Source organism: Pseudophryne corroboree, chromosome 7 (assembly GCF_028390025.1).
Source record: "Pseudophryne corroboree isolate aPseCor3 chromosome 7, aPseCor3.hap2, whole genome shotgun sequence".
Classification (NCBI taxonomy): Eukaryota; Metazoa; Chordata; class Amphibia; order Anura; family Myobatrachidae; genus Pseudophryne; species Pseudophryne corroboree.
The window spans coordinates 302,091,001-302,163,089 of NC_086450.1; the positions used below are offsets into that span (position 1 = coordinate 302,091,001).

General features: G+C 41.8%; 2 pseudogenes; one reads left to right on the plus strand and one right to left on the minus strand.

Annotated features, from left to right (window-relative positions):
- Positions 1-34,750: 34,750 nt before the first annotated feature.
- On the minus strand, positions 34,751-34,868 carry LOC134947245 (5S ribosomal RNA; annotated as a pseudogene).
- A 15,656-nt stretch (positions 34,869-50,524) lies between these two features.
- On the plus strand, positions 50,525-50,642 carry LOC134947257 (5S ribosomal RNA; annotated as a pseudogene).
- The last annotated feature ends 21,447 nt before the right edge of the window (positions 50,643-72,089 follow it).

Here is a 72,089-nt window from a genome sequence, read left to right on the forward strand (position 1 = left end):
TTAAAGATTATCTAGGGTATTCAATTATCCGCAAATTCGCGGCAATTTTTCGCCCGAAAATTTTTCGCGGCAATCGGCCGAAAATTGCCGCGAAAACGCTCCGTTTTTCAATTTTTCGCAAATTCGCGGCAATTTTTCGCCCGAAAATTTTTCGCGGCAATCGGCCGAAAATTGCCGCGAAAACGCTCCATTTTTCGACCTATTCAATTCCGACCGGGTTTCACGTGAAAATTCTTGCAGTGAAAAGTGCAGGTGAAAATGGGGAAATCAGCCTGTACCCCAAAAAAGGCTAAACTAACATAGGAAAACAGAAGAGAAGTGTGTTAGAGATCACATTAGAGAGTTTTTGGGGACTTAAATTGTGTGAAATGGCGGTTATATGCATTTTTTTAAAAATGCAAAAAAATGATAGAAAGCAAGTTTTTTTGAGCAAAATAAATGCTCTCACTAAATTTGGGGTACATGAAAATGGGTATAAGTATATATTTGGGTCATTTTAGGGTACTTTTAAAAAAAGTGGAAACAGACCGATTACTCCCATCTGCAAGCCTAAAAAACACCTGTCCCACTCATAAAGCACCCCAATATACCTGTCCCATACCTTGAACCCCAATTTCCATCACTTTTTACTTTTTCACCCCAAAAATGACATGTCATTATTGGCCAATTAAAAATAATTAAAAACTTCAACGTGCCTAATTAGTCATAAAGGGGGGTGTCCCAGGAGTTCTGTACCATATCCAAACATTTTTACCTTAAAATAGTGACTTTTCCCAACTTTTCACCTGCTTCAGAGAAGGTGAAGTGAAATTAGTGAAAACATGATCACCGATAAATTTTCCAGGATAATTGAATAGGCTGTAATTGCATTTCACGTGAAAAGTCCGGTTTTTCACCCGAAAACCGGACTTTTCACGTGAAAAGTCCGTTATCACTGCTAATTGAATATGGCCCTTAAGTCTTGTTTTAATTAAAAGTTTTTGTTGCCTCTTGTTTTGATCGCCCCGGCGAGTGGGGGCTTTTTTTGGTGGCTTGATTTGGAAGCCACCTGATCTTCCTCTAAAGGGATATCGGTGGTTTTGGTGGAATCTTCAGAGTCCCCTGCCGCAAACTCGCTATCACTAGTGGTTGATGTCTTTCTTGATTGTTGGCCTTCCCTCTGTCTCCTCCAGCCTGGATTGTTCATTCACAATGTGAATTTGATTGGTGAATTGGATGCATTGATGTGATCCATTGTTTAGTACTTATTTGGTCCCACTTTTGATACTGTTACCCCGATGAAGTCATGTAGACAAAACGCGTTGGGTCTGTCAGTCATGAGCTATCAACCCAGTTTGTGAAGATACTCCCTTTTGAGCTCACACCTTGAAAATGTTTTTTCTGTTTCAGGTCCCCAGGAAATAATACTCTCCAGTACATAGTGTATATCCACTTGGGCTTCCTTGGAAGAATTTATGTATATACGACCAATATAGCGCACTTGGGAATTGTGTTCCAATATATATATATATATATATATATATATATATACACACACACATAGAGAAAGAGAGAGAGAGAGATAGATATGTATATGTCTATATATATATATATATATATGTCTAATAAAGTGATGATCCGGCACTCTCTGGTATATAGAGTGGCTTGGTCCGGTGCCCTTACTGAACCCTCAAAGGCAAGAGAGTAATTGTATCGTAGGAGTGTACGGCACTCAGGACTCTGACAGTTGAATGAAGCAAGCCTTCTAAGCTGTTAACGTTTCAATTTATTCAATTTTCTTCAGAACATAAAAACATACATGAAGCTCACTCACCTTATATCATGTAAATTCTGCTGGTCCAATATACTCTAATCTCTCTAAATCTGAACAACAGGCTTTAAGATCATTAATTCAAAATGACCAACTGATAATCCGCCCCGCTGACAAAGGGGGCGCAATTGTGCTACAAGATCTTCAGGATTACATTGCAGAGATTCAACGCCAACTGGATGAACCAAATACATACAGTCTATTAAGGAATAACCCTACTCAGCAATACCAACAAGAATTGAAATCAGCATTACTACAGGCACAAGACGCTAAGATCATCACGGAAGAGACATACGAATTATTAGTACTGACACATCCGGTGGTACCGGTATTATACACGGTACCTAAAATCCACAAAGGGTTATCTCCCCCTCCGGGGAGACCGATTGTCTCGGCAAGGGGTTCCCTATTTCAGCCGACATCAGTTCTGTTGGACTCCATTTTACAACCGTATGTGACAGCACACCCGCGAAGCCTTCTGGACACTACAATGCTCTTGAATAAGCTAAAAGCCATTGATTCTCTTCCTTCAGATGTATGGTTGGTGACAGCGGACGTCACAAGTCTGTACACTGTTATACCTCACCAAGAAGGCCTCTCGGCAGTGAAAACAGTACTACAGAGAGAAAGTCCATTTGATGTACAACAGATTAACATTTTGATACATCTACTAGAACTTGTGCTAACAAGAAATTTCTTCCTATTTAACAACAAATATTACCTCCAAGAACGGGGTTGCGCTATGGGTTTGGCGGTGGCACCTACTTACGCCAACCTTTATATGCTCTACATAGAGGAAGACATTTTCTTTAAGAAACCAGAAGTGGCACAACATATACTATTTTACTCCAGATTCATTGATGATCTGCTATTACTGTGGAAAGGTCCCAAGGAATTATTTGAAACAATTATCTCTGCACATAACAGATCTGACAGTCCGGTAAAATTCACGGTTAAAATGGATAAACAGAGTATAGACTTTCTAGATGTCCGCATCTCAGTAGTGGATTCCATCATCACCACCACGGTGTATACTAAAGATACTGATCGGAATTCCTATTTGCATTGGAAAAGCTGTCATCCCCGAAGCCTCAAAGCTGGACTCCCATACTCTCAAATGCTGAGAATATTCAGAATTAATAGTGACTGTCAGAGGGCTTCCTTACAAATGGATGAACTTATAGTACGGTTTGTACAAAGGGGCTACTGTCTGAAGAATCTACAAAGTACTAAGCAGAAAGTTCTACTTATGGATAGGGAAACCCTTCTTCATCCCAAAGAAAGGACAACCACCAACAGTAAATTCCCATGGGTTACCACGTACAACACATCATCAGATAGTACTATTAAAGTAGCTAAGAAACATTGGCACTTAATCAAATCGGATCAACATCTACCTTTGAAACAAGTCGATCTCATGCCTTGTTACAAGAGAGCCAGGAATCTACGGGACCTCTTGGTGAAATCGGATATCTCTGAACTAACTAAATCTTCCAACAGAAGTTTCTTGAAGCCCCAGAAAAAGGGTTGCTTTAGGTGTACCTGTGTTACGTGTAATTACATGATCACAGGTGACACATTCTGCCACCCTCATCAGGGTACCAAATTTTTCATTAAATACCATCTGACATGCGAGACCACACATACAGTATATCTCATAGTTTGCCCGTGTGGCTTACTATACGTGGGCAAAACCACACGGAAATTCAAAGAACGTATGTCTGCACATAGATCCTCAATTAGATTAGCTCTACAAAAAGGCAGCAGCGACCAACCGGTCGCTCGCCATTTCATAACTGCTAAACATGCCTTATCAACTATAAGATACCGAATGATTGACCACATACCACCTTCGCTAAGAGGAGGAGATCGTGGTAAGGCTCTCCTGAGATGTGAATCAAGATGGATCCATAAATTGGACACAGTAACTCCTAGGGGTTTAAATGACATGGTACCTTTGTCTTGTTTCTCCTAAATTCTCCTTTTTATTTTCAATATCCAGAATATTTCTGATATATATATTTTTTAACATCGTCTTAATATTATTGATACAGATCTGTCTTATTGTATAGGTATTTGCTCATCTATGACCTTAGCTTACCTACAGTTATGTTGCTTGTTTCCATATAGTGTCTTCTGATGTGAATATGCATATTATTTAACAATACAATATATACATGGAAATGTGTGATATAACCATTAGGACTAATATACACTATACAGTCAGTACTGCTTAGCATGCAAGTGATGACTAGTTCCGTTTTGTGATGCCATGGTTACATACAACAGGGAGTGAGTAATCACGAGTTTTGTTTACAGTTTGTTGCCATAGATACTTGTCACTGCACGTGCGTCGCCGCATGGGCGATGACGTCATCAAACCGCACCACAGCTGACGGGAGATTGCCGCCCGACGGACCACGGCGGGGGGCGGTCCCCCGCTCCGGCCAGCGCAGTGTGCACAGAGGTGTGGGGATATAAGGTGAGTGAGCTTCATGTATGTTTTTATGTTCTGAAGAAAATTGAATAAATTGAAACGTTAACAGCTTAGAAGGCTTGCTTCATTCAACTGTCAGAGTCCTGAGTGCCGTACACTCCTACGATATATATATGTCTATATATACACACACACTGTATATCTATACATACATGATAGAGAGATAGATGGCTTTTTTGACCATTTTTTATTAAATATATATGTGGCCTGGCACAACCCCAATACATGCTGTAACTGGAGAAGTGATCCTCATTAGCTAGGCTGTTCTCCTAGTGGTGCTGTGCCTCAGAGGGATCTGCTTTTGGATGTGGTGCTGCTATACTCCCACTGCCAGTAAAGGGTGGAGGCTCTCCATGTGTGCGGGGTATTAGTGTGCTGCTCCGGGATGCTGAACATGTGGAAGGAGCCTGAGATGCAGTAGACAAGTGTCACTCTGCTGCTGGCTGACACTGACAGCAGCTGGGATGGACGCAGTGGAGATGATCTGATGTCACCATCAGGGCTGCTGGTAAGAGTGATTGGGACAGACGGAAGGGGGCTGGTATGGCTGTTGCCGCTACTTCTACTTATGTAAGTGGGAGGGGGTGCCACTATTCTGCCTGATTACTGCTAGTCACAGTGACCGGGACACTCTTGGGGAAGAGCCGTGGGTACAGAGAGGCCGGAAGGCCCCTCTGAGACTGACCGCTCCTGGAAGATTCACATCCAACAGCCATAAATTAGGCATTCCTGACTGGTTGCATCAGATGCAACCATGTAAGGGAAAGCCCAGCCTGGTGTGGTCACATCTGATGCGACCGTGCCATACAAGTGGTTAAGAAGCAATAACAGCCATCAATTGGTGACTAGCACTTTGTGCAACTACTGTTGGCGCTGTGTAGATTCAGACCAGAATGCATTTCATATGCTGGAAGAAATTATAAACCAGAGTCTGTGAATGTCTGCCTCTGTACAGAAAAGGCTTACAAATTTTGTGAGGTGTTTAGTAGGTGGGGTAAAAGGGTAGTCCACCTATAGCATTGTTTAGTGGAAGGTTTGTCATGGACATGGGTTGTCAAGGTCATTTTGGGATTCTCTTTAAGTGTGAGGTTTTACCACCTTCCTTCCTATTTTTAATCTGGTTTATCGGGGTAATCTTTGTCTGTGATGGGAAAGGATAATAGCAGTCACTATCTGCCTTTAGATCTTGAGGTGATCTAACCTTACAATACATGAGTTAGGCTGATTCTACTCTATTGGTGTCAGCGGCACCACTGGTTCAAGTGGACCTCATGTTGTATCATTGGTGGGGAAAGAGGATACCTTGAGTATGGTAATGAGTTGGTAGCTGGCCTACCATTTAAAAGGATGTGAATGTATACAGGCAATGATATTTCTTAGTAGGGCCATTCTGCTCCACCATACTTTTTCTGCCTTTTCTCTTGTGTTCATTTAGTTAGTATATTTATAACTAAATAGTTTAAATAGTTAAAATGTAATAAAGCTGACCTTTCTTTTCCTCTTATATATGTCTTTCTGTCATTATTTTATTATAGTTATGTATGGCTAAGAGGTTTAACTTGCACTGGAAGGGGACTGGCACATATCACAAAAAGGGGTGTTTAATAAAAAGAAACAATGGAAGGTGGACACATGATACATTTCATTCATTGCAGAAAACGTAGGACAATCAGCTGCTGGTATCCATGCCTGTCCTTTGCCACTTATATTAACTGAGCCACCTTATTCTGATTTTGGATAAGACTTTAACTTTTGTACTGCACAGGCACACTTGTGTAAACATATGAGCTAGGAATAGCTGTGTGAATATTGTTTTTCATTAGCACCAAGCTCACTGCTTGACATCAGTACAGGATAGTTGTATACCAAGCTTGACAGACCTGTGCCAGAAAGAGAATTGGGGCCCCCTTCATATGTGAAAAAAGGTTAGTGTGCACCAAAGGTGTGCATAAAAAAGGGGCGCGGCTTTGCAGGTGAAGGGCATGACCACAGAATACTACCAATTCTCATTACAACACACAGTAATGTCCGTTATTCACATTTCACCTCACAGTATATATATATATATATATATATATATACTATGCTACAAGGTAAAGCCCTGTATACACATTGTGCCACACAGTAGAGCCCACTTATACACATGATGCCACAGTAAAGCCCCTCCTCCTCCTCATCATTCCTCCTCATCGTCATTCCTCCTGCCGAGTGTCTGCTATATATTTACAGCCCTTTCTCTGGCCCTGAAGGCTCCCCTTTTATCCTGTTTCAGATAAAAATTGTCACTGAACTGCTAACCTACTTATCATCTTTGATGGCTGCAAACAATAAAGCTGACTCCAGCTTTGGTAGACAGTAATATAAACAAGAAACATGCTGCATTCAATCTTTGGTGTATGGGTAAATCTATCAAATACTGTGATTATTGGTAATTGTTATGAATTATAAGCAAGGAAATATGTAGATTAAAAGAAATTTATTTTTCTGAAATATAGATATACCACAAGAGCATAAAATACATATATAACGTGTATGCACATTATAATGATGAAATCACAACAACGTAAATACAGTATAAATGCTGATAAAATTAGGCTTTTTAATTGTTTAATTGGGTATAAATGTCTTCCATTGGCCACTGCACTGTTGCCAAAGAGATAAAAGTTACATGAGCAGTATAATGTGTATCCAATAGTAGGTGAGGTGTTAGTGTAAAGAGAATGGCATCCCAAACTCCTTTTACCCTCTATACTCACTGCCAGTAGTACTCTTTGATTCTGCCACATCTCTCAGGTTCAAGGGAGTGCTGGTGGGTCTTTGCGGTGTTCCTAAGGTTGGGAGGGGGATGTCCTCCTTTCTTTTCCATGTTACTGGATCCCATATTCTGGATTCGATTCTCCTGAGTGACCACTGCCTGGCCAACAACTTGTCTCAGTGAGGGCTCCCGCTGCCTCACTATGTCCTCTGGTTCCCAGTGACTCCCTGCTTACCTGCACTCTCAGTGGGACTTCTGCATGTAATACACACTGACAGGACTTCCATCTGCCTTCTCCTGTGGCCTCACCCTGTGACCCACCACCACCGCTCATAGCAAGAACTGCTGATTTCCTGCCTGTGGCCTGCTCCCTGGTCACTGGAGATCTGGCTGCTGGCTCCAGACTCTCTACAGCTTAGGTTGCTCTCTGTGGCCTGCCACTGCTGCACCTGACCTGAACCATCTTGCCTGACTCCTGCAGATTTCAGGTATCTCCCTGGCATCTGTGTGATCAGTCCATTCTGATTTCTGTGATTGCAGGTGGATGCATCAAGTTCCGCCCACAGTGCAAATGCACTGTGTGCTGAGCACCATCTGCACCACCCTTGGTACGGTCCTGATGCTTTGCGCAAATATGTGTAACGAAGATCTCTGAATTCTATTATTATGTGGAATTTATATCTGGTTATGGTTATCATTCAGGGTGCTGGGGGAAACAAATGCCTTTTTTCATGCTTGCAGCTGTAGTCAGCAAGGAAACAGCAGAACACATATTAAGGAACAGTAATGGAAAAAGCAATCTAAGCTGATCTCTGAGCATCTAGCAGCTGAACTGATATTATGCTTCTATAGATCTTTGAAACATTCCCCTTCTTATTGTAATGAAACTTCCCACCACCACCTTTCAGTTTCCCACTGATTTTTTTTATTCTGTTTGCGAGATGATGATTCTTTGGGCTGTAAGACACATAGTTGATCTAAAGTGCAGCCAACTGTAACTGATATCCACATGCCAGATATTATGCAGTAAGATATGATATGTATACGGACGGACGGACTCCTTGAAAAAGACCCCACAACAGGGGTGGAAACGCGTCGGAGGGAACAGCAGAAGCCGCCCAGGACGGACGCATGACTGTGACACCGGGAGACTTATTACAGCCTATTTGACACCAAGGGTGCCCGGGACTCACCTGCATTGTGCTGTTTTTGAACTGTTCACTCAGTTCATAGGATTCCGGTAATTACATTCATTAGATCTGTGCTGGACGTTATGCTGTTTATATGTTCCATGTGGAGCTAATTATTTCATGTATATTTCATGTGTATTATGCAATTAAAGGCGTTTTTACTGTACTTCACTATATGAACCCTTTCTCTCATATGCATATACTATCTGGGTACAACTGTCAATCTCCCTAAGAGAGAGCCAGACCAGAATTATCTCTGTGGACCATCCTGTAAACAACAGCGCCGGATAAGTGATACCTATCTTTTTTTCTCTTGCATGTTGTGGTGGAGGTTGGGGGAATCCTCCTTTTTGGGTATTCACAAATTTGGCTGCATATTGATACTATAGCACACTAGACCGCAGTGTCACATTTTGTTTTGCACACTATGATATGTATACAGTTTACATATCAGTGGGTAAGAATATGATGATCCTTGTGAATTTCTAACCAAACCTTTTTGTGACAGCTGAGGGGCCAATGGCCTGATTCAGAGGTGCAGGCAATGAACACACTGAACCACTGCGCATGTGCAGCAAATGATTAGCAGTTGCAGATGCACAAAGGATTTATTTGCAAAATGAGTGACAGATAGTCAACATTTGAGGAAGGTAACAGGGGATGGTGAGAAAAAGGCAAGTATATTCAGACCATTTTCTGGGTGTTGCCTAGTGAGCCACTGCAAATTCACATGGGGGGTGGGGGCGCTGCTGAGAATTAAACATGAGAGTACAGTGCAACAAGTGTCATAACTAAGTAGGGATGTGCAAGCAGTGCTGTCGCACAGCGAGCAGTGCTCTTGGGGCAGAACTGTTGCTCTTCTATGGTATAGCTGTAAGATAAACATCACACGTCTTCCTTTACTTCCTGCCTGGTCTCTGGATGCATCCAAGAACAGAAGAAAAATAGGTGCTTTTGTAATTTGGAAGCAAAAGACAAGCATGCCCATTGTTATGCATAGTCCATAAAGCATGACCTGTAGTCCGACTCTGAATCCATATCACAAAAATGTACAATTCAAAGTTTTTACATGAATCACAAAAACCTATGGTTTGAGAGAATGAAACATTAAAAAAACATTTTTGGGGCTTGATATAACCTAATACATCTGTTAATTTGCTCAGGAAGTCTTTATTAATATTTGGCTGTAGATGGTCATGAAGAGATATTCAAATATTTGTTTATATTTTGTAGGGTAACATAAAAAATATGACCAGTAATTACCAGTACATACCAGTAATTTAAAGAATGCAGTTTAAAAGTTAAGGAAATAAAAGTGACATCAATGATTAATAGTGCTGATACTGGACCATGTACAACAGAAGTTGTGGTGAAGATGGTGCTGACATTTTTCAGAAATTTGTTGGATTTGCAAATACAGTATAAGGATAAATATCTAGGGAGCTGCAGTGAGTAAAAGATTCCACAAATATAAGATCTCTAGAGGAAAAAAACAACTCCATGCACTATATGGAGCATGTCAGAGGAGCAGATGTATGTGAAAACTGTTCATTGCAAGTTTGAGAATAATTTTAGATCACAGGCTAGAAAAGGTTTAGATTTCCCTATACAGCAAGCTCTTCCAAGCAGCAATATGCCAATGCACAAATTTATCAGCACATCAAAGGCATTATATTTATCAAGGGTTGCCACTGTACATTTAATAGCATGATGATAGATGCTGTTGTAGCAAGCAAGGAACACTTTGATGTGCATGTCCTTCTTTGATTAATGAGAGCTCCTACTGAGAAGCTGCATATGGAGTAAATTACTACTTTCTGAAATGGCTGTTTTGTACTATAATACTAATTATTTCATAAGCCTCCGGTAAGTTCCAATTCTTATTCAATAAAGGAAACAAAACAAGAATGCACTTTTTTAACTAAAGGCGACATTTCTAATAATAGCGAAGCATCGTAATATGTTTTCCCTGAAGTAGCATCAGTTTGTTAACATTTATTTTCATTTAGCAATGGAAGAACTAGACTTTGTAATATTTTTAAATATTAAAGGGCTGATGCTGCATTAGACCTACAGTATGTCTTTTGAAAATATGCTAATTGGAACTGCACATTCCCACAAAAAAGCACGTATAGGCACATTTACATACCCATATGTATCTGAGACTCCTTAACACCGGAGAGGCCAGACATGGGGGTAAATTTACTAAGATGGGAGTTCTATTTAAGATGTGATGTTGCCCATAGCAACCAATCAGATTCCAAATATTATCTTCAAGAAGGTTTTAAATAAATGAGATGTAGAATCTGATTGGTTGCTATGGGCAACAGCCCATCTTAAATAGAACTCCCATCTTAGTAAATTTACCCCATGGTTGAGAAGTTGGGTAGTGGTAAGAGTAAGCAGTGTACGGTAAGGGCCTGTCCTGGAAACGGGTCTGTTTGCACCTATCAGTAGACATACTGGACCAAATGTAATAGAGTGAGTTTCAGAAAGTGAGAGATTTGGTAAGGTTTTTCAGTTGTTTTTAAAGTGGCAATCATTTAGATTGCAAAACCAGGTTGATCTTGCTGTGTAAATGATTGCCACTTTAAACAAAACTACAAAACCTTACCAAATATCTCACTTTTTGAAACTCTTACTCTATTACATTTGGCCCACTGTGTCTCTTTCATCTGGTATAGAGGTGGGTAAATGTGTTTGCACATTATTGTCATAAGCAATGCACATATTCACAATATTCAAAGTTAAAGTATATATAATAATTAATAAAATGTATGTTACCCTCCCACCATTAAAGTGTCCCTCGCACCAGCGCTAGTAGCCTGTGCTTTTAGCACAACATTTGGGGCAACAGCATCAGGATCCCTGACAAAGTAGCTACCAGCAGTAGTCTATGACAGAATGGGCTAGTGACACTATGGAAGAGATTTATAAAACCTTGGAGAGAAATAAACTAAGGAGAGATAAAGCACAAGCCAATCAGCTCTTAACTACTAGTTTACAGGCTATTTGAAAAATGACAGGAGCTAATTAGTTGGTACTTTGGGCCTAATTCGGACCTTATCGCAGCAGCAAATTTGTTAGCTAATGGGCAAAACCATGGGCCTAATTCAGACCTAATTGGTGCTGTGATCTTTCGCACAGCAACCGATCAGGTCAGAACTGTGCATGCTCCGGCGCCGCAGTGCGCTGGTGCATGCCAGACAGCTGATGGCCGTCTCAGCCCTCCGATCACCTCTGCCTGACTGACAAGCAGAGGCATTCACTGGACAGGAGGGGGTGGGCTGGCGGCATTTGGCCGCCATTTTACGGGTTAAGTTTGGGCAATGCAGGCATGCCAGGGCCGTGCAGGAGGGGCGGGCCGTGGCGGATGCATGATGCCACACGCAGCCGATATGACCCTCACAGCGACGAGTAGCTCCCTGCCAGTGTGCAGGAGTTGCGCTGGTAAGGAGCTACTATTCAAGTACAAAAGCATCGCCGCTGTGTGATGCTTTTGTACTTGTGCATGGGGGTCAGTCCTCACATGCGGGGCAGATTAGCCCTGTGCTGGGCGTCCCCCTGCATGTCTGTGTGACTGATCATAGATGTGCTATATTTAGTACATCTACGATCAGGTCTGAATTAGGCCCCATGTGCACTGCAGGTGGAGCAGATATAACATTTGCAGAGAGAGCTTAGGGCTGTATTTACTGTAGTGGGGGAAGGACCCAATAATCTGTTATGGTGAAAAGCAGTCAAAGCTGCCTAGTGGTGGAACTGGTTTGGGGTTTGCAGGGAGAGGGATCAAGCATATCTTTTTTAAAACATCTTATTTATAAAAAGAAAGGCAGATAACAAGCTTTTCCACAAACAACAGTAAATATGGTCTTTATATCTCAATGGGACATTTGGTGAAATACCATAACTGTGCCAATCAAGTTTTGGTTTAAGTTAGAAAAGCAGAAAAAAAATGGTGGGAAAAGGAGGAGAAAGAATCAGAGGCAGTTTATCTTTATGAAAGAGAGAAAGTATAGGAAAGTAGAATGGGAAAGAGGATGCCAAAAGGACTCATACTGAAATGTGGGTAATCCAAAAGGAATACGCATATCAAAGTATGAAGCACAAGTTTTCCATACTTTGAGAAATGCATTTGATAAATCATGAAGGATACTTGTGATGTATTATTTGGTATATGCACCGCATATGTATATATATACACCCCCTCATTTGGCTTTATAGTAGAGTCCAATTTTGTTGCCTTCATTATGACAGTGCAGTAAGCATTTGCATTTCCATCAAGATGCTACAGTCCACATTTTCTGTGTAGATCTTTTGCAAGATAATTTTCAACCACATGTGATGACATGGGATAATTAAACCCGGTAGAGGGGTATATTGGTACAATGTCTAGGTGCTTATTTAGGATCCAAGGACAGCTTTTCTTGTAAATAAATGAACATGAAGCTTTACAAGCAGCATTCAACATAAATAAACAGAAAATAACAAACAGCTTATCCCAAGTGCAGGGCACTATCTCACTTCTTGGCCCTCTGTATGGGCAGCTATTTTGAAACACAAAGTATCTCTTAGCCTTGCCTGCTCCTTGCAGGTAAGCCATAGGCTTTGGCCTGGGTTTGCTTAGCAAATATAACACAGTCTCTTGTAGTACTCCCTGCTTCTTGGAGGTATGAGCAAGGTCTCCTGACCTGGCTTTCCCACACTCAATGCCAGTTCAAGTGTTCTGGTTCTCCCTGCCTCCTGCATGTAAGAACCCTGGCCACCCAGCCTGCTTGACTACCACAGCCCCAACTGTACAAAGAGCAGCCTCTAGGTGTGGTCAAACACCATTTTTGTTCCTTGTGTGGCCAGATCCCTCTAGCTCTACACTGAATCACTTTCTTCCTAGCACAATCACTCCTGTTACTCCCACTCATCAACCTACCAGCTCAAACCCTTGAGTTGAGAGACATGGGATACGACATTTCAAAGATAAAGCCCCTGTTTACTCTTTTTCTGAGGTCATCTACTACATCCAAGATCATCATCCAGACTTGTCTGTCCTCTGGCATTCTCATCATCCAAGTTACTGCATCTCTTCTGTTATTTTTGACTTTCTAGCACTTTATTGGCTTCCGTGAATCGCCAAGCAAATGATTCCCACTTTAACACATTCCACATAAAATCTTTTATGTGCATTCCTCCATTTCCAAACTTTTCTTTGAACCTATTTGCCACACACCATGTTATTCTGTGCAGCTGGTGGATCAGTTATGTACTTCCTTGCTCCATGGTCTGGTTCCATGGCAGAACTCCTGCATCTCAGTGCAGCTTTCTTACCTCTGTGGTAGCTCACTCTTCCAAGAGATCATGACATACCTGCTGTTTTCTCCTCACAGCATCTCGTCCAGAATCGGTATCTGGGCACCGCTAAATTGGTCCGTAGCAGAAGACTATCCAAGCACCAACAGGAGTCCAAAGTTCAGTCACTTAACATCCACTACTAATCATCTTCTTGCAAAGGGTATATAAGGGCTCTTCTGGCATGCAGCATTCACCAGTGTGATGTTGTCCTCAGCCTTGCTGTATGATAGAACTTTGTGCTCCTATAAGTCATTGAACCTTCATTCTAACCTGCTTTAACAACAAGTGCAACTTCCATCTTTCAGCACTCCATGCTTTAGTATTCCAGATTAATCCTGGTGTCGAGTATTCCAGAGTCCAATATTCTGGTTCAATCATAGTGACTCCAGTATTCTGTTTCAATCTCAGAGACTCCAGTATTCCAGTTCAATCCCGGTGACTCCAGAATTCTTGTTCAATCTTGATATCACCAGTATTCTGGTTTATTACCAGTGACTCCAGTATTCTGGTTCAATCCTTGTGCCTCCAGTATTCTGGTTCAATCCCAGTGACTACAGTATTCCAGTTCTTCTCGAGTGACTTTAGAAATCTGCTTCAGTTCTGTCAAGATCCTTTGAGTTCTTGTAACTGTTCTGCCTGAGTGGGATACAGTCTCATCCTGCAATACAATCCCAGCTCCTGAGTAGGAATGGTATCTTGCCTCCCAGCTTCTGTCAAGCCACCTCAGACTCCATTACAGCCAAAACCACTAGTCAAGTTCCAAAGACAAAAACAGTTGTGAAACTCTTGCCCAACATTCTGTGTAACCGCATAGAAACTTTTTCCCACACTAGGTGGCAAGAGATGATACTCTTCATTTTTAACATTTTCTAGGAGGACTGCAATACAGAAGCAACAGAAGTCTCTCAGAAGAGTCTGTAAATGTCCCAAGGAGGTTGAGACTTTTCAATTTCTCATTATTTTTGACACATTGATCAACTGAGCAAGACACTTACATTAAGGACTCTTCAAGATTTGATCAGCTTTTCTTTAAAGGGTTGCTTCTTAACAGAATAAAGGTTCATCTTGCCTAAACCTTTTACAGGCACATCCTCTGGCCAACTTCTATTTAAAATATTCAGCCTTGAAGCACTGTATTAGCTACTGACATGCTTCACTTAAACTAATCTTCTTTCATGGAGCCACTATCATCCTGAGTGCTACCAGTATCATAATCTTCAGACTTTGGCTTCATGTTAGATGATGTATTGATACTGCTACCATCATTTTTAAACTACCATTTAGTTTTATTTAACCTGTCACTTTCATTTTGTGTAGTGCCAAGGAGTTTTAAATTGAAAAGTATTGTTCCAATCCCCAAGAAAGGGTTAGTAAAGTGTTTTAATGATTATCGCCCAAAAGCATTAACATTGCTTATGATAAAATGCCTTGAGAGGCCTGTATTGAGCCATATCGAATCCTTTTTCCCGGCTGAGTTTGACCCAGTACAATTTGCTTATGTTAGGATTTTATTTGTCGATTTTAGTTTGGCTTTTAACACAGTGATCTCTGTGTCTCTGACAGATAAATAATTTGCATGAGGCCTTAAATGGTTTCACTTGTAATTGGATTTTGGGATTCCTGACAAACAGTCCCCAGGAGATTAAAGTGGGTGGTACCAGGTCTTGGGAGGTGTTTACAAATACAGGTGTTCCTCAGTGCTTTGTTCTCAGCCCTTTTCTATATTAGATGTGTACCCATGACTGTGTTTTGGCGGATGCATCCGTAAAAGTGATTACATTTGCAGATGACATTGCTTTAATGGATTTAAATGGTGGGACTACCAAGGAACTAATTGTGGACTTTAAAAGAGGGTTATTGCAGAAACCATTAGTGTTTATTGGCGATAAAGCCTTTGAAGTGGTTGTATGATCGTTCCATTTTCTGGGCATTCAGTTCTCGTCTTGTTAGACATAATCTGCAGACTTGGAATTGATAATAAAAAAATCAGCATTGACTTTCTTCTTGCGATACTTAATAGCTGAGGGTGTTAGTGTGCAGACCATGTTAAACTTCTACAGGTACTGAGTATCCTAACTTATGGAATTGTTACATGGTACAGCAGCTGCACTGACAATTATCATAGTGCTTGCCATTGCCAAACTTATGTCAGCTTAATAGTCTCAAGGGCTTAAAGAAAGCTAGAATAATTATATCAGAACTTGGCCATCCCTTTAACAAGTTTTTTTATCAAGCTTCCGTCCCAGAAGAGGTTTCGCTTTAGAAATAGCTTTCTCCCATCTACAGTGTGGACGCTAAATGTGTGAGTGTATTATTTTATGTGTTTTTATATATGTTATGACAATAAACTAAACTTTGTTTAGTTTTCTGGACTCTCTTGTTAACATAACATGCTTGAATGTTTATTTCTTTGATCCACAAATTCCATCTCATAATTTTAATGGCTATCTGTTACTTCAGTAAGGCTCATATCTCTTGGATTTTCTTGAGCATTCACTTTTTGGGCCTTGAAAATAAGATACACAACTTCAACATGTTTCATCTACACCAGAGATTCTCAAACTCGGTCCTCGGGTGCACACACAGTGCATGTTTTGCAGGTAACCCAGCAGGTGCACAGGTGTATTAATTACTCACTGACACATTTTAAAAGGTCCAAAGGTGGAGCTAATTATTTCACTTGCGATTCTGTGAGGAGACCTGCAAAACATGCACTGTGTGTGCCCCCGAGGACCAAGTTTGAGAACCTCTGATCTACACAGATTGAAACTCAATCTCCCCAGAGGTCTTCATTTTCAGATGATATTTAGCTGGTTTAGGGCCTAATTCAGACCTGTTCGTAGATGTGAGAAAAAACACACATCTATGATCAAAATCTTTGACATGCAGGGGAACGCCTAGTACAGGGTAAGTCCGCCCTGCATAATGAAACCAGCCCTCTCCCCGCAGATATGTGAAAGCATTGCACAGCGGCGATGCTTTCACACCTGCCGTAGAGCTACCTGCAATGTGTAATGTCATGCAGCCGCCGCAGCCCACCCTGCAAATGGTCCAGACACACCTGCGTTGTCCGAAACACACCCTGAAAATGCAGCTGTAACGATGCTGAAACGCCCCGTGGCCACCTCTGCCTGTCAATCATGCAGAGGCGATCGTAAAAGTGAGATGCCATCTCATTTCACTGCGTGCGCACACAGCACAGGGCTTAATCCTGCATACGCTGCCACTGCAGTGACTAGGTCTGAATTAGGCCCTGACTTGCTTCAAGCTTTGTAGTGTGGCAAAACTTCTCTTGCTCGCAGACAAATTCAGCTGCAATGGAATTTCAATCCTGATTGCACAAAGGTAATATTTCATACATAGGAATACACTCACTTTTGCAACACAGTATTTTAAGGAGTTCCCAGGTTTGGTACTTCAGTCCCTTCTTCAACACTGTGATATTTAATGAGGATATTTCCATTGTCAAATTGCTGCTTTCAGATATTATCCTTCTGGAAAATCTTATTTTGTTATCTGCTCTTCATTATACAAGTCTTTTTGCATTTGTTGCATATCACTTTTCTCACCAGCCTGTTCAGGATTGACCTGTACTACCTGCTGCTTGTGCTTATGTATTTCTGTCACTCTAAATTCAGTGAAGACATAAGACTCCATTTTGGGTCCAGAATCAAATTTCATAGTGTTATCCATCTTCTTTTATTCCACTAATTCTCTTACTTCCAAGTGCCATTTTTCCTTAGGTGTAGAGAGCTGTTCTTTTTTCCCATGGCACTTTACAACATATTCTCAGTCTGTAGAAGATTTTTTTATATACTGTACAGTATCTTCAAATTCAACAAGTCTCACATTTTGTCTAGCTATTTCAGACTCTGACACTTTTAATGTACATTGAAGTTTAAGTTATCTGGCATTCATTTACATTTGGAGATTTTGTAACCTGTTCTATGTAGTTAACAGACATTTCTTAACATTCTCACTCTGTTATTACAATTTCCATCCACACAATGTGCATGGTTTAATTTTCCTCCAAAGATTCTGTGTTGTTATACAGACTTTCCTACAGAAACACATTTCTTTGAGCCAGACACTCTGAATTTGCTGTTGCTGCAGCCATGTTGGTTTGAAGTGCCTGTATTTGCTCCTTAACCACTTGCCTGGCATGGTCGCATCGATGTGACCAAACCAGCAAGTGCTTTATCTGAACTGGTTGCACAGGATGTGAGCAGTCAGGTAGACAGCGTCGGATAGAAACTTCCTGATGCTGCAGCTCTCAGAGGAACCATAAGGTCCCTCTGCCTCCCTAAACCATCCCCCAGTGTTTGCCATGCTGCCGATCACTGCTGATTGGTCAGGATGGTAGTACCCCCCACCCAGCAGCTGCAGACTATAGCAGCAAAAGGGAAAGTGTAAATTAACCCCCCAAGACCTGTACCTTGTGGCTGTCCTGGCTTTTAAAATGATAGTTGAAGTGGTCGCAATGTTTTCAGTGGTTTTGATGTTCAGATGGTGCTGTCCAATGTTCCGATGTTTAGGGAAAACATTTTTTTACAAATAAATATATATATATATATATATTTTTTTTTTTTAAATAAAATTATTTTGGATAGGATTAAATATATGTTCTTCACCTAATTCACTCATAAAAAAAAACCTGACAATTTCTGAGTGGTTTTTGGTAAAAATGTCATCAGTTAAGTGGTTAATACTTGCTTCAAGATGGACAATCCCCATGTCATTTTCCTCATGGTCTTTCTCCCACAGAACATGGGCCAGCATCTGGAGATATTTCTCTTTTTCTCTACAAAACTTCTCAAACAGAGAATCTCTAATTTACTCTCCTCAGATTTTGCTTGTGTGGACATAATTTAAGGGTTTTTTTTTCTGTTACTACCAGAGCAAAGCTGCCATGTTTACTTGTGTGTGCTCTTCCTAACTCTGATGTCCCTTTTTACATTCTTTTGATTCTTCCACTTCCTGCTGAAGCTCCAAACACCACTGGTGCATTTCAACATTGTCTTACTCTAATTCTATATTCTTTGCAAGCAGCTTATCATTTTCATGCATTGTAATACAGGTACATGGTTAATTCATCAGCTTTCTCAAGACATAACTGCCAATTCAAATTCTGTCTTTTTTAGAGCTTTAAGCTCCAACTCTCTTTTTCCTTCCTCTTGTGCTAAGGACACTTTTAAAAAGGACAACTCAGTGTGCAACAACCAGCTTATGTGCAAACCTTTCTTCAGTCAACTTTCTCCTCAAGTCACATGTTTGCTCATAATAATATGATAGTCTTCCATTCACACAGTCAAATGCTTACCGGCTGACAAAGCCTTCACCTGGCATGCCCAACAATTTACACTGACAACACCCGCTGTAAATTTTGTCAAAGTAAATGTTTCTCTTAATCATCTCTCTCCGATGCATCACTTTGAAAAGTGTAACACCAAAGATACAGTTTTATATCATCTTCAATTACACCTCCTTTATTTCATGACTGTACACTCCAGTGTTTTGATTTCTGACTCTCTAGGTAATGAAAAAGTGTAGTAGGCCCTTTGCTTTTCCTATTAGCATATTTCTTTTTATGTGCCATATTTAATTGCTCACAATACACACAGTGACAATTTTTCTTGTAACAGGTGGCTTTCAAATGGGGATGCAGTCAAGATCCCGCCGGACGGGATCCCGGCTGTTGGAATACGGACACCGGAATCCCGACTGGCACAATCCCAACATATTCTCCCTCTGTGGGTGTCAACGACACCCATAGAGGGAGAATAAATTAGTGTGGCGAGCGTAGCGAGGAACCGTGCCCGCAGCATGGTGAGCGCAGCGAGCCCGCAAGGGACTGCTTTGCGCTTACCGCCCTGTCGGGATTGTGCCAGTTGGGATCCTGGTGTCGGTATTGCGACTGCCGGGATCCCGTCTGGCGGTATCTCGTACTGATTCCTTCAAATGTACTCTCAGCACAGTATAATGGAACTTTTTTGTTTTTACTTGTTTTCATGTGGCAATACAGTGGTCACTGGTCACCTGACCACCAACTTTTTGCTTCCAGAAATTCTTCAATGTTTGTGATTTCACACTTTTTAAAACACTAATTTCTCTTCATTGAGAAAGTATAGACTTCACAACTTGCAATGCCACACATTTGCATTTTGCATAACTTTGTATCAGGTTTTTGCAGATATGCATTTTCCATTTAAACATTTACCATATCATATGGCCTTATAGGCGAGTCCAGTTCTGTTACCTTCATTATGCTAGTGCAGTAAGTACTGTATCTATATTTCCATTAAGCTGCTGAAATCCAAATTTTCTACATAGATCTTTTGCAAGCCAATTCTCCACCACATGTAATGACCTAGGATAATTTAGCTTGGTAGAGGGATGTATTGGTACAATGTTTAGATACTTAATCAGGATAAAAGCCTTTTATTATAAATAAATGAAAATTAAACTTTATGTGTAGCTTTAAAAATAAATGAACAGAAATTAACAAACAGCCTAGCCCCCATGCAGGGTACTATCTTATTTCTTGGCCCTCTCTATATTGGCTGCTAGTGTGCAACACAAAATATCTCTAAGCCTTACCTGCTGCTTGAAGGCAAACCAATCTCTTATAGTCCTCCCTACTTCCTGCAGAATATAATAGGGTGTGGGAGTTCAAAAAGAGGGTTCATTGCAAAACACACACCTTTTGCAAACTCACACATGTAATAGGTGGCAATAGCATGCAGACTCACAGGTAACTCACTTTTCCACTACTCACATGGACTTAACTTAAATCCAGATGTTTACCCATTCAAAACTTACAAGATACACCATGAAAAAGGGTGTGAGTTTTAAACTCACACAGAACTAGTAAAAAAAACAATTGTAAAAAAACTTACAGTACTTCAGATAGTCAAGTTTGACAGAAAAAAACCCACACACAATACATGGCACCTAATCTATAGCAGTCTAATCTAATCTATATCTGGCAGTCATATAACCATAACTAGACTGCTGCTTCTTGGTAAAGATTATTGCAAAAACCTTTTTGTTTGAGAAATAAAAATATAACAATCAAAGTTTATCAGGAAGCACTGTCCTGTTAGACCAATTAAAATGTACTTGGTCAGATATTAGTCGAAAAATTTATTTACACATATACATAGATATATGGACATATAGAAACAATGACAAATATTTAAAAAACAATTATATTAAAAAACAGTCAAATATATAGCAACCAATGATGTTTTTTTTTCAGAAACACTGTTCAGTGTCAATTAATATTGTTAGTAGGTCAGTCAATATTAATATATGCAAACTCCTCCCATGCTGGTGTTAGTCATTCTCTCATATTATTAGTAGTTTTTTTTATATTGTTCATTGTTTCTAATCTATGTACATGTGTAAATAAATTTTTTCAACTAAAGTTTGACAGAAGCCTGACAGATCAGCAAGATCTGTACAGGCTTCTGTGTGTAAAAGTAATTAAATTGTTTCAAATTATTAACATAAATGTTGTGGGGTCCCCACCAAAAGCCTTCCCTGTTTCAAAAAATACCAGGAACTAAACATGTGTGGGTCCTCCATATTTAATAAACCAACAGTGGGCTTTTGGAGCCAGTCCTGTTTCTAAAAATATGGGTAACAAAATGATAGGGGTCCCCTGTATTCCTGGAGAAGTGGGAAACCCCAATAATGGTGTCCCTCATCTCCAAGGTACCCTAGGCCTGGGATAAAGCCTGGGGGTATCCCCAATACCCCTGAGTGGTAGGTGCTGAGTTTATAGTATTTGGTTTAAACAAAGACCACAAATGCCAGCAAGTGGGGCACTAATGGGCCCACTGGTGCCTATAATCCTCCTGTAAAATAAATATTAAAATAATCACACACCATAGATAGTAAAACTATAATACAAACAGTACCCTCACATATACTTACCTTGTCCCTGGTGCAGTAGGTCACTTTCTCCAGTAGAATCTTGCTACACAGATAGAGAAGAAAATATACAGAACATAATTACTGACACTTGAGCAGGTTGGTCCTCTTCTCCATGTAGGCATCCAGGGGCTAAGAAAACAAACAAATAAACAGAGGGACCCGATCACTCCACTCACTGATGCAAAACTAATCAAAAACAGGCACCAGAAGATTGCATTTACAATAGACTATTGTTTCTCTTAGAGAGCAAGATGTACAATTTGTTTTCTTTTCATTTTTAAGGAGAACATTTGTCATATAATAAGCAAACACTTTTTAACCGTGTGTAAACTTTGAGCAACACTACAGGAATATGTTGTTGGTTCCATCTTATATATGTTAACTCTTATGTGATATACTGTATTTTACTTGTGTTATATTAAATAAATGTTTATATGTTTTATTACAATACTGCACTATATATGTTTCATAAGATTCACCCGTATTATTTAGTTAGGAGGGTCAGAGTGCGACAAATCTCTAAATGCCCTTTTATATTCAGTGTTTTACAAACCAGTAATCTATTAGCAATAATAAAGTACTTTAGATAGGAAACAATAGAACACAGGAAATTACTAGGTATCATTTTTGGAATATCCTGTGTAGAATACTGCAGCGTTATATGTAAATATAATTGTACAATATATCTTCACAAATACCCCTAGGAGGTGTGTGAACACTTTTATTGTTAATATAAAAATGTATCTGTTGATTTAATCAAACTGTCTCATGTATCACTAAGCGACATTTGGGTTTCTATTTGTTTTGCTCGTTGTCAAGAGGCTGGCATACCTCTTTCCCAAGTGGCTGCCGGTGTACATTTAGTTTGGTGAGCACTATATAGCACAAGTGCCTATTTCAAAGACCCCTGCTGTTTCAAAGACCCCCACTATACACGAAGTACCCAGATTCAGAGGGTATTATATATATATATATATATATATATATATATATTTATTTTTATTTTTTTATTTTTTTCCTCTCACAAGGATGTGGGCACATGAGTCTTATTTATACTCATTTTTTGGGTTTTGTGTTTTGGTTTTGGATTCGGTTCCGCGGCCGTGTTTTAGATTCGGATGCGTTATGGCAAAACCTCCCTTAAAATTTTTTTCGGATTCGGGTGTGTTTTGGATTCAGGTGTTTTTTTTTTAAAAAACCTAAAAAAAAGCTTAAATCATAGAATTTGGGGGTAATTTTGATCCTATAGTATTATTAACCTCAATAACCGTAATTTCCACTCATTTCCAGTCTATTCTGAACACCTCACACCTCACAATACTATTTTTAGTCCTAAAATTTGCACCAAGGTCGCTGGATGACTAAGCTAAGCGACCCAAGTGGGCGGCACAAACACCTGGCCCACCTAGGAGTGGCACTACAGTGTCAGACAGGATGGCACTTAAATAAATTGGCCCCAAACAGCACATGATGCAAAGAAAAGAGAAATAGAGGTGCACTGTGGTCGCTGGACGGCTAAGCTAAGCGACACAAACACCTCAATATCACAGGAATTATTTGTTCTAATCAATGGTATTATTGTTCCAAATCACTGGAAGAAAATGACAAAATCACAGGAATTATTCGTTCTAATCAATGGTATTATTGGTCCAAATCACTGGAAGAAAATGACAAATCTCACTGGCAGTACCACTGGACATATACGGAAGTGTCAGACAGGATGGCACTTAAAAAAATTGGCCCCAAACAGCACATGATGCAAACAAAAGAGAAAAAGAGGTGCACTGTGGTCGCTGGATGGCTAAGCTAAGCGACACAAACACCTCAATATCACAGGAATTATTCGTTCTAATCAATGGTATTATTGGTCCAAATCACTGGAAGAAAGTGACAAAATCACTGGAATTATTCATACTAATCAATTGTATTATTGGTCTAAATCACTGGAAGAAAATGACAAAATCACAGGAATTATTTGTTCTAATCAATGGTATTATTGGTCCAAATCACTGGAAGAAAATGACAAAATCACAGGAATTATTCGTTCTAATCAATGGTATTATTGGTCCAAATCACTGGAAGAAAATGACAAAATCACAGGAATTATTCGTTCTAATCAATGGTATTATTGGTCCAAATCACTGGAAGAAAATTACAAAATCACTGGAATCATTATAAATCACTGATATTAATTGATAAAATCTGGCTATCCCCTACCTAGTGAAGTGGAATCTAGATGGCATTTGGTACTGGGGACACACTACTTCAAGAAATTCTCTAAGTCCCTGTGAACTAACAGTGGATACCGGACACACGTCTAACACCAACACAGCTGCCAAGGCCTGAGTTATCTGCTTTGCAACAGGATGACTGCTGTGATATTTCATCTTCCTCGCAAAGGTCTGTTGGACAGTCTATTGCTTACTGGAAGTAGTACAAGTGGTCTTCCGACTTCCCCTCTGGGATGATGATCGACTCCCAGCAGCAACAACAGCAGCGCCAGCAGCAGTAGGCGTTACTCTCAAGGATCCATTGGAGGAATCCCAGGCAGGAGAGGACTCGTCAGACTTGCCAGTGACATGGCCTGCAGGACTATTGGCTTTCCTGTCTAAGGAGGAAATTGACACTGAGGGAGTTGGTGGTGTGGTTTGCAGGAGCTTGTGTACAAGAGTAAGAAGGGATTTAGTTGTCAGTAGACTGCTTCCGCTGTCACCCACAGTTTTTGAACTTGTCAATGACTTCTGATGAATGCGCTCCAGGTGACGTATAAGGGAGGATGTTCCTAGGTGGTTAACATCCTTACCCCTACTTATTACAGCTTGACAAAGGCAACACACGGCTTGACACCTGTTGTCCGCATTTCTGTTAAAATAATTCCACACCAAAGAGGTGATTTTTTTTGTATTTTGACCAGGCATGTCAATGGCATATTCATCCCACGGACAACAGGTGTCTCCCCGGGTGCCTGACTTAAACAAACCACCTCACCATCAGAATCCTCCTTGTCAATTTCCTCCTCAGCGCCAGTAACACCCATATCCTCATCCTGGTGTACTTCAACAGTGACATCTTCAATTTGAATATCAGGAACTGGACTGTGGGTGCTCCTTCCAGCACTTGCAGGGGGCATGCAAATGGTGGAAGGAAGGAGCCACCTCTTCCCGTCCAGTGTTGGGAAGGTCAGGCATCGCAACCGACACAATTGGACTCTCCTTGGGGATTTGTGATTTAGAAGAACACACAGTTCATTGCTGTGCTTTTGCCAGCTTAAGTCTTTTCATTTTTCTAGCGGGAAGATGAGTGCTTCCATCCTCAATTCCTCATGTGAAGCTGACCGACTAGCCATGAACATAGGCCAGGGCCTCAGCCGTTCCTTGCCACTCCATGTCGTAAATGGCATATTGTCAAGTTTACGCTTCTCCTCAGACGCTTTTAATTTAGATTTTTGACTCATTTTACTGAACTTTTTTTTTGGATTTTACACTCTCTCTACTATGATATTAGGCATCGTTCTCGGCCTTGGCAGACGACGTCTCTGCCATGACTAGTGGCAGCAGCTTCAGCACTAGGTGGAAGTGGATCTTGATCTTTCAATATTTTACCCTCCACATTTTTGTTCTCCATTTTTTAATGTGTGGAATTATATGCCAGTAATATTATTATATCAATAGCAATGGCCTACTGTACTGTACGACTATATACTGCTCACAACAATGCAGCACAGATATGGATACTTGCAGTGACACGGAGCTGCAACATACAGCAATGGCCTACTGTACTGTACAATTATATACTGTTGGTCACCAAAATGCTGCACTGTACTACTATATATACTGCTCACAACAATGCAGCACAGATATGGATACTTGCGGTGACACGGAGCTGCAACATACAGCAATGGACTACTGTACTGTTCAACTATATACTGTTGGTCACCAAAATGCTGCACTGTACTACTATATATACTGCTCACAACAATGCAGCACAGATATAGATACTTGCAGTGACACGGAGCTGCAAGATACAGTAATGGACTACTGTACTGTACAACTATATACTGTTGGTCACCAAAATGCTGCACTGTACTACTATATATACTGCTTACAACAATGCCGCACAGATATTGATACTTGCAGTGACACGGAGCTGCAAGATACAGCAATGGACTACTGTACTGTACAACTATATACTGTTGGTCACCAAAATGCTGCACTGTACTACTATATATAATATATATATAGTATATACTGGTCACACAACAATGCAGCAGATATTGAACACTGATGATCAGGATACTGTCTAGAACTGAGTCTGACACGGAGCTGCAAGATACAGCATTGGCCTACTGTACTGTACTACTATAATTATATACTGGTGGTCCCCACAATGCAGCACACTGAGCACATATATTTGCAGCACACTGAGCACAGATATTTGCAGCACACTGAGCACAGATACGGAGCTTTTCAGGGAGAGAACGTAGCCACATCCTCTCCGTTCAATCTCCAATGCACGAGTGCAAATGGCGGCGACGCACGGCTCTTTATATGGAATACGAATCTCGCAAGAATCCGACAGTGGGATGATGACGTTCATCCTCGTTTGGGTTAACCGAGCAAGGCGGGAAGATCTGAGGCTGCCTCGGACCCGTGTAAAATAGTTGAAGTTCGGGGGGGGGGGTTCGGATCTCAACAAACCGAACCCGCTCATCTCTAATATATATATATATATATATATTCACAATATTCCCCAGAACTCCAGGATCCCCCCAGGGTAACATGCTCAAGTGCTCTCCTACAGGGTATGTGCCCCCAAATATGCATGCAGGAAAGAAAAGGCAGTACTTGGGAACTCCAAAATAGTGAAGGGAATGGAGACCATCCCCAAAACATAAATTAATAAAAGTACCCTGTAGCGACATTATTTTGGAGTTTCCAAGTGCCGCCTGTTCCTTTCTGCCTGCATATTTGGGGGGCATATATATATATATATATATATATATATACATACATATATATATACACATATACATATACATATACACACATATATGTATATATAATTCTTGCACATTCAGAGGCAGTAGCTGAAACCCCCCCCCTTTCCTCACCTGCTGTGACAGCCAGCAATAAACACAGCAAGCAGCAGAGGCAGCCTCTGTTATTGATGCTGGGGTCCAGCACTGCACCACTATACTAACAATGTACGGATTTAGCTGCTACCTACTTGCCATGGGTGGCAACGCTGGGTGGCCCCCCTCCTCTGCTGGCGCCCCTGGTGAGTGCCATACTGGCCAAAAGGTAGATACTCTCCTGGGGTTGAATACAGTGCATACTTGATACAGTGCAGGTCAGATACAGAGCAGGTTACAAGCAGTGCAGCTCAGATACAGTGTGGGTAAGAAACAGTGTGAGTTGGATACAGTGTGCATTTTATACAGTGCAGGTCAGATACAATGCACATTGGATACAGTGTGGGATGGATACAGCATGGGTTAGATACAGTGCAGGTCATATACAGTGCTGGTTAGACAGTGCATGTTGGAAACAGTGTGGGTCAGATACAGTGGGAGTTGGACACAGTGTAGATTTGACACAGCGTAGGAGGTCAGACAGTGCAGGTTGGATACATCAATAGTGCAGTTATTGTAACAGCAGGCGGAAGGGGGGATGCCAATGGTAAATACCATTAGTGGTGTCTGTGTTGAGTATGATGCCAGTGATGTTGGCAATGTGTGGGTTCAGTCTCCTCTCTGTGGGGGTGCTTGCTGTATCAGCAGTGCAGGGGTATTGGTGGTGTCCTTGTGTGGGGGTGCCAGTTGTATCAGCAGTGTGGGCGTCCCGGCATTGTCTTCTGTACACGGGTGCTGGCTGTTTCCTCTGTGAGGGGTGCCGGCATTGTAAGCAGTGCGGGGGTGATTGTTGTGTCCTCTTCAGGGAAGCCTGCAGTGTCAGCAGTGCAGGTGTGCCTGTGGTGACAGCAGTGTGGGGGTGCCAGTGGTATCCGCTGTACAGGGGTGACAGCAGTATTGGCAGTGCAAGGGTGATGCATGTGTCCTCTGTGTGGTTTTGGCGGTGGAATCAGCAGTGAAGGGGTGCCTGCAGTGTCGGCAGTGTGGGGTGCCATATAAACTCTATGGACAAGCGCTAATTGGATGAAAGCTGTGTCAGATGGCTCTCTCAGCCAATCAACGGTCAGACCATTGAATAAAATGGGATTGGCACCCAAGGCAAAACTGGGATCTGAGCCAAAGCTCGGATTATTTTGGATCCGGGAAGTTCGGGTTGGCTCGGTTCTCCGAGAATCAAGCCCGCTTAGCTCTATGCACTGTGTGTAATGGTCGGTTTCAATTCTTCCAACTTTCTTCTTGTTTATATGATCACATCCACTCATTATCTTTGTCCAATACCCATCAAAAATGAGTTGATTGTTCTGAAAGTTGTGAAATAAACTTTCCCAAGTAATCATTCCTAAAAATCTTCTTACCTCATTTATGTTGTTAGGATGTCCCAAATGAACTATGGCTGATATTTTGTGTCAGGCTTCATACAGTACCTTGATCTGATACCACATTGCCCTTAATAAAGGTAAGTGTTTTCAGGCACAATTCACATTTCTCCTTGTTTATCTATATATTCACTTTCCAGTCAAATTCCAATCTGGAATCATGTTCTTCCTTTGTAGAACCCCAGATAATAATAAAATCCATCATTGTTTCAACACCTGGGACTGGATGTAATGCAGTGTGAGACAGCTGGAGCTCCGAGATTCCGGCCAAACTCCTACGTACTTTTAAAATGGCAATCATTTACAAGACACAACCAGGTTGGCATTGCCTTGTAAATGATTGCCACTTTAAAAAAAAGTACAATTTGCCCAGAATCTCGGAGCTCCGGCTATCTTGCACTCATTACATCCAGCACCTGGAATATGTTCAAACATTAAGTGTACGATATTCTTTTGTTGTATACTACTGGAGCAATTCATATCCTATATGGTAGTTTATGGAGTCTGTATTGACCTTCTGGTGTACTAAATGTACAAAGTTTTGATGTGGCTTCAGCTAGCTTCTTGTCAGAATCCTGACGATATTGTACATCTAATTTACTGAACCAATTTACAACCACAAATTGTGACATGATCTCATTTCTGGTTGGTAGTTTGAAAAGTTCCCTTTTCATTTCTTTGTTTAAATCTTTTGGATACAGGCATAGGCCCTGATGTAATGATGCCCAAGCTGGCGGCCGTGGAGGATGCCGGCCAAACATGGATGTTTTTTTAAAGGGGAAATCACTTACAAGGTAAAAAAAAATGCAAATTTAACTAGCATCCCAAATGGCCCCTGAACTTGGGTGTCATTACATCCAACCCCTATTCTTATTTGTCCATTTTGCTTTCCCACAATGACTAAAGACCTTGCTCGGGGCAGGAGCTATCCATTCAGCAAAGGGATGCAAAGCAGGGAGTTGCCAGGCTGGAGAGGTGCTCTCCCTGCTCTGCAACCCTGCGGATGTCCCCAGCTGCTGCGCCTGTCACACTGTATGAAAGGCAGCAATGCCAGCATTTTACATGGGACCAGGGATGCTTTGTGTTTGGGCGAGAAGAAGAGCAGCTACAGATCCATCCTGACAGACTTTGGGGGTGATTAAGACCTGATCGCTGCTGTGCTTTTGCACAGCGGGTGATCAGGTAATAACTGCACATGCATATGCAATACAATGCACATGCACAACAACAAAGGGCATCACTGGTCAGCGACGGGATGGTGTGAAAAATCAGATCACGCAAGCTTTTGCAAGGTGATTAGCAGGAGGAAGCCATTTGTGGGTGGTAACTGACCATTTATTGGGAGTGTCCGTAAAAATGCAGGCATGCCCAAGCGTTTTCAGGGAGGATGTCTGACATCAGATCCAGCCCCGATCAGCCTGTTCTCATCGCACTGTAGTAGTAAGTCCTGGGCTGCACAGAGACTGCACAAAGTGGATTTTTGCAGCTCTGTGTAAACACGAGATCGCAGACTTACATGGCGAATTTACACTCCCCCTGTAGGCGGCGACTATCCAAATACAGGTCAGCAAAGTTTGCAGCCCAGAAATCAGGTCTGAATCACCCACTTTGTCAGGTATGTTGAGGGAAAGAGAGTGAGAAAGTGTGTGTTTGTTTGTGTGTGTGTGTGTGTGTGTGTGTGTGTGTGTATGTGTGTGAATTATGTGTATAATTGGCACTTTTATAGGCACTATGTATAAGGGATGAGTGTCATCACTGTGGGCATTATGTGTAAGGGACAATACTGCAACGGTCATTATGTATAAGCAGCCCTACTACTGTGAGTATTATATGCAAATGGTGCTACTACTGTGGTACTACTACTGAGGGTGTTATGTGTATAAACAGCACTATTGCAGTGGGCATTATGTGTATAAGCGGTGCTACTACTGTGGGCATTATGTGTATATGGGGCACTACTACTGTGGTCATTATGTGTATATGGGGCACTACTACTGTGGACATTATAGGTGAGGATACAGATTCTCTGATCACTCAAGTAAACAGTTTAGTAAAATGGCAAATGCCCTTTATTGTAAATATATACACACAGCACACAATAACATTAATAATTGCAAGCCAAAGTGGTATCTTACTTACCAAGTCCCCACAGTAGTATAGGATTACAAATGCCTGCGGTCTCCTGATATTACATGCTGACAGTATTTCTGTGTCCCCTGGTCTGGGATACCAGCTCACACAGCACCCTTTGCCACAGATTCTTGCCACTGACGGCACCGCAATGCCTAGTCAGCACCTGCACTTCAGAATTACATCCGCTCTCTGACCTTCTGTGCAGAGCTCTCCCTCACCAGTAGAGCTAACTGCCCTTGTTATACCCCACCCTGTCTATTCGTCATACAAGCAGGTCAGTGAGGAGGTCACAGAGGAGTGGAGACGAGGTATCGGGGTTCCTGTACACAATGGGGTGTATAGGATCAGATAACCTGTAGGCCCATACAGAAACTGTTTACAATTGAACCTACTCATCCTAATCACATCTGATTGCACTGTGAGGGGTCTTAGAACAATGAGCATATTTAACTATATTAAATAACTCTCTGGCATAAACTTATTCTATTAACAATTACTTTGAACACATAATAACCAAATAAACTACATATTCCAAATATAACAGATAAAATATAACTGTACAATATATTAATAACACAACACAATACAATATTGCCTAGCATATAACTAAACACATATCAGCAATTAGTGGAGTCCATGGGTAGGACCAGGGCTAGGAAAGTAACCACTTGTCTTTTACCACTGTGTGACAGGATGCGCATGCTGTGTTATAACATATAAAAGGGATGCTACTACTGTGGACATTATGTGTATAAATGGCTCTACTACTGTGGGCATAACGTGTATAAGCAACGCTACTACTGTAAGCATTATATATAAGGGGTGCTACTACTGTGGGCATTACATGTATAAGCAGAAGTACTACTGTGGACATTATGTGTATAAGCAGCGCTACCATGGGCATTATTTGTATGAGGGGCACTATTACTGTGAGCATTCCCTTTGTAAATTTTGGAGTATGGGATGGTCCAAAAGTATAGTTTGTAGAGGGGGAGCAGAACACCCTAGCACTGGCCCTGACTTCCCCCATTATGACACAGTCGAACTATGTATGTGCAAAGGTACCATTGTGATGCTGCTCACAGTGAGAGTGATTGACAGAATCGATAATTTGAGAGATGCCATGGCCATTTATAGCATGTGTATCTGCCTGCAGCTGCAAACATGTACAGTATGTAGATAAGCATGACACCAGCATTGTCTGCATGACCATAAACCCATACCTCCCAACTGTCCCCATTCCAACCAGACAGTCCCACTATATCGACACAGTCCCGCGGTCCCACCCATGTGCAATAGTTTCCTGTGAGCGGGGGGGGGGGGCAGTTGGGGCATCCTTTGTTCCCCTGCTGCTCTTTTTGCATCTATACAGTACAAGGAAGTGAGCAGGGAGCTGCCAAGGCTACTCGGGGAGCACTGGTCATGCCCCCACAATGACAAAAACAGGTCCATGCCACGTGGCCACACCACCTTAGCCAAAGCCACGTGCATCCCGCACGCAGCTATGACCCCTTTCTGGGTCTCACATGGCTACGCCGCGCGAGGGTGCCGCTTCTACATACTGAAAAGTTGGGAGGTATGTAAACCCACTCTAGGTTTTGAAGTTTCTCATTGCTACTTTGATGCTGCGTATGCATACGCAGTTGATTAAGACTTTGCAATGGCTCCAGTTGGGTATCTAAACTCTTTTATGAGTGGCAGCTTCACTTGAGATTATTAGTGATTCAGTAGGCTGAAAAATCACAGCTGTGTATGCATGTGACAATGGTGTTTTGTTTGGCTTTATTTCCTTAGCCATGTGTACAGAACAGTCAGTTTCTTTCTGCAGCCTTTTTGCTTGAAATCTAGTTGTTTCTGCCTATCTACACATAGACTGCCATGTCTATTGTTAATTCTTGCTCCCTCAGCAATCTCTCTCTGAGTCCATTATCAAGTATCCCACATACAATATGATCTCTAATCACTGAGTCCATTAAATCACCAAACTCACAGATTTAGCTAATTTACTGTCATTCTATAACAAACTGAACAAATCCATCTTTTTTCATATGATCACAAGTGAAAAACTTATATCTTTCATATGTCACATTCTTTCTTGGTACAAAGTACTCTTCAAACTTTTGCATTATTGAGGATAAAACTATATTATGCCCTTCAGCAAATTAAAAACTGTTATACTGTACTATGGGCCTAGTTCAGACCAGATCGCACCTCTGCGAATTTGCAGAGGTTGCAATCGGATAGTCGCTGCCCAGACAGAGTGAAATACCACCTTGTGCAAGTTTGAATACGCCATGCGAAAAGCATACTCACCATCTAATGATTTTTGCAGTCTGTGCGTAGCCCAGGACTTACTCCTAAAGTGCAAAAGAAACAGGCTGATCGAGCCGGAGCTGACGTCACACACCCTCCTTGAAAATGCTTGGGAATGCCTGCATGTTTCCAGGCACTCCCATAAAACTGCCAGTTACCACTCCTAAATGCCTGCTTCCGGTCAATCAGCCTGTGTTTGCCTAGTGATCAAAAAAGACACAGATTTTTTTTAACAATTTGGCCTTGCAGCTGCGCATTAAGATTGGTACACATGTGCAGTCGTTCGATAATGGAATGCTGTGCGATTTCACACAACAGCGATCAGATCAGAATTATGCCACATACTGTATTCAGAACATCCTCTCTTATGACATGGAGGAAAATGGATGCATTATTTTTATCTTCCTCAGTATCTCCACCACTTGCATTAAGGTATATATTAAACCTTTCTTTAAATATTTTCCAGTTTTCAGACAAGTTATCAATCATTTGCATGCCTGTTGGAGGAGACAGCTTATCCATGGTTACTCAGTTTCATGTGATAAGAGCACATGTCAGATAGTCACTGGGTATCACAGCTTTCCAGACTTCTGCAGGATTCATTCTCTGAGCACTACATGGGGTTTGCGCAGGCAAAAAAGCCGAAAAAAATTCTTCTTGGGCCACTATTACAGTTAATGTCAAAATATCATATAAAACATAGCTTTTATTGAATTACCCTAAAGCTGCCTATAAGTACACATGGTATATGTTAAAAACAAAAACACAGTACGGCAAAAATAAAAGTATCCCTATTAAGCAATTAAAGTATTATTCCATATATCTCTTAAGGGATTGAAAATGCCACAAGAGCTGTGGTCCCAAATAGTATTAATTTTACATCCTAATGGTCTGTACTCGAAGAAATTAGTGACATTATGTTATAGTCAGCGTAGGTGACACTTCAGTGGGTGTGGGTGACACAATGGCCCTCATTCCGAGTTGTTCGCTCGCAAGGCGATTTTAGCAGAGTTGCTCACGCTAAGCCGCCGCCTACTGGGAGTGAATCTTAGCATCTTAAAATTGCGAACGAAGTAATCGCAATATTGCGATTACACACCTCGTAGCAGTTTCTGAGTAGCTTCAGACTTACTCGGCATCTGCGATCAGTTCAGTGCTTGTCGTTCCTGGTTTGACGTCACAAACACTCCCAGCGTTCGCCCAGACACTCCTCCGTTTCTCCGGCCACTCCTGCGTTTTTTCCAGAAACGGTAGCGTTTTTTTCCACACGCCCATAAAACGGCCTGTTTCCGCCCAGTAACACCCATTTCCTGTCAATCACATTACGATCGCCAGAACGATGAAAAAGCCGTGAGTAAAATTACTAAGTGCATAGCAAATTTACTTGGCGCAGTCGCAGTGCGGACATTGCGCATGCGCATTCAGCGGAAAATCGATGCGATGCAAATATTTTTACCGAGCGAACAACTCGGAATGAGGGCCAATATATTGAAATTTCCTTTAGCTGGTGTTCAACATCCCCAGAGGCCCTGCGCTTAACAAAGAAAACTGCTGGTCCTCTGGTATGTCAAATCAGGTCAGTCCTTTGTGATGCATACAAAGGGAGAGAAAGAAAGCTCTTGTGTGGGCGCACTCTTGAAAAAAGAAGAAATAAGAGAAAATTCTTCAGATATGAGTTGAAAAATATAAAAACACTATTTATTGGGTAATTGATTAAAAATTATTAATATCCCACTGTGATCAAAAATAATTTTTTTAGTTAGTTGATAAATATTTATTTTTTATTTTTATATATCTCTTTAGAAAAATTATAGAGAGAATAAGCGAAAGGAAAGGGAAAGGAAATGTTCTGGTCTCAGTAATCACACAAAACGGATTAGAAAGGTTACAGACACTTGATAGTCTGACAACCGTTTCTCCTGACCAGCACAGAAATTCTGTGTTAATGAAAACAGGGAGATCCAACACTATGTCTTTGAAAGACCACTTAGGGGGTCAATGTTGGACAACTTACTGATCACCTGGTATACCTAGGTCGCAAATTTATCGACATGTCTTACAAACTCTTAAATGTATTGAAATGATTGCCATAATAGGAGAAAGAAAAAGGGTAAAGAGATGAGTGAAAAAAGAAGAAAAAAGAAGAAAAAGATGGGTATGTGGGAGGGGAAAGAGGGGAAGGGAAAGAAAGGGGAGGGAAGTGAAAAAGTGGTGATACTGCTGTTGGTGTCCACCCTTCAGATGAAGGGGAATAGTGTCCTTCTCTACAACACCAGGTATTCCCAAGAAGTCTCCTTTCCGGTACTGACCTGGCCCAACGCTGCTTAGCTTCCAAGATCGGACGAGATCGGGCATTAACAGCGTGGTATGATAGTAGAGAGGCTATCTACCAATGAGAGTGCACCTATGTAAGAAAAGTGGATAAGACTAAAGAAAAGAAAATAGTCTGAATAATGTGTGGATCTGCTTTCCACGTTAGGCAAGGTGACTCATTTACCAAATGGCCGGTGATGCACCCTGGATCGTGGATGAGAGTCCACTAAAAATGGGATAGACCAGTGAAGAGCAAAAAAAGGGGGGGGGGATGGGGGAAAGGGGAAGGGCAAAGAAGGTAAAGGGAGGGAGGAAGAAGGAGGAATGGAGGAAAAAAGAATTATAGGATCACAGAAAATTATGGTAATCAAATTGTGTTAATGGTCACAGGAGGGTTGACCAAGTAGAGAAAAAACACCTGATGTCTCTATATATAACAAAGATTAACATGTCGTTTGAAAGCACACAAAGTGAATGGGTGGATTACATGAAATAGGACCTGGTATGTCATGTGTATAAGCACCTAGGAGTACAGTGATAGGGATTCACTGTTTTTGCACCAAGTTTGCATGATATCTAAAACATCATCAGGTAGATTTACAAATTATATACAATGATGTCAGATATACTGTGTGCCTGGGCACATATGAATACAGTGATACAGGTTCACTGATGATAAGAGAGCAGTGCAATGCACACCTTATTTATTCTGACTGGTATACTGGGTAAAATGACCCTATATATGCAAAAATGATGAGTTATACAGTGGATGGGAAATTCCCCAGATTAAGATCTCTAACGTCTCTTTAGTATAATTACACTTAACATTGTAGAGTTAGAAATAGCAAGTTTGATACTCATAGCGTGGGGATAACAAATTCTGGTAATCAGTAGTCATCCATGGAAGAATCTCCTGTTGGGATCCGTAGAAAAACGCGTTCACTTCCGGGATCTCACATTTCCTATCTGATTGTGGGGTTTAAAAGACCCTGTTAATTAGAATAGCAGCCAATCGGAAATTGCTTACTATTACGGGCAGCTGTGGAAGCGTGTTGTCGGCGCTTCCCGGCTGACGTCAGCAACACGTGATCGACATTCACGGCTGACGTCAGTGGCACATGATTGAGACCTGGTCACGTGGGGAGAGGGGCGCTAGTGAGTGTGCGCACAGGGGGGAGATCACTTCGTCATGACGTCTGTCACACGTGATCGGAACATGGTCACATTGGGAACAGGGCGCTACTGAGTATGCGCAAGGAAAAGGGGGAGATCCCTATCGTCATGGTATCCTGGTATGATGAAGCGGCGCCATATCGTAAAAGGGTATTCCAGTAGTTAGCGTGGGAGGCTCCCTGTTGCCATAGTAACTGAGGCGCGTGAGGTGGCAACTTGTTATTAAGAATGATATGCATATTAAGTTGGGAGTGTATTAGATAACAGAATAAAATATATATCAAAAAGGCCCAAGAATATGCCTACGTATTGTAGCTGTTATGGTAGGAACTGTAGTAATGAGAATTAGTTGTAATGTGTGATATAAGGGGATAATAGGAGTGGGATAACAAAGGAATATTACTAAATAATAAATTGAAAAAATGACAGTGAAATAGTATGATCTAAAAAAGAAGAAGAAAATAAGGATAAAAAATGTGTCACTTTGTGAAATTGCTAGGGGAGGGGGATTATTAGGGGGGGGGAAAGGGGGGGGGTGAAGGGGGAAAAAACGGGGGGGGGGGAAGGAAGGAAAAAGGAGGTAGGGTGGGGGGGGTGAAAGGAAAGGAAGGAAATAATGGAGAGAGGGGAGGGACACGGTTGTGACTGTGGTGATCAGGTCACAGGGACGTGCTTTGGCGGCAATGTGATGCGGTGGAATGGGGTGAGGGGAATTGGTGGGCAATAGGTGAATGAAATGACCTGTGTGTGAGACCTGTTACGGATAAGGACCTGTGAAATAGTTGTGGATGGGATCTGCCGTGTTGGGAATACCCTCCTGTAACTAGGAAGGTCAGAGTGTGATACACATAGTGTTGCTGGGTAGGAAAATTAAGTGAGGACAAAGCTGGGTGATGTGAGAAGATACTGGGAGTGGTAGTGTGGGTAGGTGGAGGTGTGGGAGTATGTAGGGGACAGAGCTGGAGGGGAGTGGGGGATGCGGTAAATGATTGTTAATGGAAATTTGGGTTGTGAAGGATGTAAGATGGGTCTACTGATTGGTGAGAAATGAGTGAAATGAGTGAAGTAGCAAGGAGTAAATGAATACCAGATTAATGGGTATGTTTGTAGGTGTTTTATAAAAAGGCACCATAATTAATATTTTCATTCAGCCCATCGGGTCTTAGAGTACCAAGGCGAAAAATCCATTCGCTCTCTTTTTTGTACAGTTCCTTGGTCATGTCGCCTCCTCGTATACCCAAGTGAATGCGATCCAAGCCAAATACTTTGACATCTTTCATCAGACCTTTGTGTTGGAAGTGAAAATGTCTGGCAACAGTAGTGAGTTGTCTCATACGTGCCAGATCTTTGGATGCATTACAAATGTTGCCCAGATGTTCTAAGACCCTCTCTTTCAGTTTCCGTGAGGTCATGCCGACATATTTCATATTGCAGCTGCAAGTAATGCAGTAAATTACCGCTTGAGTGTTGCAGTTGAAAAAATGTGATATTGTAGTTGGTTGCCCATACTTATCTGAGACCACATTGGTTCGGAGTATGTATGAACAGGCCTTACATTGGCCGCACGGAAAGGAACCTGTTGTGGCCGGCTTCTTAGGTATTGTGGGCAGCAGATGACTCCGAACTAATCGATCTTTGATGTTTTTTGATCTACGCCAGCTCATTTGTATCGAAGGGCCCACAGCAGATGATAAAACCGGATCCAATTGGAGTATGGGGAGATGTTTGGTTATAGCATCTTTAAGCATTCTCCACTCCGGACAGAAAGTTCCTATAAATCTGACTGGATCCGTATCTTCTGAAGTTGTCTGGTTGGTCCTGAAAATAAGTTGCTCTCTCTTGACTGAAATGGTGGACTGGTAGGCTCTTTTTAATGATCGTTTACTGTAACCTCGGGCAAGGAGGCGATTAGTAAGATCCCAGCTCTTGCTTTGAAAAATATGATCCTCAGAGCAGTTACGTCGGAGTCTGAGGTATTCTCCTTTGGGTATGTTCTCAATGGTGGGCGGAAAATGAGAGCTAGTTTGAAAAAGGAGACTATTGGTTGCAGTCTCCTTTCTCTCCCTTTGTATGCATTTATACTTCTTAGCTCTGGGCGCACCGCCAATAAGGACTTTAATTGAAAAGTTGTTTTCTTTTCCAACACTTGTCCATTTTTGGCTCCTCTCTATCTCATCATAATTCACACCGGTGCCAGGTCTTTCTTTCTTTTGTTAACCAATCTCTATGCTGTAGGATAAATACAGTCTCTGACCAAGGCACGGTCTCTTCTGATTAACCCTTTACCTATCTTTATTGAAATTCTTCTCCCCTGGATCTTTCTTAGCAGCCACTCTCGCTACTTAGCCCCTCAGATTGTAAACCAGCCTCCTCTTATTTCATAACAGGGGGCCCAACTTTCACATTTGATACAGTTGTTGCCAAGCCATTATGTCCACTTTTTCCCTGAAAACTGAATTATCAAAACGTCCGAAAACTAATATTGCGGACCCGTTCTCAGACACCTATGAACACACTACTCCCAACTCAGATTGGCGTACTCCTTTTCTCAAGTTACAGAAGAACTTGCAGAAGAGGACACGGCTTTCATGGGATGTTACAACATTAGAAAATTACATCAAACATAAGATCGTGCCTCGTGGCCTCAGACCGAAGGTATTTTCCTCCTTTCCCCTTGCAAGCGTTAACTTGAAAAGTGAATGGGAAGCGGCCCTACTTAAGTGCTCACATGAATTACTTCACCTGTTGGTGAAACACGACACTCTGTTACTAGACCAAGTCGAGAAAGAGATAGAGGAAATTGGTAAAACCCTAGAAATTTGGGAAAAAGATCTATCCTTCCAGGCAGCTTTTGAAAAGCACAAGAAGGAAATTGATTTGTATGAACAAACCATAGTGGTTCGTAAAAGGACCAAATTTATTCGCGATAAACAAGATTTCGCGAAAGGTGATATCTTTAGGTGGAATCCAACACCTCTAAGTCGGAACCGAAAACCAAGAGAAGATCCTACTTTTTCAGAATTTGAATCTTCCACCAGTGGAGATTCGGCAAGTGAAACTTTTGAGGAAACGGACAATTTCCACCCCCATTTTTTAGGTCAAGGTCAGAGATCAAGAGGTCGCGTCAAAACACGAGGAAAACAAGGAGAGGGGGAAAGAAGACACGACGGTCGAAACTTAGACTGGGACACATCAAGGACATCTCGGTATCCGGCCCGGCAGAGAAAGTCAGTAAGATAGATTCCGATAAATCGAGTCTATTACAAGTCATCAATTTATCTACTAGGACTCTCTCTTTGGACCACATGGCAGTACTCAGAAAAGGACTCTCTTTCTCCCCATCAAGACCTTTCAATCGATTCTCCTGGGAGAAAGATCTGAGATTATTTGGCAGGAAGCTTCTCTTAAAAAAATTATTTTCTAAACATCAAGAGGGACAACTAGAGGACAATAGCGATTCGGGCCTTTCCACCAACGATCTAAACGCTATTCAAGAATTGGAAGAATTACAGGCAGAATCTAGTGTTGATGTACCAACTAACCTTAGACCTCAATGTAGACCCAAATCGACCTTTTTTCCTCCTGATAATAATAACCCGGAGATCAAGGTTTTTCTTAATCGAGTTTCCAAGGAATTCGATGATATTTATGCCCAAACTAGACAGGGCCTCTACCATTTTCCTAAGAATCTCAAATTTAAAGAACGCAAAGCATTACAAGAACTGGAAACCTGGCATGACGTAATCTTTAAACCATCTGATAAAGGTGGTAACATTGTGATTTGGCCACGAGAAATGTATATCGCTGAGGCTCACCGTCAACTCCTCAATACCTCCTGTTACAAAAAACTTCTCAACGATCCTACTACAAGATTTTCTACTGCCTATAACCTGATAATAGAACGGGCAACAACAAATGGCACGATTTCTAGATCTGAACAAAAATATCTAACTACACAGAATCCGAGAACACCAACCTTCTACTTACGTCCGAAGATACACAAGAATGCCTCTACACTGCCTTGAAGGCCAATTATGTCTGGAAACGGGGGCCTCCTGGAACAACCGAGTCGGTTCCTTGATCTTCACTTTCGTGACTATGTCCTTGCCTTACCCTCTTTTTTTTTTTTGTAAATATGTTTATTGAAAGATTTTCACTTATACAGAAAAGAATAAAAAGATTATCATATCCACAAAATGCTGAACTAGATATACATGTATATCAGAATACAGAGTGGAGAGAAATATTCTGTTACAAAAATTTCTCAGTATCGAAAGGGATTATGACAAATAACAAGTCTTACTATATTAAAAAAGAAAAGAATAAGAAATAGATATATCCTTATTGTGAGATCGTAACACGCTAAGGCAAATGTATGTTATAACAATCTTAAACCTTTCAAATTTTAGAAAAGGGTGTTAGACCCACAACTATACAATTGTAGTTTTAAAACTTGGTAATTCCACATTGTATTCTTTAGCGAGAAACAAAGTTCAAATAGAGATAAAAAAGGACAGCAAGATAAAGTAGTAGCAGAAATCAAAGAAGGGAGAACACAAGAGGAAAAGGGGGGGGGAGGTGAGGGAGGTAAATGCAGGTTACAGACCAGTGAAGGGGCCAGCCCACTTACTCAGCATATATAATTTTATTGCCAGAAAAAAACATTGATGAACTATATCCATGAGATATTCAGTCGTATGCATATAGTTCATATGAGGCCAAAGAACAATCAAGGGTTCTTAAAATATGTTGTTTAGTAGATGTAGGTAAAGTGTCTAAGACAGGACTCCATTTGAGGCAGAACTTTCGAGTGCTAAAAGAGGGTGATAATAACACTGTCTTTCTATCATAGTACATCACTTGCAGTAGTTTTTGTTGAATTTCCATAATATTTGGTGCTGTACGATTAACCCATTTAATCAGTATACACTTTCTGCCGAGCGTAAGAATTACACTAATAATAGAAAAATATTTCGGAGCAATCTGCCAGTTTGCAAAATTTAAAGCAAGACATGCCAATTGATCCGGAATTATATGTGAGGAGATTAATCTGTTTATATAAGCAATAAGTTTACACCAGAAGCGCCTAATCTTTCTGCACTCCCACACACAATGTATAAATGTTGCTAATGATTTTCCACATTTATAACACTCGCCGGTCTCTGAGGAAACCATGTGGGCTCTTTGAGAGGGAGAGATATATGCTCTGTGCAGGAATCTCAGATGAACTTCCTGAAAATACGCTGAGGACAGCAATTTTAGAGATCTCTCACAAGAATGTGTGAGGTCAGCGATGTTTGACAAGGTAGGTATATCTGATTTCCATTTAGAGAATAAATTATCCCATTGTATAGTGGGCAAGCAAGTTAATAATATAGAGTACATATATTTCACTTTATAGGGCCGTATCTGAACAGACCGCAAGAGAGCATCTATAGCCTGAGAGGCTGAATTTAAACCATTGGGATCTCCCCCTTGAGGCTGTCCACCATAAGATAGTACAAAGTGACGCACCTGGAAATACATATACAGATGTCGAGGAGATAATCCATATTTTTGGCATAACTCCGAGAAGGAATATAAAGATCCTCCAGGGTCAAAAACTTTATGGAAAGCATCGAGACCTTTCTCTTTCCATTGTAAATATGTGGTGTTAAGCAACGAGGGTGGGAACATTGGGTTTCCCCATAATGGTATATATTGTGAAAAATGAGGATCTCGATGACATAATTTATTAATAGCTAGCCAAGCTGAAAAGGTGTCTCTGAATAATATATGGTTTTTTATTGCTACAGGTATTTGAGTCGGGTGTAAATGTAGAAGTGCACTGGGAGCGTATGGTGAAAATATCGCTGTTTCTAAATCATGATCAGTATATTGAGATGAACAATGGAACCAGTCAGCAATGTATCTAAACTGAGCTGCTAAGGAATATGCCTGTATATCCGGAGCTGCAAAACCGCCCTTTGCTTTGGGAGATTTCAATTTTTGTCTTGCAATTCTTGGCCTTTTACCCTGCCAAAGGAACTTAGAAAAGAGTGCCTCAATCTTGAGAATGTCGGATCGGGTTAATGATATAGGGAGCATTTGTATAAAATAAAATAGCTTTGGGAAGATAATGCATTTAATTACTTCCATTCTGCCTAATAAAGACAGGGGCAGGTCCTTCCAGGAATCCAATTTGAGGGCTAAGTTTTCTATAATAGGCGAGAAATTAATTTTGTATAGATTAGATAAATCCGCACAAACATTAACACCTAAATATTTAAAATGTGAATGTGTCACTTTGAAAATTGTTATATCTGGGTGTGAAAGTAAAGATAGTGGCGTTCTACCTAACAGTAAAAGTTCTGATTTATTAACATTTATTCTATATCCGGCAACTTTTCCAAATGAATATATCAATTTTAATAAAGAGGGTAGTGATTGCTCTGGATTTGTTATAAATAAAAGTGTATCATCAGCAAATAAAGCAATTTTTAATATTTGCGAGTTAATTGAAATTCCGTGTATCTGGGGTGAACTGCGTATAGCTAACGCTAGGGGTTCGATCGAGAGATCGAAAAGGAGTGGTGAGAGGGGACAGCCCTGTCTCGTCCCCCTTTGTAATACAAATGGGGTGGAGAGAAGGCCATTGCAGTAAATAGAGGAAGAAGGAGATGAGTATAAAGTGCGTAAGATTGCGATAAAAGATTCAGGGAAACCAAAATTATGTAAGGTTTTAAAAAGAAAAGGCCACAGTAAAAGGTCGAATGCCTTTTCTGCATCTATAGACAGTATGAGAGCAGGGGGAGAGGTGTCAGAGGAGTTTGAATTAACATGTTGGATGACCGATAGGACACGCCTAAGATTTACAACCGAGTGTCGCCCATTTATAAAACCAGTCTGGTCCTTGTGAATAAGAATTGGCATAATTGGTTTTAGCCTCTGGGCTAAAATAGAGGTAAAAATTTTAAAGTCTACATTTAATAATGATATAGGCCTATATGAGCCTGGCAAGGAGAGATTCCGTCCTGGTTTAGGTAGAACTTTAATCACTGCGTCTGTAAATCTATCTGGCATGATCCCCTCGGTCAAGATTCTATTGAAGACAGCTTGCAAGGTCGGGCCTATTTTAGGGGACATTTGTTTATAAAATTCGTTTGTGTATCCGTCTGGCCCTGGGGCTTTACCCTGTTTAAGTCTTTTTATAGTCGCTAGAACTTCTGCAATTGAAATGTGAGCTGTTAATGAGGAGGTTAATTCCGTAGGTATTTGAGGCAGGTGCAAATTATCCCAGAACTGGGGAGGATAATCGTCTTGAGATGTGAGGGTATCGTTTGGGGCTGGGGAAGAGTATAAAGATATATAGTACTCACGTAAAATGGCCGCAGTTTGTACGTTAGAATTAGAAAGGGAGCCATTTGGGTTTTGTAAGGGATAAACCACTGTTGGTTTTCTAGTTCCCTGTAACAGTGAGGTAAGAAGTTTGCCTGATTTATTTCCAAATCAATGAAACTTATAACTTGAATTAAACTTGTATTTGTCATCTGTCAACTTCAAGAGGTCATTGAAGGTAGATTTAGCTAGTAAGTAAGTTGTTTTGTTGTCAGTAGATGGATGTATTTTAAAAGCTTGATAGGCTGTGGATAAGGCAGTTTGAGATTCCAAGTAAGCCTTGTTAAAAGATTTCTTAAGATGAGAATAATAAGAGATCACTTCACCTCTTAATACCATCTTAGCAGTTTGCCAGAAAAGGGAAGGGTTTTCTGATTCATGTGAGAAATTATCCATTCGGAAATTCTCCCATGTCTTATCACATTTCTGTTGAAAACCATCTGATGTTGCTAAATGGGAGGGATATTTCCACGTTGGAGGGGAAGTTCTTTCCATTGAATAGATCATTTCTGTCCAAACCATCCCATGATCCGATATAGCTATCGGTTCAATGGTGGCTTGAGAAATGTTAGGGAAGAGCAGAGAAGAGATTAAAATATAGTCAATACGAGACCAGGTGTTATGAGCCATAGATAGACATGAAAACTCCTTTTCAGTAGGGTTTAAAGCTCGCCAGGTATCGACTAAATTCAATCGCTTGGCTAACCATGTAACACCTAATTTGGGAAGAGGTCTAGCTCTGTTAGAGTATTGGGATTTGTCCATGTAAAGGGAGGAAACCAGATTGAAATCGCCACATAAAATTAAAGATGAGCTATCGCAACCATATAATTTAACCATAAGAGAAGTGAAAAATGTTTTTTTATACGTGTTTGGGGCGTATATATTACCTATATGGTACAGTTTATTACCCAATTTAACCTGTATAATGACATACCTGCCTTCCTGGTCTGCGTCAACTTTCAAAACTTCAATGGGTAAAGATCGTCTCGCCAAAATTGCTACTCCGCAAGATTTAGAATTGAGCGATGCTGCTCCTAATAAGGACCAGTTTAGCATCTGTAGTTTTTTTGTTTCCTGTAGAACCAAGTGCGTCTCCTGTAAACATGCAATGTCAATACTGTGTTTGTTCAAATAAGATAAAATTTTCCGCCTTTTAGCTGGTGTATTAATACCTCCTACATTGAAAGTACATATCTTAACCTTTGACATACCTTAGGGAATAAAGAGATTTCGACTGGCAAGGGTAAGACATTGTAGAGCACTGTATCTCTGCAAAAAGGTGCAAGATTAGGAGAGGGAAGGGGGGGAGGGATAAGACAAAAGGTAAGAAAGACAAGACTAGGGGTACAAACAAAAGAAAAGTGAGAGAGAGAAATAGAGACAGCAAATATGAGATCAATGGAGCATAAATTACTCGAATTAACTAGTAATAACAAACGGACCTCGGGTGAAACACAAACAGTCGATGGTGACAACTGAATAAAATCAACAGATGGGCGGGGCCTCTCCGTTACCGCCAGCTATAATGATAAAGTATGATTGAGAGAAAAAAGAAAGAGATCATAGCTCAAACTCATGAATTGAGTTCTATAACAAGAAGCTTAATGACAAAGGGGCATAATTTTGCATTGTCTGGCATACTCAATATATTTAAGCATAAGAAGCTTTCTGGTGAATTCTTGTTATGTAACAATAAAAGAGGAGGATGAATATGAGGAGGAATATTACTCTGGGGCGTCTGAGATATCACAGGTATGAGAGTCTTCTTCCTCCTTGAGGAAGGCTTCTGCATCTCTCGGGTTGGTAAAGTCAGTAAAAGAAGATCCCTGAAAGATTCTTAGCCGAGCTGGGTACAGCATAGCAAATTTTCGTTTGTTTTGTACCAGGAAGGAGCAGACGGGGCTAAAGGTCTTGCGTAGACGAGAAAGTTCCGCAGAGTAATCCTGGAAAATCCTTAAGATGTTACCTTCCCATCTGAGCTCGATTTTACGAGAAGCTTTCCATATTGCATTCTTATGGAGAAAGTTTAGGGTTTTGAAAATAACCACTCTCGGTCTGTTGGAGCTTGCACGCGTCTGATCACCCATTCTGTGTACACGCTCAATTACCATGTCAACACAAACCTCTTCAATGTGTAGCAATTTAGGCAGAGTGTTCCGCACAAAATCTTCCAGACCTGGGCCCTTAATAGATTCGGGTAAGCCTATTATACGAAGGTTACACCTGCGCGTGCGGTTTTCAATATTATCCATTTTATCAAGGAGATGTCTATTGTCCTTTTCCAGACGTCCTACAGTGGTTTTCAACTTTTCCATTTCATCCATAGTCACCCCTAGATTAATTTCAGTATTAGATACCCTGGTAGACAGTTGCTGCAATTGGAGAGTAATGTCTCCTACAGCCTTTTGTAATAGAGGAGCCATGGTGTCATGTATAGCCGCGACTATATCTCTATAAGTCAGGGACGTAATGGCTGGATCAGAATCAGTACGCACCTGTGTTTGTGCATCATCAGAGCCCGCTTTAACTGGTTTCTTTGCGACCGGTTTCACAGGGCTAGAATCGGCGCTTGTTATGGAGGATTGCTCAGCGCGTCGTTTTTCTTGCCTGGGAGGCATTGCTGACGGGATTTTAGATAAATTTGAGGGTCCCAGAAATTTGTCCATGATGTGCAGGACTGATGTAATATTATGCCAGGAATATCTCCGAGAGTGGAACTGATTTTATAAGCAATATTATAATGCCGGGGTTTATATAAGACTTATCGTGTCTTACAAGTATGCTAACCTAATCGAAGGGAAGGTTCTTTTATATTTCTGATCAGGTTTTATATCTCAGTCTGTAGCTGGGGACTATTCAAATGTGTCTCCCAGTTTCCAGATCATACTCTACTGGCCTTCTCCTTTATGTATCTGCATGTACAGGTCTTACCTTCAGCCACGTTATTTTCTTAGTATCCTTGCTAGCTGACACTAAAATACCGCTTGTCACTGGCTGCACTGACGGGTGGCCAGTGAACAAACAGGATTTCAGTCCGTCCCCAAACAGCGTCTCCTTTGTGCGGGTAACTCGTACTATGTATCCAGCCTTGACGATGTGTCCGCAGGCTAATGTGTAGACTGGAGCTCCAGCCGCTTCCAAGCAGCGTCTCGTCAGCACCAACAGCGCGAGCGTCCGTCAGAGCAGGCTCGCGTGCAGCGCCTCAGGCCTCCACCGGAGCACACTGCAGCAGCGTCCACCGCACTACGAGACGGGTGTTCCTCGAGCCGCGAACAGTCCTCCAAGTATCAGCCTCCACGTACCCGGGGGTCAGGGATGCACAGTGCGCAAAATATACCCCTGTTTGAGCTGAGTATCTGGCGGCAACGGAGGAGCGCACAGGAGCTGCTGCTTACTCCGCCATGCCGGAACCGGAAGTCCTCCCTTGCCTTACCCTCTTATCTGCAGGACACAGCAGATCTACTACGTAAAATCCATAATGTACATTGTGAAGACAATCTCTTATTAGTAACCCTAGATGTAGAAGCCCTTTATTCAAGTATTAATCACCATCAAGGAATTACAGCGGTCAAGCATTATCTAGACCAAGGAGGAGCAAATGATTTCTCGGATTTCCTTCTAACGTTACTTGATTTTGTCTTGTCGAGGAACTATTTCGTGTTCCAGGATCAATTCTTTCTCCAAATAAGGGGAACAGCCATGGGCGCAGCATGCGCCCCAACATATGCTAACCTTTTTTTGGGGTGGTGGGAGCACTTCCACGTCTTTAACTCAGCAAACGAGAAATACACCTTGCACGTGGATTTGTGGCTGAGGTATATCGACGACGTGTTCATGATCTGGAATGGAGATAAGGAACTCCTAATGGAATTTATTGTATTATTGAATACTAACGAATTGAACATCAAGCTGACTCACACCATCAGCTCAAAGCAGGTTCCCTTTCTCGATTTGAACATTTACAGATCCCACACGGGGTATTTAGAAACAGAGCTATACAGAAAGGAGACTGCAACCAATAGTCTCCTTTTTCAAACTAGCTCTCATTTTCCGCCCACCATTGAGAACATACCCAAAGGAGAATACCTCAGACTCCGACGTAACTGCTCTGAGGATCATATTTTTCAAAGCAAGAGCTGGGATCTTACTAATCGCCTCCTTGCCCGAGGTTACAGTAAACGATCATTAAAAAGAGCCTACTAGTCCACCATTTCAGTCAAGAGAGAGCGACTTATTTTCAGGACCAACCAGACAACTTCAGAAGATACGGATCCAGTCAGATTTATAGGAACTTTCTGTCCGGAGTGGAGAATGCTTAAAGATGCTATAACCAAACATCTCCCCATACTCCAATTGGATCCGGTTTTATCATCTGCTGTGGGCCCTTCGATACAAATGAGCTGGCGTAGATCAAAAAACATCAAAGATCGATTAGTTCGGAGTCATCTGCTGCCCACAATACCTAAGAAGCCGGCCACAACAGGTTCCTTACCGTGCGGTCATTGTAAGGCCTGTTCATACGTACTCCGAACCAATGTGGTCTCAGATAAGTATGGGCAACCAACTACAATATCACATTTTTTCAACTGCAACACTCAAGCGGTAATTTACTGCATTACTTGCAGCTGCAGTATGAAATATGTCGGCATGACCTCACGGAAACTGAAAGAGAGGGTCTTAGAACATCTGGGCAACATTCGTAATGCATCCAAAGATCTGGCACGTATGAGACAACTCACTACTGTTGCCAGACATTTTCACTTCCAACACAAAGGTCTGATGAAAGATGTCAAAGTATTTGGCTTGGATCGCATTCACTTGGGTATACGAGGAGGCGACATGACCAAGGAACTGTACAAAAAAGAGAGCGAATGGATTTTTCGCCTTGGTACTCTAAGACCCGATGGGCTGAATGAAAATATTAATTATGGTGCCTTTTTATAAAACACCTACAAACATACCCATTAATCTGGTATTCATTTACTCCTTGCTACTTCACTCATTTCACTCATTTCTCACCAATCAGTAGACCCATCTTACATCCTTCACAACCCATATTTCCATTAACAATCATTTACCGCATCCCCCACTCCCCTCCAGCTCTGTCCCCTACATACTCCCACACCTCCACCTACCCACACTACCACTCCCAGTATCTTCTCACATCACCCAGCTTTGTCCTCACTTAATTTTCCTACCCAGCAACACTATGTGTATCACACTCTGACCTTCCTAGTTACAGGAGGGTATTCCCGACACGGAAGATCCCATCCACAACTATTTCACAGGTCCTTATCCGTAACAGGTCATTTCATTCACCTATTGCCCACCAATTCCCCTCACCCCATTCCACCGCATCACATTGCCGCCAAAGCACGTCCCTGTGACCTGATCACCACAGTCACAACCGTGTCCCTCCCCACTCTCCATTATTTCCTTCCTTTCCTTTCACCCACCCCCCCACCCTACCTCCTTTTTCCTTCCTCCCCCCCCCGTTTTTTTCCCCTTCACCACCCCCCTTTCCCCCCCCTAATAATCCCCCTCCCCTAGCAATTTCACAAAGTGACACATTTTTTATCCTTATTTTCTTCTTCTTTTTTAGATCATACTATTTCACTGTCATTTTTTCAATTTATTATTTAGTAATATTCCTTTGTTATCCCACTCCTATTATCCCCTTATATCACACATTACAACAAATTCTCATTACTACAGTTCCTACCATAACAGCTACAATACGTAGGCATATTCTTGGGCCTTTTTGATATATATTTTATTCTGTTATCTAATACACTCCCAACTTAATATGCATATCATTCTTAATAACAAGTTGCCACCTCGCACGCCTCAATTACTATGGCAACAGGGAGCCTCCCACGCTAACTACTGGAATACCCTTTTACGATATGGCACCGCTTCATCATACCAGGATACCATGACGATAGGGATCTCCCCCTTTTCCTTGCGCATACTCAGTAGCGCCCTGTTCCCAATGTGACCATGTTCCGATCACGTGTGACAGACGTCATGACGAAGTGATCTCCCCCCTGTGCGCACACTCACTAGCGCCCCTCTCCCCACGTGACCAGGTCTCAATCATGTGCCACTGACGTCAGCCGTGAATGTCGATCACGTGTTGCTGACGTCAGCCGGGAAGCGCCGACAACACGCTTCCACAGCTGCCCGTAATAGTAAGCAATTTCCGATTGGCTGCTATTCTAATTAACAGGGTCTTTTAAACCCCACAATCAGATAGGAAATGTGAGATCCCGGAAGTGAACAAGCCTAACGGGCGAAACGCGTTTTTCTACGGATCCCAACAGGAGATTCTTCCATGGATGACTACTGATTACCAGAATTTGTTATCCCCACGCTATGAGTATCAAACTTGCTATTTCTAACTCTACAATGTTAAGTGTAATTATACTAAAGAGACGTTAGAGATCTTAATCTGGGGAATTTCCCATCCACTGTATAACTCATCATTTTTGCATATATAGGGTCAGTACCCAGTATACCAGTCAGAATAAATAAGGTGTGCATTGCACTGCTCTCTTATCATCAGTGAACCTGTATCACTGTATTCATAGGTGCCCAGGCACACAGTATATCTGACATCATTGTATACAATTTGTAAATTTACCTGATGATGTTTTAGATATCATGCAAACTTGGTGCAAAAACAGTGAATCCCTATCACTGTACTCCTAGGTGCTTATACACATGACATACCAGGTCCTATTTCATGTAATCCACCCATTCACTTTGTGTGCTTTCAAACGACATGTTAATCTTTGTTATATATAGAGACATCAGGTGTTTTTTCTCTACTTGGTCAACCCTCCTGTGACCATTAACACAATTTGATTACCATAATTTTCTGTGATCCTATAATTCTTTTTTCCTCCATTCCTCCTTCTTCCTCCCTCCCTTTACCTTCTTTGCCCTTCCCCTTTCCCCCCTCCCCCCCCCCCTTGTTTTGCTCTTCACTTGTCTATCCCATTTTTAGTGGACTCTCATCCACGATCCAGGGTGCATCACCGGCCATTTAGTAAATGAGTCACCTTGCCTAACGTGGAAAGCAGATCCACACATTATTCAGACTATTTTCTTTTCTTTAGTCTTATCCACTTTTCTTACATAGGTGCACTCTCATTGGTAGATAGCCTCTCTACTATCATACCACGCTGTTAATGCCCGATCTCGTCCGATCTTGGAAGCTAAGCAGCGTTGGGCCAGGTCAGTACCGGAAAGGAGACTTCTTGGGAATACCTGGTGTTGTAGAGAAGGACACTATTCCCCTTCATCTGAAGGGTGGACACCAACAGCAGTATCACCACTTTTTCACTTCCCTCCCCTTTCTTTCCCTTCCCCTCTTTCCCCTCCCACATACCCATCTTTTTCTTCTTTTTTCTTCTTTTTTCACTCATCTCTTTACCCTTTTTTTCTTTCTCCTATTATGGCAATCATTTCAATACATTTAAGAGTTTGTAAGACATGTCGATAAATTTGCGACCTAGGTATACCAGGTGATCAGTAAGTTGTCCAACATTGACCCCCTAAGTGGTCTTTCAAAGACATAGTGTTGGATCTCCCTATTTTCATTAACACAGAATTTCTGTGCTGGTCAGGAGAAACGGTTGTCAGACTATCAAGTGTCTGTAACCTTTCTAATCCGTTTTGTGTGATTACTGAGACCAGAACATTTCCTTTCCCTTTCCTTTCGCTTATTCTCTCTATAATTTTTCTAAAGAAATATATAAAAATAAAAAATAAATATTTATCAACTAATTAAAAAAATTCTTTTTGATCACAGTGGGATATTAATAATTTTTTATCAATTACCCAATAAATAGTGTTTTTATATTTTTCAACTCATATCTGAAGAATTTTCTCTTATTTCTTCTTTTTTCAAGAGTGCGCCCACACAAGAGCTTTCTTTCTCTCCCTTTGTATGCATATATACTTCTTAGCTCTGGGCGCACCGCCAATAAGGACTATAATTGAAAAGTTGTTTTCTTTTCCAACACTTGTCCATTTTTGGCTCCTCTCTATCTCATCATAATTCACACCGGTGCCAGGTCTTTCTTTCTTTTGTTAACCAGTCCTTTGTGATGCCAGATTTATAAGAAACAAGACTACTACAATTGCTGACCTTATTGAATCTTCAAATCTATCCTGTATTACAGAGACTTGGCTAGATGAAAATGCAGCACCTATCTTGGTAGCTACAGTCCCAACAAACTACTTTGTCATCCACAACCCAAGACTAGACTGCAGGGGAGGCAGAGTGGTTATCTGCTTAAAAAAGACACTTAAACTTAGAGTCCACCCTATGGAAATGATTTGCTCATTGGAGTGCACTTCTGCCCGGAGTTCAGCAGGATTAGGTTTCAGAGTACTTCTCATTTACCAGCCCCATGGCCTAGTTCTGGAACATTAAGGATAGCTCATCCTCTGTCAGTTCAATGCATGGGTTGATGATGAGCGCTCACGCCTTGGCCAAGACCTCCTGTGCACATAGAATGGTCTGGGCTTCACACAAGTCATTCTTTCTGCCACACATAAAAGTGGTCACACTTTAGATCTTTCAGATTGGATCACTGGCCTAAAAATAAACCCATTCACATGGTCAAATTACCACTCCCTTTGGAAATTAGATCTTTGCTCATGGAATTGACCAGGTATCTACCAAGGAAGGGTGTGACTCCCCAGGCTCTTGCAGCAAATCTGGGTCTCTCTGCAATACTGGGTGCCTGTGAAGACATCTGTTCCCTAGTTTGTTAATATTATAGGGGCGTCATGGCTACAATTGATATTATCGCCACTTTGCATACATGACCTTGTAAACCGCACCGTTAAGCTCAAAAGTTTGACAAAAGTGTTAATGAGCTCAAGAAAAAGGAGGAGTAGACTGGAAATATGATGGAGGAAGACTAACCTGGTGGAGGACAAGATAAAACTAATAAAGCTTAATGAAGAATATCAATTGCCTATCACCCGTAAGAAATCATAGTTCCTGTCTGATTAGATCATGGCAGCAAACAATAGACTAGCTCAACTTTTCCGCACAATGGAGATGCTTTGCTAGCCAGCATGCCTGCAGCCTGATGAAACACCCTCCCAGGCAAGATGCAACGAGTTTGCAAACTTCTTTGCAGATAAATTATCCACCACTCAGGCTGGAATTTCCACAGTGCCATAAAAGGAGTGCCAAACTACCAAACCAGCCAATGCAAGACACCTATCTTCATGGACCAGCTCTTACCCAATGGATGTAAAGGATATTGCTGAAATTGCCTGGAATTTCCATCCCACTACCTGTGATCTGGACCATGCCTCAAACAAGCTTCTAATATTGTGTATGGATATATTTGGCATTGTCATTACAAAAATTGTTCAATGTTCTTTGCAGACAGGCATTTTTCCTGAACCCCTAAAGGAAGCAATTGTTAGACCTCTTCTTAAAAACCCAATTTAGACCATGACTGTATGAGCAACTACAGGCTGATATCAAACCTTCCTTTTCTAGGGAAGATTATTGAGAATCTGGTTGCAAATCAACTGTAAACCTGCCTGACAACCCATAATATTTACGATCCATTCGAATGAGGATTTAGGAGAAGACATAGCACTGAAACAGCCCTGGTGTGTGTGTTAAATGCTCTTCTGATGGCAAAAGACAGAGGTGACTGTTCAATCTTAATCCTTTTGGATCTCTCTGCAACATTTGATACCATGGACCATGGACTTCTGATTGAGTGACTGAAAAATGTCTGTGGACTGGATGGTACAGTCCTTAGCTGGCTCAAATAATCTCTCACCAGCAGGTCACAGAGAGTTTCATCTGGAGTATACTCATCATCATTAGAGAAATTGCCATGTGGTGTCCCACAAGGTTCTATACTATTCCCCATGCTATTTGCAGTACACATGCTAACACTGGGTGAAGTATCTGGTGCCCTGGTCTGGTTCACTACTGCCATGCAAATGATTTACAACTGTACTTGTCCTTTGCTCCGGGCACTGAGAAACCAATAACAACCCTAAATGGCTGTCTAGCTGTACTCCAGAAGTGTATGAGTGCCAGTTGGCTGAGACTGAATCCTGAAACATTCGGCCTTATGATAGGATCTCAACATCAAAGGATAAGACTGCAGCATAGCCAACCAACTGGACTTACACTTGGGGGTACAGAATTACAAAACACTGGTCATGTGTGGAATCTTGGCATTGTCCTGGATGGTAGCTTGGCAGTTAAACCTAAGATATCAGCCACAATCAAATACTTATTCTTTCATCTGAGGAGCATAGCCAGAATCAAACACTGAATTCCTTCTAAATATCTGCCTAAAGTCATTCATACATTTGTATAATCTCAATTAGACTACTGAAATGCCCTCTACCTTGGTCTCCCAGCAACAGAATTGTACCGCTTACAGCTGTTACAAAACATAGCTGCCAGGCTGTTAACCAACCAGCTCATTCTAGGCACATAACACCTATTCTCTTCTCCCTCCACTGGTTGGCTGCAAGATGGCCTATCATCTTTAAGATTGGCTAACTGAATTTCAAAGCCCTACATGACCAGGACCAAAGGTACCTGAAGCAGCTCCTGAGTCCATACTGTCCCACTCGATTACTGCAATATGTAGATGAAAGACTTTTATCAGTACATAGAATTTCCTGTAATTCATTTGGGGGTAGAGCTTTTAGCCATGTGGCTCTGACACTATGGAACTTACTTCCCTGCATGGTTCAAGAGGCCACCACTCTAGAATCCTTCAAAAACAGACTCAAAACTTTCCTGTTTATTCAAGCATTTCCATGATATCCGTTTAGTATCTCCATGCTCTCTGTAGTTTATGAAAATCTTCATTGTTTCTGTACTATATTATGTTCATTCTATCTGTTAAGCGTCTTGAGTCCTGTTGGAGAAAGGGTGCTATATAAATAAAATTCTTATTATTAATTATTATGCTTAAACACGTTTTCATTTTTTTACATAACAATGACAAATATGAACTACACACAGATTGATGAACCATGGACTCATATCATGCAGGTTAATCCAACCAATTTAGCGGTTAGTAAATTATAAAGAGTACTAAGAAACAGTATAAACAATGTAACCAGATATTGCATGCATAGCTATATTAAGATGGGTGGGGGGGTGCAGAGCATACTTGGGACCCCCTGCAAGAGTACACTGACATTACTAGCTTTCCCTATAATGCAGCAGCAGAACCAGGCAGCCAGAATGTGAGCAGGACAGTAAGCAGTGCCGGGAGAGACATAGAAGTATCATGTTTCATGAGCTACATATGGAACTCTGTAACCAGAGGAGAGATAGGAGGGCGGAGAGAGCTGTAAGTGAACAAGGGATCTCAGCTTCTCCTCCCCACCTTAGTGTCTTCATTATGTGTAAACTGTTATCTAATGAGGGTCAACAGACAGACCTCCTGCATCCCGTCCCATTGTGTAAGTAGTACAGAGGCTGCTGCTATTCTCGAATGAGAAAAGATAAATTATAGATTTTACTTTTCTATGGGGTTTATTTACTAAGATTCGTGTTCCTGACGAATTGTTGGGAGTTTAAACTCAAATTTTATCGGCTGTATGTTTCTTCAACTTTTTTAAATTATTTTCGGTAATTTACTAAGCTGCCGAGTTTTAGTTTTTTGTATTTTCCGATGTCAATGTTATTCGTATTGTCGGGCAGTGTTTTACGGGAGTGATTAGTAAAACACTGCCGGACATAACACAATTAAGCCCGGCCGGATCAGTGAGATCCATGCAGGGCTTCATTATGTACAGTATGAGAAGTATTTAACCAGTTAAAAAAACTTAAATTGCATGGGGTCCCCCCTTCTAAGCATAATCAGCCTTGGGATCTTGAAGCCAGCCCTGGTTCTTTAAATACAGGGGGGAAAATGACTGGGGTCCCCCTGTATTTAGACACCAGCACTGGGATCTTGGGCCGACCCTGGTTCCACAAATACGGGGGACAAAAGACGTAGATGTCCCCCGTATTTTTAGAACCAGCACTGGCCTCCACTTGCCAGAGCGATAATGCCACAGCCGGGGGAAACTTTTATATAGGTCCCTGCGGCCATGGCATTACCCCCCCCCCAACTAGTCAACCCTGGCTGGGGTTCCCTGGAGGAGTGTGGACCCCTTAAATCAAGGGGTACCCCCCTCCAGGCACCCAAGGACCAGGGGTGAAGCCCAAGGCTGTCCCCCCATCCCTGGGCAGTGGATGGGGAGCTGATAGCCTTTGTTTGTGTAAAAAAAGAATATTGTCTGATGTTGTAGAACTACAAGTCCCAACAAGCATCCCCCACTTAATGGTACTTGGAGAACCACAACTGTCAGCATGCGGGGAAATAACGGGCCCACTGGTACCTGTAGTTCTACAACAAAAGAAATACCAAAATAAAAACAAGACACACACCATGGGGTAAATTTACTAAGGTGGGAGATTTTTAGAACTGGTGATGTTGCCCATGGCAACCAATCAGATTTTACTTACCATTTATCTAGCTGCTTCAAGCAGATAATAGATATAATCTGATTGGTTGCTATGGGCAACATCACCAGTTCTAAAAATCTCCCACCTTAGTAAATTTACCCCCATGACAGTATAACTGTAATTAACATACATGCACACTTACACATATGGCAGCAGAGGACACCACCACTGTGACTGGACTGATGCAGCACAAAACACTACCACTGAACTGATGCGGGACACTGAGGACGGAGACATGTCCTCTCTCTACACTTTCCAATGCCGGAGGGAATATGGAGGCGACGCGCGGCTCCTTATATGTCATCCAAATCCCAGAGAATCAGACAGCGGGATGATGACATTTTGCCGCGTTCTGGTTTCCAAGTCAGGCGGGAAAATCTGAGCCTCACTCAGATTCGGGCTAGGGTAGTGAAGTTTGGGGGATCGGTTCTCAGGAAACCGAACCCGTTCATCTCTAATTATTATTATTTATATATATATATATATAGAAGTGAAGAAAGGGGCGGCACTCTGAGACTTTAAAGTTGCAAAAATGTATTTCACAAACAAACCAATGTTTCGGGGTTAATATACCCCTTTGTCAAGGTGAACAAATGTATACTGCTTGAGCAACATACCTTAAATAGTGAGAAATCCCGCTCTGTGTAACACGCCCTCCCGGCCGCGCTGCTTCCCGCTTGTCTTCCGGCTTCATTTTGATGATGTCATTGAAGTTGCGTCTGGTTGCCTTGGCAACCCAAGACGCTAAACGGCCGGGCTGCGGCGCTGTGTGAGTGAAAGAAAAGAGTGACTAAAATTACAGCACCCTACCACCGCACTTAGAAAAAAGGGGGAATTACATAAGCAGTCACTGAAATATCAGACTTGATAAGAGGGGATCATTGTAATAGAGCAAAAATTGCTGAGGTATCTATATAATGCTTACAAACAAAAAACACATTTAGATAGAACAAAACGATGATTGCATAGCAAGACCCAGAGGATAATGGAGGAAAAAGCCAACATTAAATGGATGGTTCAAGGGGGGAATTCAATAAATGGGGACCTCACCCCTAATTTATGGCTACTCATCTTGATATAATTACTGACTGATATTTCAGAGGTCTGCACGAAAATACTTCTTAGTGAAAATTCAAGAAAACAATTAATTATGAAGGAATAAAAAAGGCAAAGCTATTTAAAGATATTGAGACTCAATTTTTCATTGAGGCCAATCGGGCTAGTAGTCCCCAGTTCATAGATCCATCGGGCCTCCAGCTGCAGTAATCTGCCATCTCCCTAAACATGCCCGAGGAGGAAATAGGGATGGCAGATTACTGCAGCTAGAGGCCGTTCAGCCCGGCCGTTCAGCGTCTTGGGTTGCCACGGCAACCAGACGCGACTTCAATGACATCATCAAAATGAAGCCGGAAGACAAGCGGGAAGCAGCGCGGCCGGGCGGGCATGTTACACAGAGCGGGATTTCTCACTATTTAAGGTATGTTGCTCACGCAGTATACATTTGTTCACCTTGACAAAGGGGTATATTAACCCTGAAACGTTGGTTTGTTTGTGAAATACATTTTTGCAACTTTAAAGTCTCCGAGTGCCGCCCCTTTCTTCACTTCTGTTTGGATATCCTCGGAGGGCACCGGAGCTTTTACTGAGTGGAGGAGGGAGTGCCGAGCCGTGTGGAACCTATATATATATATATATATATATATATATATATATATATATATATATAAAGCTCTATCGAATGCCTGGCAACAGCACCCACCCACTGGACCGTCTACTGGTTTTCTCCTGGAACTGGCAACGGTAGTCCTCAAACACAACAATTTCCTCTACCAAGGAAGATATTACCTGCAACGCGAGGGGACCGCGATGGGCTCGAACCTTGCGCCGGCTTACGCCAATATCTTTATGACTGAATATGAGCAACGACACATCTTCCCGAGATATGGAACACAGATCCTATTCTACAAAAGGTTCATCGACGACATATTCCTGCTGTGGAAAGGGTCAATGGACTCATTTAACCAAATGGTTAGTACATTGAACGGACTGGACAATCCAGTAAAATTCACTCACCAGATTGACGCCGCTAATATCAATTTTCTGGATATCTCCATTTCACTGGAAGGAGGCCGTATTAACACAAGTCTGTGCAGAAAATCGACTGACAGGAATACCTTGCTGCTTGCAACTAGTCAACATCCGGTATACAGGGGAGGGGTCCTGGGGTGCACACCGGTAATGAGAGGTGCGACCCTGCGGAGACTTTTCAGTAGAACTGCATACAAAGAAAAAGGTTGCAGGTGCACAATTCAAACATTACCAATTTATTAATAATAATAATTGCAATAAAATTTAGCATTTTAAGCGAGGTTCTTCGCATAGTTATGGCCATAAGTAACGGCTTGCCCACCGCGTCCAGGTGACCTCATTAGTCGGGCAAGTCCCTAACATTTTGGGGGGTACAAATCCAGGGTGCGGGACCCCCCAAAATGAAGCAGCTGAGTGACCCAAGGGCAACACAAAAGTGAAAAAATATATAGTGAAAAAGTGAAAATAGGTTAGTGAGAGAGGCTGCTGAAAACAGCAGGGGTAAATTAGTGAGAGGTAATGAAGGGGGAGATAAAGTAGTGAGAGGTAAAGTAGTGAAAAGTGAAGGAAGGAAATGAATTACATTGAAACAAAACACACGATAGGGATGAAAGTAAATATGAAAATAAGTGTTAATATGTGTTGCTCCTGAGGTAAAACAGCCACAACAGTCCAGGGGGACCCACACCCCGGAAATGCACCCCATCTGATAATCCAATATACATTTGTGCAGGACTCACCTTGCTCTGCATGCAGTCTAAGAAATGTCAGGAACCTAATTAAAACCAATATATAGGACAGGTGGGCGTGGGTGCTACCACCAGGCAGAAGGGGTCTCTTGCCTTCTATTGTGTATGTGAATACACAGCATTAGGTATACAGGGGAGGGGTCCTGGGGTGCACACCGGTAATGAGAGGTGCGACCCTGCGGAGACTTTTCAGTAGAACTGCATACAAAGAAAAAGGTTGCAGGTGCACAATTCAAACATTACCAATTTATTAATAATAATAATTGCAATAAAATTTTGCATTTTAAGCAAGGTTCTTCGCATAGTTATGGCCATAAGTAACGGCTTGCCCACCGCGTCCAGGTGACCTCATTAGTCGGGCAAGTCCCTAACATTTTGGGGGGTACAAATCCAGGGTGCGGGACCCCCCAAAATGAAGCAGCTGAGTGACCCAAAAGCAACACAAAAGTGAAAAAATATATAGTGAAAAAGTGAAAATAGGTTAGTCAACATCCGCCTGCACTCAAGGACAATCTCCCTGTCTCTCAAATCCTGAGGGTCATGCGTAATAACACAAACAAGGACACCATGGAAACACAACTATACGAGATGACCTCACGATTCCTTGAGCGGGGATATGATAAGAAGACTGTCCAGAATTGTCTCAAGAAGGCAAGGAGGAAATGTGAACCCCCCACAGTCACAGCACCGGCCACATCCACACCTGACCGGATGGTGTTTACGACTACATATGACCATATGTCGAATAGGGTCCGAGGAGCCATTCGGAAGAATTGGCCTATCTTAACAACAGACGACCAACTTAAATTGAAAAAAAAAACCTCCCCCGATGATGGCCTACCGTAGGGCGCCCAATCTAAAACAATTGCTGCTAAGGCCTATGGCTGGACAGGAATCACCCACGGCAACTACATGGTTGCATGAGAGAAGACCTGGGTGCTTTAACTGCACTGGGTGCACCACGTGTAGGGGCATGTTGACAGGTCCAACATTCCCGCACCCCCATTCGGGGAGACCAATAGCCATCAGATACAGACTGCACTGCTCTATGGATCACCTAATATATATTCTAACGTGCCCGTGCGGATTGTATTATGTCGGAATGATGACCAGACGGTTTCGCGATAGGATGGCGAATCACAGAACATCGATACATCAGGCTATCACCACAGGGACTGCCGTTTGCCGGTAGCCAGACATTTTATGACTTTACGACATCAAGTATCGGATCTGAGGTCCAAGCTGATTGACTGGATACCTCCATTACCGCGAGGCGGTGACCGTGCCCTCCTGCTTAGAAAAAGAGAAAGCCTTTGGATACACAAACTGGACACGATAGCACCAAAAGGAATGAATGAAAATAATCCTTTATCAATTTTTTTGAAATAAATTAACGCACTGCTTAATGACAATTGTTTAGATCATGTGTAGGGTGCACCTGGTATAGGTCCCACTGGGTGTGGGATGTATCATGTCTCTAGTTAATAACCTATTTGTCACCGTGTATTGTTAATCATCTAATCCTATATTTTCTGTTCTTTATTATTTTTATTTTTATCTATCTTTATTGATTTTTTGCTTTATTTATCATTGAAATGTATTTACGTGCAGAGAAAGATGTATCCTAACTTGTGAGCTCACTGGCCTCTGTTATGTCCAGCTATAATGAAAACTTATAGCCCCAATTGTGATGTTGATTTACATCAGATCTAAAGCCCTCTTAATTATACAATATAGTGGGTGTTGTATACAACTAACTGACTTAAGTGGGGCAGTCCCCCATCGCTACAGTATGATGTATGTGTATAATACTTATATGTAGCGGACGAATGCGGCTCATTTTCATTTCCAGCAATATCGGGAGTGACGTTTTGCGGTCCACCATATGCAGGCCCCGCTTCCGGGTTGCGCTCCACAGCGCGCCCGAGGACTGAACTCGACACTAGTTGGGCGCAACACACTTCCGGTGAAGATGGAAGTGACATTTGCGTTCCAACACGCGGCCCACTTCCTGATTGTGTGACACAGGGCGCCCAATGACTCCTTTGGCTAATGCGGACCAGGCACACTTCCTGCAATGGCGGAAGTGACGCCTGCGTTCCACGAATGTGTTCCACCCCATTTCCTATGTCAGTGGGGGTGGAATTTAGGCGCCAAACACGCCCATTATGCTGGCTATTTAACAGGGGCCGGTGAGGCAACATCTCCAGACTCCAGTATACCTATTATGTTAACTTTTTGCTGTGATGCTGACTGTATTGACAAAGCTGTGAATCCTTGACAAAGGTCCTGGTTTGGACCGAGACGTCGGATGGATATGGACATTACCTCTGAATTGTAAGATTACCATTTACATTAAATATTCTTTTGCTGAATTCTTTTTGAAATCTGGTGATTCTATTTGTTACACCAATCTCCAAACTTGCTATAAGGAGAAGGAGGAGTCTGTAAAAGTTATTCTACTTGTCCTCTGTATAATTGTTTGGTGTCATTTGTTAAGGATGGATACTTAATTATCTGTACCATTGCTTGTGTTTTTATGTTTTAATAAATTTTATATGGAACATGTTAATGTGATTTTTATGCTCTAAAATATTGAGCAAACATATACTTATACATGTCTAGAGATTCCTGCTGAATCCTATTTATTATTGGGAGGAAGTATATCCCAAGGGCACCTATTCCTCTATTGCTACATATATATATATATATATATATAAGTTGTAGGACATATGTGGCTGAAAATTTAGTGAAGAGGGTTTGGCTATGCCAGAATTCCCTCCTGAGGCTTCTATAGACTTCATAGAAATGACTGTCATGTCTACTTCTACATATTTCTACGAGCCCAGCAATGCCAGACTGATTGTGATTAATCTGTGTCTGCATTGATAGAACTAATACAACCTTGTTTTGTTTATATATATATATATATACACACGAAAAGGAGGAAGCGGCACTCGGCATCTTGAACAAGTAAAACGTGTATTTCAACAACACATCTCGTGATCCGACGTTTCGGGGCTCACATGCCCCTTTGTCAAGGTGTACAACAAGTATAAAAGTGCATAACATACCTTTATAGTGTAGAGAGAAACCCCATAGGTGTGCGCGGAGGGCACCAAGCGAACTCGGAGTCCGGCGCTAACTGGTGACGTCATCTTGGTGCGGCCGTTCGGTACCATAGCAACCGGGTACACGTCGTTGCCGCGTAAGACCGTGATTTTAAAAGTGAACTGTGTAGACACAAACGTTAATAAAATTACAGAGAACCAGCCCCTGTTACCGATAAGTGTAACCTATGCAGTATATTATAAGCCATAGAGACATATATGCTCCAAGTAATGAAGCACTCAATGGGCAAAGAAAAAAACCTAATGTTGCTAAACATAAAGGCCTCTAGGTCATGCCACATATGTATATATAATATAACTATATATTATAACATTGTGTCAAATATCTAAACATGAGACAAGTCTATCTGCCCAGGTTATACTTCGGCAAGGGTATAAGAAAGAAAAAAGGAGAACAGAAAAAATAAGAAATTGTGACTATCACTGTGAGACAATAAAAAGGAAGTGAAAAAGATTTAAACTACACCTGAGGGAAAAGATATTAGCATGCAGATGAGAATAAGGTAGGTTACGGAGAAAAAAATGTTCGTTAGTTTTAAACTGAGTCCGCGGAGAACGTTATCTACTAATGGATGAATAAGTTCCAGGGCATCATTTCATTAAGCCCATTGGGGCTAATAGTTCCAAGTCTGTGGATCCACTTTCCCTCTAAACGGAGGAGTTTACCTTCTCGGTCACCACCCCTCAGTGACTTTTCCACATGATCTATAACCATATATTTAAGGTCATTAATAGAGTGTCCTGCATCAACAAAATGCCTAGCAACAGGCTGATCAGCTCCTTTTCTCAAGGTGGCTTGCTTGATTGCAGACCTATGTAGGGCCATCCGCTCCCTCATAGTTCTGATCGACTTGCCCACATACATCAAGTTACATGGGCACACTATGTTGTATACAATATAAGAAGAGGTGCATGTGAGCACATGATTGATGGAAATGGTTCGGTCTTCATGCGGGTGTTTAAAAGAGGGTCCGGTAAGCATATGCGAGCAAGTGGTGCATTTTGGACATTTATAGCACCCATTTGGTCTGGTGAGGAAAGTAGAGGGACGTACAGTAGTCTTGCTGAAACCAGTTATATCAGTGTGGACAACGATGTCTTTGATATTATGCCCTCTGGTAAAGCAAGCCATAGGGCGCTTGTTTTTAAAGGCAGGCAATGTGGAATCGGATGTTACCAATGGTCAAAGTGCTCTTGAAGCCCTTGGAATAACTGTGCTAACTGTGTTATGTTGGGTGACAAACGGTATCACCTCCCCTCTAGTTTTCTTAGCACTGGACAATAGCAAGCTATCTCGTGGGACGGCCATAACTTCCGTCTTCTGGGTCTGTAGATTCCTATAATCGTAACTTCTTTGCAAGAACTTGACAATGAGTTTGTCAAGTTCCTCTCCCAATGTAGACCGGTCACTAATGATTCGTGTGACTCTAATCATCTGCGACCTAGGGAGCCCCTTGATGAGGCCCTTAGGGTGGTGACTGTTGGCCCGAAGTAAAGTATTTTGATCAGTAGGTTTGGTATAAAGTCCTGTGTGGATAATACCGTTCGTGATGGTAACTTGGACATCCAGGTAATTAACAGTAAATTCATTTGTTGAATATGTAAATTTGATCGGGGAATCTCATGCGTTGGCTGTCAACATCACTGTATCAAAGAGAGCTTGGGCCCGGTCCACAAAATAAACAAGTCTTCAATGAAACGGGTGTATAGCAGGATGTATTTTGCCACGTCTGGGTTCTTAAAGAAGACCTCCACTTCCTCCTTAAACATGAAGATGTTGGCAAAGGATGGGGAGACATTGCTCCCCATCGCGCACCCCGTCTTTTGGCGAAAAAAATGACCATCAAACAGAAGAAATTGTGATTGAGGATAAGCCTCAATAGGTCAATAAACAGCTTATGATCCAGGTCCTTCATCTGTTTGGAAATGAGAAATTCTTCCATAGCTTGTGAGCCCTCATGATGGGGAAAACTTGTGTAGAGACTGCATACGTCTACTACACAAAGGATCGTTCCTGGTGGTACTGAGGACACTGTAGATAATCATTGGAGAAAACAAGTAGTGTCTTTAATGAATTTAGGATGTTTAAGAATGAGAGGCTGAAGAATGCTGTCTAGGAAAACTGAAATTGGCTGAAATATGGAATTTCTTGCTGCGATTATTGGGCGTCCCGGTGGGGACTGTGAGTTCTTATGGATTTTAGGAAATGTGAAAAAAACAGGTACTTTAGGATGATCTTTGAATTAAGGATCAAAAAGGGTTGAGATTATCTAACGGATATAAAAAAAAAGTTGCAGACTAGATGGGCCAAGTGGTTCTTATCTGCCGTCACATTCTATGTTTCTATGTTTCTATGTTTCTATCTTGTGTGAGAGCTTTGAGGAGTTTAGACGAAATAAGACTCTGTGAATGAGCCGTTTTAAGCATGGTGTCCACTTCTAATTTATACTTCACAGTGGGGTCTTGAGGCAGTGGTTCATAAGTAGATGCGTCATTGAGCTGTTGGTATGCCTCACTTATATAATCACTCAAGTTCAAAACGACGATCCCGCCCCCCTTTTACAAAGTCCATAGCAGCCGGCACTCCTGCTCATATGAACAACGGGTCTCCGTGCACGAGTGTGTAGAACTGCATATACCCCTCGGAAGACACGGCACTGGAGACTGTTTGAAAAAAAGCATCACTTGTATTGCAGGTAAACAAACGTTTTGGAGCTACCACCCAGTCCTCAGTACCATACAAGGTTACATGACAACACAGACACAAGCAGACATTTAAATACCTGTGAAGGTCCACGCCGATCACCGCTGCAGCACACCTGGTTCCCGTTCACGGCCGTCACACTCCCTTCCGATTCCGCTCCTGACGTCATGTTGATATGGCGACACACCGCTTGCGCATCGCCAGCCTCACTGTCCACGGAGCAGGAAGCACTGGGTGCTTCAGCTCGAGACATAGATCCCTATGGACCTATAACAAGAACAAGTGAAAAAATCATGCACATGCACAACACATACATAAATACATAAACAATTACATAGACATCAAGGACATACTGCAAATTGACTGTATAGAAAACACTAAACTTACAATAGTATCTTCCAAAAAAAATTACAGAACCCTTGCAGCAATGGAACCAAACATTAAATTCAAACATATTTGTGGGCCATATTACCGTATATACGGGCCCAGTCACTACAACCACTCAGGCTTAAGGATTATACACCATATTAGTGGAACACAACCCACCAACATATACTATTTAAGAAGGAACTGTGCCTAGACAAAACTGATACATCCTGCATAATTATAAAACATTCCAATTAATCTTATCATTAAGACCATATGGGGCAAAGGTGTTTAATCTCATAATCCATCTGGATTCCTTCTCCAGCAAACTTTTATCCCTATCTTCCCCTCGCAACGTAAGAGGTACATGGTCAAAGCCAAAGTATTTAAGGTCACCAACCGTGTGGCCAGCCATATAAAAATGGCGTGCCACTGTTTGGTCGACCACCTTACCTTCAAGAGTCAATTTGATGGCCAACCGATGGGCCGCCATTCTTTCACTCAGTTTACGTGTAGTCTGACCAATGTAGTAAAGACCACATGGGCAGACAATCGCGTATATTACATAAGTAGTACTGCATGTGATGACATGTCTAATGGTATACTTTTTTTCTTTTATATGTGGATGCTTGAAATCCTTACAGGCCACCATGTACCGACATGTGGCACATTTAGGGCACCTGTAACATCCCAGAGTTTTATAGTGAACATTTGGCTTCCCTTCCGTACCTATCTCAGTAATGTCCGTTCTCACCAAACGGTCACTCAAATTGCGACCCCTCCTAAAGGCAGCTATAGGTCTATTATTTTTAAGCCCTGGAAGCTCAGGGTCAGATGCCACTATAGGCCACAAGGCCTTAGAAGCCCTATGGATGATGGGACTGGCTACCGAATAGTCACTACTCCATGGTAGGATTTCATTCTCCATCCTGCTGGTGAACCTTAACAATAGATAGACACCTTTTAGAGGCACAGAAACAAAGGGTACTACGTATGTCTCGAGGAGAATTGTTAAGGTCCAAAAGCAGGAAGGAGAATTAAATCCAGGGCTTAAAAATATTAGACCTATAGCTGCCTTTAGGAGGGGTCGCAATTTGAGGGTCCGTTTGGTGAGAACGGACATTACTGAGATGGGTATGATAGGGAATCCAAATGTTCACTATAAAACTCCGGGATGTTACAGGTGCCCTAAATGTGCCACATGTCAGTACATGGTGACCTGTAAGGATTTCAAGCATCCACAAGTATACCATTAGACATGTCATCACATGCAGTACTTTTTATGTAGTATACGTGATTGTCTGCCCGTGTGGTCTTTACTACATTGGTCAGACTACGCATAAACTGAGTGAAAGGATGGCGGCCCATCGGTCGGCCATCAAATTGACTCTTGAAAGTAAGGTGGTCGACCAACCGGTGGCACGCCATTTTAAGATGGCTGGCCACACGCTTGGTGACCTTAAACACTTTGGCTTTGACCATGTACCTCTTACATTGCGAGGGGGAGATAGGGATAAAAGTTTGCTGGAGAAGGAATCCAAATGGATTATGAGATTAAACACCTTTGCCCCATATGGTCTTAATGATAAGATTAATTGGAATGTTTTATAATTATGCAGGGTGTATCGGTTTTGTCTAGGCACAGTTCCTTCTTAAATAGTATATGTTGGTGGGTTGTGTTCCACTAATATGGTGTATAATCCTTAAACCTGAGTGGTTGCAGTGACTGGTCCCATATATACGGTAATATGGCCCACAAATAGTATTGAATTTCATGTTTGGTTCCATTGCTGCAAGGGTTCTATAATTTTTTGGGGAAGTTACTATTGTATGTTTAGTGTTTTCTATACAGTCAATTTGCAGTATGTTCTTGATGTCTATGTAATTGTTTATGTATTTATGTATGTGTTGTGCATGTGCATGATTTTTTTCACTTGTTCTTGTTATAGTTCCTGGCCGGGATCCAGCCGCGGGCACCATAGGGATCTATGTCTCGAGCTGAAGCCCCCAGTGCTTCCTGTTCCATGGACAGTGAGGCTGGCGACACGCAAGCGGTGTGTCGCCATAGCAACACGACGTCAGGAGCGGATGCTGAAGGGAGCGTGACGGCCATGAACGGGATCCAGGTGTGCGGCGACGGTGATCAGCGTGGACCTTCACAGGTATTTAAATGTCTGTTTGTGTCTATGTTGTCATGTAACCTTGTATGGTACTGAGGATGGGGCGGTAGCTCCGAAACGTTTGTTTACCTGCAATACAAGTGATGTTTTTTTTCAATCAGTCTTCAGTGCGTGTCTTCCGAGGGGTATATATATATATATATATATATATATATATATATATATATATACACATAAACACACACTTATATACATATATATTTCTTTATTGATAGGGATCAATTCACTGGAGAACATGCAAAATTCCAAAAATATTTTTAAAATCTCTAACATACCTTATAACAAACTTGGGATAAATTGAGTAGTGCTTTTTAAAGCCACTGAGTCTTCAGTGGGTTTGACCATTGGATTAAAAAGTACAAATATGAAATCAGACATGTTTTCTATTGAATATAATTACCCCTATATATCCTTTGGCTGTTAAGAATAGTGCAATTTAAATAATGTAGCCCTTTGCCTTATCCCTAAATGCACAATTGTTTTAGTATCCCAGTTTGTGTTTTCAAGAAATCTTAGGGGGTCATTCCGAGTTGATTGTAGCTCTGCAAAATTTTGCACAATTACAATCATCTTTCCTGACATGCGGGGGGACGCCCAGATCTCTTGCAGAAGTGCAAAGGCATTGCACAGCGGCGATGCCTTTGCACTTCAGGAGTAACTCTCGGCCAGCACAGCTTTAGCGTACTGGCCGGGAGCTACTTCTCGCTTCCTGTCCGGCAGAGGCTGCATATGACGTCACGCAGCTGCTGCGGACCGCCCCCGTTTGGTCTGGCCACGCCTGCGTTGGCTGGACCGCGCCTACGAAACAGCGGCCAAACGCAGCTGTTTCGCCCCCTCCCACCCATCGATCTCCTCTGCCTGTCAATCAGGCAGAGGCGATCGCTATCCTGCTATGGCCTTCGGCCGTCCCGCATGCGCAGGCACACTATGGCAACGGCGCATGCGCAGCAGGGACCCGTTCGCTCTGCTGCGTTAAAACGCAGCAAGCGAACGGGTCGGAATGACCCCCTTAGTCTCTAAGGAACTCAGCACTGTAGTTATGGTCTGGCCTCCCACATGGATAGACTGAAGGGTTCACATTTTGTAATAGCCTGTGGCTTCAAGAGGCCTGAGACTTTTATTGCAAGAACTGTCATAGTGAAGAAAATGTTGATAATGGGCCTAATTTGGAGTTGTATGCCATTCTGATGTTTTTGCAATTGAGAGACTATTGGCAGAATGCGCACACGCTGTGATTGCACTGTACATGTTCTAAGGTTTCTTTGCTATTGTATTAACATTGAGGATTCATTTACAAAGTGATTGACAGGAAGTGACTGTTTGGGGGTAGTAACATGATGTTAGTGGGGAGTGGTTAAAAAAACATAGGCGTGTCTTTGCCATTTACAGGGCATGTGTGTGATGTCAGCTATGAGCTCTGCATACAAAAACATGGCACCTGCATGACTACTGCAGCACCTAGTCTACTTAGCCATAGACCTACTCAAGTAGTCAATGTTTAACGTTCTTGCGTATAAGCAACGTATGTGTACGCAAATTGTGAATGAGTTGCGTTCGCTCCAGTGGGTGTCTATTTTCATTTCTGGGTGGCAGTTTCACTTACTAACATTAATAGTTGCATAGCGTTGAACATCTCAATTGCATTAGCATATGTACAACTATGAATTAGGCCCAATGGGAGCTATACTTTATATGACTGGTTTGTTTATTTATTTATCTGCCCCTGAATCATAATAAATGTACAGTATTATTCTAAGCATAATTCTCACAATTGGATTTCAGCTACAACATTTTTCAAATTTATCATTCACTGAGAGGTGAGTCAACGATACCCTTGACAATAATTAGTATATGTTGTTCAAAGACTTTAATACACATTGGCCCAGATTTATCAAGCCTTGGAGAGTGATAAATTGCACAGTGATAAAGAACCCCCCCAACCTTGTTACAGGCTGTGTTTGAAAAATGACAGTTTGGAGCTGATTGGTCGGTAATTTATCAATGTGCAATTTATCAATCTACAAGGCTTGATAAATCTGGGCCAATTAAAGCTGCAAATCAACTAAGTTAATTTTGCCTTTGTTGAATTTTAATTGTTAAGATTCTATATAGTAATATAATGCTAAAAATCTTTACTTACTATAATTATTACATGCAAATGGATTGGTTACCTTTTCACACAGCATTCTCTGTAATAGTGTACTAAATTTTTTATTTCTTTTTCAAAACTATTTTTTATATATCATGAAGCATAATTTGCTTTAAAACTTTCCATATAGAAGATAAATGTGAAATGCATAACTTAATAAATGTACACAATTAAGGAATTCAAGAATATTAAAATGACTGCATGCTTCTGAATCTCTTATGATTAATCTGGATAATTTATTTGACTATAAAACACTGCAATATAACCTAGTTAAAGCTTTACTCTATTATGATTTTAGTGTTAGCTACAGTACCAAAATATCTTGAATTTTATCTGAACTTTTAAATTGGTACCTTCTAAATGTCTCTTGGAAGCAATGGCATAAATAAGGGTTTAACAGCCCCCACAATGGGTTGGGGCTTATGAGCTGCTGGTCAGGATCACAGTGGTCAGAATACCAACCTCGGGATACCAGCCGCCAGAATGCCTGTGGGGGAGGGGCGAATGCAACGCAGCGGGCTAGGTGGATCCCTGTACTTGCCACAGGTTCTATTCCTACTCTATGGGTTTCATGGGTGGGAATAGCCCCTGCTAACCAGCATTCCTGCTGGCGGTATTGTCAGCGATCGGGATTCTGACCACCGGAATATCAACTGCATCCCTCCACAACTGCCATGGGCCTTTCACTATAAGCTGCCCTGATCTCAGAGTCACATGTTTTTAGGCCCAGATCTGTATTGCTAAATATTGATTTATTTATATAGAAATCAAATTTAGCACAACAGAAGCTAATATAATGTAGATATACATTAGGCCCCGTTGTCAAACTATTTAAGAAGGAGTTTTTGAATTGTAATATTTGTGTGTTATTTTTAGAGATGTGCGGGTTCGGTTCCCTGAGAACCAAACTCCCCCGAACTTCACTACCCGAGCCTGGATCCGAGTCAGGCTTGGGTTTTCCTGCCTGACTCGAAAACCGGAACGAGGCAAAACATCATCATCCCGCTGTCATATTCTCGTGTGGTTTGGATTTTGTATAAGGAGACGGTCGTATTCTCGTGTGGTTTGGATTTCGTATAAGGAGACGCGCGTCGCCGCCATTTTCACTACGGCACTGGAGAGTGTAGAGAGAGGACGTGTCTCCATCATCAGTGTCCTGCATCAGTTCAGTGGTAGTGTTTTGTGCTGTATCAGTCCAGTCACAGTGGTGGTGTCCTCTGCTGCCATATGTCCAGTGCTGCTCTATAAGTCCAGTCCAGTGGTGCTGTGTTGTCCTGCATCAGTACAGCGGTAGTGTTTTGTGCTGTATCAGTCCAGTCACAGTGGTTGTGTCCACTGCTGCCATATGTCCAGTGCTGCTGTATAAGTACAGTCCATTGCAGTGGTGCTGTGTTATCCTGCATCAGTCCAGTGGTGGTGTCCCTGTGCTGCTGTATATGTCCAGTGGTACTGCCGTATAATTCCAGTGATACTGCCTTATAATTTCAGTAGTACTTGCGTAGAATTCCAGTGGTACTGGTGTATAAATCCAGTCCAGTGATACTGCCGTATATGTCCAGTGGTACTGCCATATAATTCCAGTGATACTGCCGTTTATGTCCAGTGGTCATGACGAATAAATCCAGTGGTACTGGCATATAAATCCAGTCCAGTTATACTGCCGTATATGTCCAGTGGTACTGCCGTATAAATCCAGTGATACTGCCGTATAATTCCAGTTGTACTGGCGTATAAGTCCAGTGGTACTGGCCGTATAAATCCAGTCCAGTCATACTGCCGTATATCTCCAGTGGTACTGCCATATAATTCCAGTGATACTGCCGAATATGTCCAGTGGTGCTGCCGAATATGTCCAATGGTACTGCCGTATAAATCCAGCCCAGTGATACTGCCGTATATGTCCAGTGATACTGCCGGATATGTCCACTGGTACTGCCATATATATCCAGTGGTACTGGCGTATAAATTCAGTCCAGTGATACTGCCATATATGTTCAGTGGTACTGCCGTATAAAGCCAGTGATACTGCTGTTTATGTCCAGTGGTACTGCTGTATAAATCCAGTGGTACTGGTGTATAAATCCAGTCCAGTGATACTGCCATTTATGTCCAGTGGTACTGCTGTATAAATCCAGTGATACTGTCGTATTTGTCCAGTGGTACTGTCGTATAAATCCAGTGGTACTGGCATATAAATCCAGTCCAGTGATACTGCTATATATGTCCTGTGGTACTGCCATATAATTCCAGTGATACTGTCATATAATTCCAGTCATACTGGCGTATAAGTCCAGCACGTTCCATGTTGCTTGTGCCACACACTTGTGTCGCTCAGGTTAGTCATCCAGCTACCTCATTGCATCTCTTTTTCTTCTTTGCATGATGTGCTGTTTGGGGCCTAGTTTTTTTAAGTGCCATCCTGTATGCCATTGCAGTGCCACTCCTAGATGGGCCAGGTGTTTGTGCCTCACACTTGTGTCACTTAGCTAAGTCATACAGCTACCTCATTTCACCTCTTTTTGTTCTTTGCATCATGTGCTGTTTGGGGCCTAGTTTTTTAAAGTGCCATCCCGTCTGCCATTGCAGTGCCACTCCTAGATGCGCAAGGTGTTGGTGACGCACACTTGTGTCACTTAGCTTAGCCATCCAGCTACCTCATTGCACCTCATTTTCTTATTTGCATCATGTGCTGTTTGGGGCCTATTTTTTAAATCTGCCATCCTGTCTGCCACTGCAGTGCCACTCCTATATGCTCCAGGTTTTTGTGCCGCCCACTTTTGTTGCTTAGCTTAGTTATCCAGCCACCTCGGTGCAACCTTTTGACCTAAAAACTAT